We start from the raw sequence: 70,089 nt of genomic DNA on the forward strand, positions 1-70,089 counted from the left end.
TTTGGATTGTTTTTCTCCCTTAATAATAAAAACCTTCATTTAAAAACTGCATTTTGTGTTTACTTGTGTTATCTTTGACTAATATTTAAATTTGTTTGATGATCTGAAACATTTAAATGTGACAAACATGCACAAAAAATAAGAAATCAGGAAGGGGGCACTTTTTCACACCACTGTATAAAGCTGTTAAAATTAGCTCATCCTTATTTAACAGCAGTAAAACGCAACATACACATTAAGGTAGTAATATTAAAACTCCATAACATAGTACACCACTGACAGGGAGCATTGTACATTTTGGTGATACTTATACTTATCTAATTTTACTGAGGCAAAGTTTTGAGTGCAGTATTTTAACAAGTGCTATTAGTGCTTTGACTTAAGTAAAGGATCTAAATACTTTTTTCAATTTAAAAATGTACATACAATATATAGCCTATCTGAAGTTATGTGCACTTCTATGTTCTTTTAATTTTAAAGAATTAAGATACTCAGGCAAAAATCGTTGTTACATCTGAATTCAATGTTAAGAGTTACCACAAAGTGGCCCGACACACATTTCAGACAATTTTAATTTCCTTGTAATTACCTTCATGTTAGCCATATAGACGATCCGAAACGGAGTGACGGTTTATAATTTGTGTATCTTATTGATTTATTGATCAGTTGATTCAGCATTCACTGAATTGCCTTTCAGTTTGTAATTCACCGTTTTTGTTTTTGTTTTTGTTGGGGGTTTTTTTTCCGTGCAAAGTTGAAGAAAATAGCACCTGACAATTCAAAAGGTAAAAAATAAAACCTTTAATGCAGCAGTTTCGTCCCGAAGCATCAGTTTTCTGCAGTTTTTAGCGACGCACGCAGGTCAGAGTTCACCAGTTCGCCTTTCAAAATGGCGACTGAACCAGCACGGGAGTGGAGCGAAGAGCAGCTCAAAAGTGACGATTTGCCCAAAAAAGACATCATAAAGTTCATCCAGGACAATGCGGCGCACTCGGTATGTTTGATCGCCGCGGTCTTCCTGTGATCTCGCTTTGAATACGTGTCGGCCAAAGTGCAAATGCTTTTACTTTGAGCTGCAAGCGTGCTTCCGGGTTAGCTGAGGGGGGGCAGCCACGGTGAGCATGTTGTGTTTTAGCATCGTGCAAAGCAAAAAAAAAAAAAGCGCAACGTACGTATGTCAAAGAAGATCGCCGGCCTTTCTTTCTCCCGTCTGACTGCACTCTCTCTTTCAGTTCCTCAACGAGCACAAGCTGCTGGGAAACATAAAAAATGTTGCCAAAACGGCGAAGAAAGAGCAGCTGATCATCGCCTACAATCAGCTCTTTGAGAGCCAAGTAAGTGAAAAGAGCGACACACGTGCTGCAGCTATAAATGACTCCGCACGGGCAGCTGATGGGACCAAACTTGTATGTTGCAGAGGTTTAAAGGCACGGAACCAGTCGAGGAAGTGACCGAGCAGGTAAAAGCTGTGAAGATCGAAGAGAAGCCCAAAGATGTCAAGACGGAGGTGGTTGACGAGGTATTGTTAAATATACGCAGACACGCTGCTCGATTTTTTTTTTTTTTTTTTTTTTGGGGCTGATTGCGGATGCTATTATAGATATATGCACATATTTTTTTCCCCCCCTCCTAATTGCAGAGAAGTCGTTCCTGCAGAAGAATGAATCTCTTATTATGCATATTCATATTGTGACGTCCCACCAGCAGATACAGACCAAAATACAATGCATTTCAAAGTGTACACATTCATTTAGCAAAAATAAGATTTCGATGATGTAAAACGTGCTATATTTATTGTTCTGTAACGTTTTTTTTTTTTTTTTTTGCAAACAAAATGGTAGGATTCATGCTATTTAAGTAGGCTTGAGTAGGGATGATATCGGACACTTTAAAACACCTCCACACTGCGAATATATTGTCGCACCCTCAATGCCAAAGACTTGATGACACAGCGCTGTGTTGCACACCCTCAAACCAGGGACATTGAAAGGCATTGCTACAGCATCATTTTATGGACCTTAATTGCTCTGGGTCCATATTCCATTTTAAGGCCTTTATTCTATGATACTGACGATGTCCCTATATTATTGTGCATTTTGAATGTTAACGTTTTTATGACACATTTATGAACCACTTCTTCGCCGTTTATCTCAGGGCCCTCCAAAGTTCACCAAGTCCGTGCTGAAGAAAGGTGACAAGACAAACTTCCCAAAGAAGGGTGAAACTGTAAGCTGCTGGTATACCGGCACCCTGGAGGATGGGACTGTCTTCGACACAAATATTCCCACACGTAAGAAAATCTTAGTGTCACAATTATGCAGATGGTCGTGTTTCTAAGGACCTGTTTGTAAAGCACCTTAAATAAACCTTTCCATTCATAGTTTTACCTATGTCACAACTTGTCCTTCATGGTTATGTACATATAGATGAAATCAGTATCTTGTGATTAAGATTCTGTCCCCGGGTTTAAACTATCTCTGTTCTCCTGTGTTTTCAGTGGCCAGAAAGAAAAAGCAAACGAAACCAATGAGCTTCAAAATTGGCATGGGAAGAGTCATCAGAGGGGTATGTTTTTCTATCTTTTTTTTTTCCTGCTCTGTGCATCCAAAGCTTTTGTCTCGTCCACAATAATGAAATACTTCTGTCCCTATCATCATCATCATCACAGTGGGATGAAGGTCTTCTGACAATGAGCAAAGGTGAAACGGCTCGATTAGAAATTGAACCAGAATGGGCCTACGGAAAGAAAGGCCTCCCTGATTCCAAGTATCCTTTTCTTCGGTGCTTTGTGCTTAACATGCATGTCTTATAAATATTATATAAAGTGTTATTGAAGCTGTTCAGCAGGAATGTTTTTCTAATGATCCTGCAGACACGGGGCATCAGAGCTCAGGTTAAACTGCGGGGTAAGTCTCACTTCAGAGTATCAGTCCACTTTTCCTGTGCTGCAGCTGTAACTTGATTTGATGCAAGTTATGTTTTTTCCATGTTGTTTGACCTTAACTCCGGCTCCACCAGGATTCCACCCAATGCGAAGCTGATTTTTGAGGTCGAGCTGGTTGCTGTGGATTAACTGACAAATGTTGGCCAGCATGCACTACGTTTTCAAGAATAGACACATTTAAGGGCCTTATTGTAAAACCTGAAGTTAACATGGCTCTCGGATTGTTCCATCGTCCAGTTCCAGGGACGTCTCTGCTTTATCATCACGTTATATATAAACAGGCTGGATTAGCAAACAACGACCAGTCACTTTAGTAATTTGAGTTTTGGACAAAATGTAATGGGTTTGTCAATAATGTACAATAGAAAGGCCGTGAGACATGTTCTTTTTTTTTGTTGTTCTTCTGCATGTAAAATGTAAATGATGAATAAATCCATTTTCACTCGCTCGGTTCATATCGAGGAATGACATCATAACTTTCTGGTTTTCATTTTAGAAGTAGCCGGTCACTGTAAATTATGTGCGTGTAGGTTTGATAAAGATCGAGACTTCCAGTGCACAAAGAATCACTCGTAGAGTCAAAGTCCAAGTCAAAATTTTTATTCTGTACAGGATAACATTTTACTTGGTGAAAACTGATGGGTGGTGAGGCCGTTTCTCCTCTGTAGCCTTGAAGGACTTAGGAGTTGGCGTTGGGGCCCTTCTTCTTTCCAAAGGTGGGCACAACGTTCACGAAGCGCCTGTTGTACTGGATGCGACGCTTGGCACGGCCAGTCTTCTTCTTCTTCTTCTCCTGCTTGTCAACCTGGACAACATGACATGGAAGAGGCATTTTTTTTTAGGTCATAGTATGCTTTTCATACATTGATTTCAGTGACTAGTTCAAGCAAAACAAAAAAAATGCCAAGCTAAATTTTCATAAATATACAGGCCTTTTACATTATTATTATACATGTATTTTAAAAAGGTCAGTAAAATTAATGTAGATGATTTTGCTTGAAAAGAGTCAAATCTTACCTTGGGAGTCTGTCCCCTCACTTTGCCGGCACGGGCCAGGGAGCCGTGAACCTTTCCTGTTGGAGGGAAAAAGGAAAAACACGTTATTCAGGAGACTACGGGTGGTTTTTTTTTTTTATAAGCCAGCTAAACATCTGGACAAAATAAATTTGTCATGTGCTCAGTGTTGACTTAAAAACTTTTATCCCAGCTTAAAATTCAGCTCGTCACACCAGTCAAATACAAACAGTATTCAATTTGTTACTGGGCATATTAATAAAAAAAAATTAAAAACACTTTTAGACAACTTGACATTGCTTACTTGCTCGGAACAAAAACAACATGCAAAACATGTGTAGAACCGTGTCTTGTGTTTAAGTACTGACCTCCCAGCAGCCTGCCAGCTACTTCCAGGGTGCAGTGCTCGGAGATGCCACATGATGCCAGGGACAAATCATCCTCCAGTGGGCATCCGGCAAGCAGCAGGACCTGATCCTCGACCAGGAGACCCTCCAGAGCCTGGACATGAGCCTGGACGATGCCAAAGAATAAGACATATTAAATCATCCCTTCCACATAAACGCCATTACAGTCCTATGTATTTTCTGTCTTGTCATTTTACCTTGATCTGGCCAATAGTCTCCTCTCCGGTCACCTCAACGGTGTGAGTGTTCTGGGCACGCACAAAGAGCTGCATCTTGTTGCTGGAAGAAATCACAAAAGGTCGGTTACTATATTTATTTTTTTCACGACAGCAGAAAAAAAAAAAGTTTCACCTCCTCCACGGAGTTGTGACGAATCAAAATGTCGGCCGTAAACATTTATTGCGGAAATCTGCTTGGGTTTTTATTTGCGATAACAGCCACTGATAACAAACACCGCTACTTTATGTCTGAATCCGGACTTCTTTTACCTCCCTACTGTGTCAAAAACAAAGCATGCCCTTTCAAAAACTTGATGGGACATCGTATTGGGACAGAAAGCTGACCGGACGAGTCCCTCTCGCCGTGTAGCGAACGCTGCGCTAGCTAAACTACCGCATGGGCACGCGTTTCACGAATACGTATACAAATACATGAAATACGCGTTCATCGTTCGATATAAAGCATTATATGCGATTACGGATGATATAGGTACTCTATCCGAAAGCCAAAACCCGTCAAGAGTTTCCTTAAGGAGGAATTTTCCCTTAAAACGCGTCGGTCTTACCTTGTTCGATGCTAGTCGATCCACGCTCGGCACAAAAAAGGGCTGTTTGAGGGCCAACACTGCGCATGTGCGGTTTTACGTAGCCAGTCCCGAGCGGAGGCCACGCCTACTATGCGTGGGACGTGACGCATTTAAATTGCAGAAAAGTAATTATTCATGGGCGCACATCGTGTTAATTTACAAAGGAAATTGCTTTTTACTGCGTACAATTCAAACCTTTGCAAAGTCAAGAGACATGTGAAGTGGCGGATTACCTGCTGTTGGGTCAGGCGATTTATACAGGAGGTATCATTTCGGCAGGCCTTATGTCATTTTGACAAATTATGCATTTATTTACTGGGGATTAGTTACTTGACCTGACTCAGCAATATAAACCAAGTAATCACTGATCAATACGGGATGTTTTTTTTTTAATATGTTCTTCACATTAACTATTAAGCAGCAGATAAAACTGTTTTATCTTACTTAATCCAAATGTTTTCAGTCATTTGTCTATCACCCTAAATTTGTCTTCTTTCCAGCATCTTCACACTGAAAAGCAGTTCCATAGAAAACAGAGCCGCTCTGTGTTGTCAGACCATTGCTGGACATTACGAAAAGATTTTCCTAAGGCCAAATAAAGGCAAAAAAACAGGCACTGATATTTTAAGAGTTTGTACCTTTTCAGTGGCTCAGCAGCGTCATTCACGACAATACACTTTTTCCTTTGTTTTCTGTCTTATTTGCAAGTGATTCTTTCCGCTTCTAATTGACCACTCTCTTATCTTGTGACCTACACTCAACTCTGTATTACCATACAAAAGCAGGTACATGATGACTTGTATCAGGGGATGACTTGTCAAACTGTTTGTCAACTGCCAAAGCTGCCCTAAGAAAAGCCCTGCTAGTGACCTACACTCAACTCTGTATTACCATATGAAAGCAGACACAAAAGGAGTGGGGGTGACTGTCAATTGTTTGTCAACTGCCAAAGCTGCCCTAAGAAAAGCCCTACTAATGACCTACACTCAACCCTGTATTACCCTGCTAGATAGAAAAAGATGAGGACTGCGGAGGGCTGGAAAGCCATGCCGGAGGAGAACTGCTGGACACCTCTCTTTGAGGGTGCATGTAGTTGCTCCTTCTTGCAAGAATAAAATGTCCGATGTGTTTGATTTTGAACCAAGCCCCTTGAGTAATTTTTCCAACAAGCTCAAAAGGTCATAAACAATCCTTTGAGCCCATTGGAAACCGAAATGATGATGAAATCAAGAGTGATACGTTTTGGATATCAGTCTCTTTATTATGAAATCAAGTCAAAATAAAAAAACAAGAAACTCTTCATTGCTCTTTGTGGAAACAAGCATGAAATATTAAAAATCTGTATGTTTTGGGAAGGAGAAACACGACTCAGAGATACATCGATGAATGCCTCCTTTTCCAGTTTAAATCTTTAACACAAGGAAAGATCAAACTAAGTCATCTGATCTTAAAAAAAAAAAAGAAAAGTCTTGTCACACAGGCAAAGTAGAATCTGCCTTCACAAATAACATGCATTTAGAGCCCAAAAAAGAAGCAAGTGCTGGAGATGGCGAGTGTAGCAATTTGTGTATTTTTTTTTTTTTTTTTTTTATATAACGTGACTGATCAATATGACTGTCATGGGGGGGCCACATATATTCGAACCAAAGGCTACAACATATAATTTAACTGATTAGCACACCGTAAACCAGAAAGAAGAGAGGGGGGAAATCAGCTTGTGTATTCTGAGGTTAAATTGAAATCTCCATGACACCCTGTTAAGAGGTCTTGTCCCAAAATGTAAGAAGGTGAGAAAGGATGCCAAGCCTCCATCTTCAGATCAGGATGTTGTCCATCATGTAGGAGGAGGAGGGTAGTACTGGTTATACTGGGCATACTGGTTGTACTGCCCCCAGGAATTTTGACCCCAGCCGCCATATTGTTGCTATAAAGGAGGGAAAAAGAAAACGTTAGGTTGATCACTGAATTTTTTTTTACTTTTACATGGTTATGTCAGCACATTCAGAATATAGTGGATAAACACATACATTTAGTGCGCAAGGAAACATTTTTCAGCCCTGTTAACGGGTTAGACATGAAACGTACCTGGTACCAGTTGTAGTTGTAGTTGTTTGCCTGCATGTCCGTCATTGTGTTTGCTGCACCAGCAGAGCCGTCGTCCACACGCTGTTTCTTGGCGTCAGGTTCCTGAGAGCTGGAGAAGTAAGTTCTAATTAGTAAAATGCCACTTATGGTTGTCGAAAATAATTCAAATGTACAAGTGAGTTTAGAGTCATGTGTCACTGCATTTGTAAACTTTTAGATCATGTAAAGCTCGAGCCAAATGTGTTTGCCGTTAACTATGATACGATGAGCTGCTATAAATCATGTCCTTGATTAGAAAGTTGTGAAAATGTTGATGTGCGACCCCAAGCCCTGTTCCGTTATCCACCTGTCATACCCGTTCTCGGCTTTCCTCTTCGTCGGTTCGCTTTCTTTCTGTAGTTTCTGTTGCTCCTCATACGCAGCGACAAGCCTGAAAGATGTAGAAGAAGGACCATTACACAATGTAAAACACAAAAATACAAAAAAATTATTTATTTCTCTTTTTTCACAACAAACAAAAGAAAACTCACACATTGATGTCACTGCCAAAGTCTTCCAGAAACTCGACCTTGCGCTGGGAGAAGAGCAGGCGGGCTTCCAGAGGCATCGGGCTCTTCAGGGCTCGGTCGAAACAAGCCAAGATCTCAGCCTCATTCTGGATCACATCTCCGCTGTATTCCAGCTCCAGCAGGTTTAGATACAGTTTGGGACTCGTCTGTAAAAGCCACAGATACTGTACATCTTGACTAATGCAATGCAGTTGTGATGTAAAGTGAAAAAAAACAAAAAAACTGGACGTAATCATCAAATATGTGGACTCCAGTTTTTTTTCATTACGATTCAACTGAAAGGGACTTTATTGGCATACAAGTTTTTAAAAAAATGCTACCAAAGCATCAAAATGAAGTTTTTCCAAATATTTGTACAATACACAATGTTGTGTTAAAATTCATGTTGGTGTCATTAAGATGGATGTATATTAATTATATATTATATCAATGTGTTCGTGTGTGTGAATGCACACGTGTGTCACATAGGACTACACTGTCAATCTAGTTGTGGCATGTTGATACATATTTGGCAGCATGATATGCCCGGTCTGGGAGAATTTTTTATTTATATATTTTGTTACTTATTCCTAATTGTAGGAGAAACACAACCAAATGCTCACATTTTAGCATTTCGTGAGGACTTGGTGACTCCACAGTTCATTGGACAATTGAAAAGTTCAGTGTGTGAAAGCAGCGCAGCACCTGCGACGTGCACAGAGCAGCACCGCGACGTGCATGGACATGGCACAGCACAGAAACGCGCTCGGAGCAGGGGGAAGTTATAACCTTTGAGTCACTATTCCAAGTTCCCCCTGCTCCGAGCGCGTTTCTGCGCTGTGTCATGCTCATGCGCAAAAAGAGCAATCTCCGAACTTTTGGATTTCCCCTTTAAGGTTGACAATTTGTAAATGTATCAGTCAGAAGTGATCAAGCAGTTCTCACCTCGTCTTTTTCTATGGCATCCAGCAGCACCTTCTTGGCTTTGCTCAGACTTCTCTGCACCTTCATCATCTGCCTGGCCAGCTTCACAGCATAGAACGAAGTCTCAGTCGCATTCTTCGATGACTCCATGGCCTCCCTCAACAGTGCCTCAGCTTCATCCAAGTTACCGTGGCGACGCTCCAGACTGACCCTCCGAAGGCGCACCATGGCCAGACCCGAGACTGCTTCCTCCAGGGACTTCAGGATGCTGCGAGCCTCCTCTACGTTGCCTAATTAAAGACAAGTATAGTCCCGTCAGCATGGCCCAACTCAAATTGAATTACATGCAATTTTCTTTGAAGCGTGTATACATTAAGTCACATCCTTAAATGACGTGTTCCTACAGAGAGACTTCCCTCCCCTTTGATACTTAATTTGACTGTTGTGTTCAATTTGCATGAAGCACTCACCTTGCTGCTCCTCAAAGGCTGCCCACAGCAGGTGGATGGTCGGTTTCTTGGGCAGATGCATGGTACACGCCTTCTTGTAGACGTGTCTCACCCCCTCAGTGCTGTAGCCCTCTAGATATTTTGCATACTTCAGAGTGAAAAAGAGAAAGCGAGTTGGAAGAGATGCAGGACAGGACAGAGAAAAAGAACAGGAAAAGGAGAAAGGCAAAAGAGACAACAAATTATAAACCAAAATTTTCAGTGGACAGAAACAGTGAATTTCTTCATTGACAAGATCGTTTTTAGAAATTTTCTGTGTAAACCCATCAGCACCTTCATGGAACCAATTAGATAAGTTTCTGTAAGGTAGTGGGAGACGAAGAAGATGCAACGTAGTAGTTGGCAAATGCTGCAGTCAAATCTTGTGTGGCAAGCTGGCCATCCCCTAATACAACAGATACAGTCACATATCAACGTTACACGCAAAGAGAGTGCAGGACGATTTACTGTGTCGATGTGATATCATCGTTGATGGGGAAGTGCAGGGAGATAGCAGGAGTGAGAGAGAGGATAAAGGTCACATTACCTTGATCCAGAACTCCTCGTAGAGCGCACAAGCGATGAGGCACCGTTCAAAAAGAACAAACACACGCTCCGGTGTCCCATTTTCAATTTCAAAGTCCAGGTACTCCTTCCAGTTGTTCAGCTGTGGCTTCTCTAAGGCCTTTACGTGGAAGTATGGTCTCTTGATCTAAAAAGAAATGAATTAATTAGTGGGAGAAGGAAAAAAAATATAGTTTTAACAATTAACACAACTGTGAAGAAAAGCAGACACGTACCCCCTCCTCAAAGGCCCAGCGCTTGCTGACTTCGTGTTCATTGTGGTTGAGCACTTCCTGACGACCCTCGATCACCTTGTGCCGCATGTTCTCGATCTCTGTCACTCTCTACATAAAAACACACACAAAAAAACAAGGTCAACCCCCTGATTGATGCTTCACCGTATCACATTCTCCACTTGACGTAAAAACTGCTAGTCCTGCAGCCAAGGATTTACATCACCATGAGCTTGCCAGAGACAAGAAGCCTGTAGAAGGAGAAGGTATATATGCACCCTGCATATCAGCCTCTGGGTGCAGGAGCTGGGTTCAAGGGGCCCCGTTGATCCTTTTAGTTTTAGGGCGAGTCCCTGATTGGATGCCAACTTGAATCCCCCCTGGCATTCATTGGCTTGGCTGCTGACATAAAGACACCTCTTCAAACCTCGACAAATTTTGCTTTCCATTTCATCATGGACAACAGGCAAGCTCCTGCTAACCCTGCAAGCAGCAATTTTGTAAATCTGTCTTCCCTGCAGGAATGGCCGTTAGATTTATACCTTGGCTGGATCCGGAAGATCCTCTGTACCGGGTGGCAGCTCCTCCTGAGCAGCAGTCGCCTCTCCATCCTCCCCGACCATTGCCGATAGGCTGGATTTGGAGAGCTCGATCCTCATCTGAACAAACTCCTCTTCTGACAAGAAATGTTTGGGGTTGTTGCTCTGCACATGATCCTTGAACCTGCACAGATAAAACAGAAATTCAATTATTAAAAGCACAGAGAACAACTGTAGATGAGGTATGATTAAGGAGGTGGCAATAAACCTTAACAGTCAAAGCTGATAAATAGTGTTTTTTCGCTGTACCTCTGGAAGTGCTGGGAATACAGCTGCGTTGGGATGCCCAAGATGCGATCATAGATGGCGGTGACGTTGGCCAACTTCTGCTGCTCCGTCTCCCAGTTTATGAAGGACTCCCACAGACGGTCTGAGCGAAAGTCTGTGCCTGCCGCAACCACTGCGTGTTCGTAGGAACTGATGGTAAAAAGAAAAGAAATATGCATCGATGTGTTGTCTTCTCATCCCACCGGTGTTCAAAAATGGTACTTAGTCCATTCTAAATGAACTGTAAAACATTTGGTTCAGTTCAAACACTTAAAACAGAAAAGCCAACACGATAAAAAAAAATGTTTTACTCACGTTCGAATGCGTCCCTCTGTCTCTGGGTCACTGAGATCCGAGTTCTCTTTGATGAAGGCCAGGTAGTGCAGCCACAGGTCCACGCTGAGAGGGATGGCCTGCAAGCCTCTTCTGTACACCTTGGAAAGGACCAAACACAAGTTTGTCAAGGGAATTATTTTTACAAATGTTCACAAAAGAGGCTCTTTCTTTGTCCAACTGCCTTTATGCCTTAAAAACTCTTTGCATGAATTTTCTCATGGACAAAAACTGCAAAAAAACCACATGGTCTCGAGTCAGTGCACAAATACATTTATATTTACCTCTTCTGCAACCTGTACATTCCCGTGCTTCTTCTCAATATCTGCGTACTTCTTCCAGTAGCCATAGCAGTAAGGATAGCGCATCAGGAATATATCAAATGCCTTCCTCACAGCTGTAAGGACATTCTGTAAGAAAGTAAGAGCAAACAGCAACAATCTGATCAGTCACTTGTTAGTTGCGTTTGGATAATATTATTGTAGAAGAAATATGTACTTTACTTTTTTCAGTTCATTTCAGAAATATACAAATGGAGCATAACTACATGGATTCTCTTACCTCTTGCTCCACATACTGCAGCAGGTAGACCCAGCTGTTGAAGTCTTCTGGGTTGTCCTCACATCCTTTGAAGAGTTTTTCAAACTCTGAGGGCAGCTCTGGCTCTGTAGGAACATCCGATTCTTGTGTTATTTCTTTGGATGGTTCTTCCAGCTCCATGCCATCCTGTGCCACCTGTGGAGCCTCGGTCCCATCTGGAGAAGTTAACAAGGAATCAGTGAGTGACAAAATTGGATTTGTTTGTGATATTTTGCTTCCACGTAAGGAGACTCATTTTGAATGTGTATCAGATACAGAGCAACAACTATTTCATTCACCTTGACTGCCATCCGGTACAGCAGCTTCTGGCTCTACACTCATCTCCTGGCTCTCTTGCTCCATCTCTGTAGGCTCTGCTACTTGTTCTGCCTCTTCTGGGGGCTGTGCTGGAGGAGGTGGTGGTGGTGGTGGCGGCGGGTGCTCTTCCTGGAAGAGCTGAGCACTGGCAATCTGAAACTGCTCCACAGCCTTCTCTACAGATCCCAGCTCGGTGGACATCATCTGCTGAGTCGGTTGCTGCTCTTGCTCCGGAGCTTCCTGCGACGCATCCGAGTCCTCGGGCAGGATGTTGGAGAGTGGCTCTGGAGCAACCTGGTCCAGGGACCAGTCAGCCGCTTGGCCGAGAACAGGAAGGTTAGGAATAAAGGCATCCCCGTTGCTCTCCATGGCAGGGGACTCTGTGTCCAGCATTCCAGTAATGGTGTCGTCTGAGAGTGTCAAAAAGACAGGTTGGATTCTCATTAGAGGTGCAAAGATAAGTCCATTAACAGAAAATTAATGTATTTCAACAAATGACAAATATTTTCTGGTTTCAGCTCCTCAAACATAAGGCTTTTCTTATTCTCTTTGTAGTACATTGAATATATTTAGATTTTGGACTGTAAGAAAAACCTAGAAGAAATTAAAGCCAAAATGTTCATCGGGTTTTGTTTTTTTTTCTTTTCTTTTTATTGACTTGATGGCTAATTTATTAATTGAAAAAGTAAATCAATGATAACTGTTGGCTGAAGCATTATATATGGCCAACATGACTCTTAAATTAGGCTGAGAGGAAATTATATTTGTGCACAAATTATAGGGCAGACAGCCAAAATTTACCACATAGCCCTAAATTGCTATTTTAAGATAAAACCATCCGTCAGATACAAAACTTTCCAGAACTCATCAGATAACATGTTTCACTGTCGAGGAAACAGAAGTCAAGAAACTTCCAAATTTAACACCGAATAATTATCGTTAAATCATTTTAATTTGCAGGCATTTTTTAAATGTTAACTTTAACCACCTTTACACAACAAAAATGGTCGCCACGGTAGACGCAGCAGCTGTTGTAACAGGATACTTCCTTGTTTGAGCATTAAAACGGGTGCCAGATTAAGTCCGAGTCCTAATTTAGCAACTAAAAATAATGGAGCCGCGTGATCGGTGATTCAAACATAGCTTCTTCGATGAGCTAATAACGTTAATACCGATGATAAAAAAATAAAAATTAAAAATAGCTACGTGTTCCGTAAAAAAAAAATATTATATTTGTTCTTGTTGCATCTGGGAGCTTGTTTGCATAGTCAAAGTTCAATCCGAAGTTGGGCCTCGACTCCCGTCTATTACACGAGAAGTATTAAAGCACGGAAGTGAACACAGATCGATAGCTTCACCGTCAGCTTCACGTTTACGATTAAACGTGAACACATTTTGAGCATTTTTTTCTTTCACTCTCCGACTCGATCCGTTTCGATATGAGCGTTTATCTCGACAGTTATTGATCAGTAAATTGCCCGCGTGCATGCGTTTGCCTCCGTCTCCAGTTAATAGACGGCACCGGCGGCAGCGTCTCCACGTTAGCTAGTCGGCCAACGTCGGCTATTTCACCCCGGAGCGTTAACAATTCATAGCAGATCCGGGAACAAATCTGCGTTTGGGAATCTTACCAGTATCTTCCATGTAATTTCGCTCAATCTTGTGAATTTTAAGTGCCGCTTTCAAAGTCACTTTATCTATTCCAGGACGTCGAGACGCGGTTCACCCACCATTCTTATCAACTTGGAGGAAGAACAGAGTGTGCACATGCGCACTAAGATCACTACCCTCCCGCGTGTCTGGTTGCCCAATTTTTCTACATCCTGGTAATTTTTTTTTTTTTTTTTTTTTTTTTTTTTTTTTTATCTCCCGCGCAACGCCACGAGATTATAAAATGCGAATAAATGATTAAAAAAAAAAATTAAAAAAAAAAAATTATGGCCCATAATGCAGCTGTTAAAGTCCAGTAAATTGGACGCTGTTGTGAGGGATAGGAAATGTAGGGTTTGAACCGTCTAAAGTGTAAAATATAAGGGGAAATGTGTTTTGAAGCAGTTAATAATCAACTGCAACAACGTAGTCATAATTATATGAATAATACGTATTTTAGAAACCCTTGCTGAAGTGCCTCGAAATATTGGGCTCTGCTTTATTTGCAATATTTCAAAAGCTGGTGATTTACTTTTATACACGAGGGTATGGTAAATACATAGGCTACTTGGCAACATCTTTTCGGTGTATGTAAAGTCCAAAACATTTAAAAACGTAGTAATACCTACATTTAAAATTAGATGCAGAACAAAAGAGACAAAAGTAATGTAGCTCTCAAGTTTAAAGTACAGTAACAACTGTTTCTAATGTGTACCGTTGCGTACACCCTCAGGCTGACTGATATCTCGTGATTTTACAAGTTCCTTGTGTAATACTTTACTCCAGTGCGACGCAGTCCTGATTTCCTTCTTCAGTAATTATAGTGTGGGCTATATTATACCAATTGTGTCTTTAGTCAGTCTTAATAAGCAGGTGTCAAGTTTGGTTTAGACAATGAAACACTGTAGTCCCCCTCCCCTCCTCACTCACAACCTCCACGTCACAGACTTAATCATACGGGAACTATTTGAATGAATGATAAAAAGATACAACATAAAACCCCCCCCCGCCCTGAGATCACTAAACCCGACTGCTCCCTAGATATGATTCATATGCACAGTCCTACGCGCTATTGCTGCGGTGCACACAATACTATATGTGATTGCATCTATAATAAATGCTCAAATGGCGTCAACAGTGGCTAATGGACCGGTCTGCAGTTCAGCTTTTCTTTCCGCGCATGCGAAATGGCGTACGGGGCTTTTGGGTGGCGTCGGAGTTTTCAGTGTTTGAATAAAGAATGTGTTTGTTTTCAAAGTCCACAGGGGATCGTAATGGAGCCTCCCTGGACTTTAGATAGTTGCAGTGTTTAATTATGATACAAAAATAAAATAATTGATAAACGTTTGAAAAGCTTTTACAGCTATTTTTTTTATTATTATTATTTGTATTTGAATCATTAATTTATGAAACTATTTCCTGTTTTAAATCATTAGTTACGGCGAACTAATTATATAATTAAACAGCTATGATTCATGGTGGGTTATTTGTGTGAGTCATGTGCAGGAGTTAAGTCAGCAGCTTTCTCCCTGCCCTTTTCTTCTCAGTCTTTTATTTTGGACGTCTTCAGATGTCGGAGCTCACGAGGAGCCTCTGAACGCGGCAGTAGTGTGTGTGAGCGGTGTAGAGGAAGTGGCGGCTGATCCGGGTCCGCACCTTTTCCGGTAACACAGCAGCACCGCCACCGCTGTGACTGAAAGGCTGGAGAGACAGAGAGAGAGAGATATAGCGAGAGAAGTAGAGAGAGCGAGGGGGGAGGAAGAGAGACGGAGAGCGGCAAGAGCGGGGAGAAACGGTCCGGGGACTGGGGGCTGATCGCCGCACACGTTGGTATGTAATCCTGCTCTCTATTCCTGACTGCTTTTGTTTTGCTTCTCGATCAGCAGAGATGATGTTTTTTCGGATCCAAAGTTGTCCTCTGTACTAACCACCCCTCCCTTCGCCGGGCCGCTCTTGTGTCACAGGGGGAAGAGAAGAAAGTCGGATGAATCAATGACCTTTTGAGCGCTCCTCCTCTGGATGTCCCGGTGCAGAAACGGACCGGAAAGGTGTCATTTGGCCGTGTTTTAACAAGAAAATCGCCCCGCGTTGAAATCCATCGAGTGGAATTAGCCGAGGCCAAGAGTGTGGCCAGCCGGCAGCCAAGGAGGAAGTGGGAACCCCGGGCAGGGACTGGGCCTGATTCATATACTAGTAGTCCTGCTTTTGGGCTCAGCTAGAGCAACAGGGTTGTTTGGACGGAGGGAAAGCACCTGAAATGTGGATTTTGAAGGAAGCCTGCGCTCGAAGACGAGTCTGAAACAAGGGCATGTCATTTTTTTCTTCTCACATCGGAGGGCAGTGGATCATGAAAATATATCCCCACCCAATTCTGTGAGGGCTCCATCCATACTGCTCTCAGTGAAAGTCACCAGCTCAGGTCAGATCACCACAGTCCAGCTAATTGTACCGCACAAACTTGAATATTGACACTTCTGTCAGCCCACCGCTGCCGTCACGTGGAGGGCTTTCAGGAGCTACACACTGAAACTCCTCATTGAAACCAACTTCTTTTTTTTTTTTTATTATTCTCTCAATAGAGAAGTCTGACTTTTTCTTCTAATAAAGTATTTATGCACAGCAAACAAGATGGGGAAGGTGCTTTCAAAGATCTTTGGCAACAAGGAGATGAGAATACTGATGCTTGGACTTGATGCTGCTGGTAAAACTACCATCCTGTACAAGCTGAAGCTGGGACAGTCAGTCACCACCATCCCCACGGTCGGGTTCAACGTGGAGACCGTCACCTATAAGAATGTGAAGTTCAACGTGTGGGACGTAGGGGGCCAGGACAAAATCCGGCCCCTCTGGAGACATTACTACACGGGCACCCAGGGCCTCATATTCGTGGTGGACTGTGCCGACAGGGACAGGATCGACGAGGCCAGGCAGGAGCTCCACCGGATCATCAACGACCGGGAGATGAGGGAAGCCATCATCCTGATCTTCGCCAACAAACAAGACCTCCCAGATGCCATGAAGCCCCACGAGATCCAAGAGAAGCTGGGCCTGACCCGGATTCGAGATAGGAATTGGTACGTTCAGCCCTCGTGTGCTACGACAGGGGATGGACTATACGAGGGCCTGACCTGGCTTACCTCAAATTACAAATCCTAATGTCACCTCCCCCCCCCCCATCCACCCACCGCCCCTCCTCCCTCCTTCCTCTCACCAGCCTGGACACTTGGAGGCAGAAAAAGTAGCTGAGAATGAAAACACAAGTTAAAAAAAAAAAAAAAAATGCAATCTGAAGCAATTAATACCCTGACCTCTCTGCTGAGTATGTATCGAAGAGAGTAGCAGTTATATTTTGTTTTATTTTACTTTTTGATGACTTCACTATAACCCTCGGGTTTCATTTAAACAAAAGACAATTGATTTTTTTTGGGGCTGGCTAATTTTGATTTCCTCTTAGTTTGCTTTGGTTCACACACTCTGTATAATCAGTACTGTTTAAATATACAATAAGCTTACATTGGAGCTGCGAACTTCTTTTTTCCTCCTTTATTTTTTATATCATTCTTTCAGGGGAGTTTGGGACTACACGTTTCTAGTTTTTCACCCCGCCTTTATCTCTCATTCACTATTCCCACAAACCCAGCTACATATCCAAAGGACAGGAAAGTCCAGAAACCGACATCAGCATATCATTTTCATGGCTCAAACTGCCTCTGTAACGTGTACGAATGTGTATTATGGATATGTTCGGACCTGCTTTCGTAACTGATTGTACCAGGGATGAATGAGGAGATGTGTTTGTACTTATTTCCTGTGCAGTGATTACATCCATAATGTTGATTTGTGGCGGTTTGTTTGGAAGACACTATGTGGACGCTGGATATTCTCTCACACACACACACACACTGTGATATGGATATATATTTTTTGTTGTTTCAGGGTTTCTTACCACCAGTCTTATTATCTCCTCTTCTGTTTCTCCCAGAGCTTCCATTAATTCCTGTTGAGTATGTGTGGTTTCAGCTGCCTTAGGAGGGACCCGGGTTACAGGTGCCCGCCGAAATCAAGAGTTAGATGGCAGAAGGTGTTTCTCAAGCGCTGAGTTTGCACTTTGGGAGAGAGTGAGAGGGGGGTTAGCAGCTAGCTAGCTGTGCACATTGACTGACTTTTGGACCCCAACAAGTGTTTACGAAATTCCCAACCCCTCCTCCCCCTCTACCAACACCTCCACCTCCACCTCCAATGTAGGTGGTTCGGTGACTGCAACCCTCCTCTTTTCCCTTTTTTTTTTTTTTTTAAATTGACCTATCATCATCAGCCTGTAAGGTCCTGCAGACACAAATCAACTTTCTGTTAATACTTTACAGATACTGCTGTTTGATTTTTTTTTTTTTTAATTTCCTCCCTGTTCTTTTGCTATGCTGTTGAAATAATAAAAAAAAAAGAAAACGTATATCCAGATCAGTATGGAAGTGGTGCCTTTTCACTGAGCAGCTGCCACCATAGCAAAAGTTAAATTTCTGAAAGAAAAACAAAGTGGAGCTCATAAAAGAGGAAATGAGAGCGTTAGGGCGTTGTTGATGGTTGAAAGAAGAACTGCAGCGAGAACGAACTGTGAAGTGAGCCTTGGCCTGTTTCCTTTCTGCTCCTGCGTGTGAGTCATTTGCTGTGAATAAGTGATGAGATCTCTAGTTTCAGAGTAGTGATTGTCAGTCAGGTGCTTTGCCAAAGGTCTTAAAGTATCACTTTGTCTATCAGGGTGCCGACTCCACAGATGACTTTTGACATTTTTTTTTTTTTTTTTTTTTTTTTTACACAAAGGAAGCTATAATAAAAGAGGTATGAAGTGCTCGTCCAAATCGGTAAACCATGGAAGGTTAAAAGTCAAACAGGAGACTTTATGAGTACGACCCTGGTAATGGCTAACTTCACAGTTGTTCTATTATTCAAAAAGTGACTAAAACAGCGCTTAGAATTCAGCCTGAAAACTTTCAAAGAAGTGATGACACATTTTCAGTTTAGGATTTATGCTGTGATCATTCAAATCTGGAGTGAAGTTGAGTGTCTCTTATGTAACCGAGGTCAGGCCTCATGAAAGGTCTTTGCCAGCCTGGCATTTTGCCCTGAGTAAGTGAGTTGCCCTGAGGCGCCAGCCTGAGATCAGGCCACCATTTCAAAGCCTTTCTCTTTTTCACCTGCTTACTGTATATCGCAGCTCAGAGCTTGTGTGTCTCCCTGCCATGAAACAGAAGGGGGAACGTGTGATTGAATTGTGGTTAGTGACATCACCATGTGAAGTCAGGAAACGCTTGAAAGAAGAAGACTGTTGTCATGGTACCGGGTGGTTTTAGGAGTGACTCTCCGGAACAAAAACAGGTTGTGCTGTAACAATAAAGAGACAGGTAAAATCTAAACTCTGGTGCACTTCTTTTTGTCTATTTCTCAATCTCATGAGGAGAATACGTTTCCTATAAATGTTTTATTTTGAAAGGGATTACATTTAGGCCCAAAAATGTTACTATAAAACTTCTCAGGGGAGTCACAGTCCAAGAATTCCTGTGCAGGAATGCTTGCTGCCTATCTCTGAATTTGCTCTATTTACTCTTGTGGTGTTTGTTCTGTGGCTGTTGATGTGAAGTTTGACCTGTTGCTGTGTTGAAAGCACCACAGTGTGTCTGACGTGTCCGGCGTGAAGGACAGAGACACGGCAGTTAAACTGGGAAAGACACAGAAATGCGACAGCCTATCTCTCCTGAAACTGCTGTGACTTTCCAATATATTTTTGGGGGAATTCAAAGCACCAGTTTCAGGAAAATTGTGCGTTTTCAGAGCTCTCTCCTGAACTGAAACTATCCTATTTGATGAGTGGAGGGCAGCATCAAGTGTGATCTTGTTTGCTTATGATTTTTCCATTCATGACATTGTAGAGGCACGAAAATGAAATGCTTTTCATTTCTCAAGGGGACTCAAGGAGGGGAAGTGTGGAAAAGGAGAGCAGTTCTATGTTACATCAGCGCTGAGCCAGTGAATCATGCTGCACATGTCACGGGCCTTTTGTACAGCTGTCACTGCGCTCAGCAGCAGATGCACTGCATACATTGGCTGGTGTCAAACGCTGTCAGACTCACCTGTGGCCCTCAGTTAAAGGACACGATCTAAGACTTTGGATTGTCACTATTACTCAACCAATGTAGAACCTATGACTTCAGGTTGTTGTTTTTTGTCGAGAGAGCCCTGCGTCAGTGAGAAGCAGAGAAGTTGCACTCTCACAGCTTTCCATGCTGCAGTTGTGCTTGGTTTTCTTTTGCATTCAGGTTTTTGCCCAGAGCGCTGCATTGTATGTCGCAGGGTGGGGGTTGATGAAAGTATTGTACAAAGGGGCTGGTTTCAAACAATACTTTAGAACAGAGCTCATTGGCAGTTCCTCTCTGATTTTAATCTCTTTTCAGTTCTTCATTCAACAAACCAGGAAATCATCAAAGACAGGCAATATATATATATTTTAACATAAAGGAGTTCAAGAAATTCCATTCAAGTAAATATGAACAAAAATAACCCATCTAACTTTTTTTTACAGGGAAATATTCAGAAGTTTACTTAATGTCGATTCAGTGTAACTGCTATAAGCACTTGAAGTTAACGACCTGTGTAAGACACCTTCATGTACAACTCTGCAGACACATTGCTTTTCTCACACCTCAGGTGCTCACGCTATGTATCCTCCCACAGTTGTTTCCATAGAGCTGAGAGTTTATGGTATGCTGCACTTTACTTAAAGAGTCGGGGGCCAAGGAAAGCACTCAAAACCTCGACCTTCAGCTTTTTCTCATCTTGTTTGCACAAATTTGTAGTGTTTGATTGCCTGGTATACACACTGTGTGTACGGCATCTAGTGTGAAGTAAATGGATGCCAAGTTATGATAGAAAATGTAATTATTTACACCAAGAATCAATACAGCTGTGTTCACGGTAATTATGTATCAGTTGAATGTAAGAAAAGACTCAAGTATTACACTTTAGTTTCTTTACAAATTAATATTTGTACTATGCACAACATGACTGCGAATAAAGTCTGATGCATCTTAAGAAAGGTTACAAATTTGCAGCGCATCATCAAACAAGCTACTACCCACCACCTGCAAATTATAATCTGCTTTACAGCCTTTTGTTTCACGTTCACAATCCTCCCCTTAGCGCCCTGAGCCTGCCATACCTCTTGGGGTCTTTTAACCAAGGACAGTGTATCCTCCCCTTGCCATGGGCAACACGACCAAATAATATCCTCCAATACACCCCTGTGCCTTGTCTTTGGCGATTGTCCAACTCATCAAGGATAAGAATCACCCTTTTATTGTTGTTGTCTTCTTTGTTTTTTGAATGAGTGATTATCTGCTGTTTTCTTGATATGTATTTCCTGTCCAAAAAAATCCACAAATGACACACACGAAAAAGGACTTTAGGACCGGCTGGACGGGCCAAAGATACAGCTCGGAAAGTCTCGGTTGTCATGGGGCCCGTTTAAACAGCGTCGTTAAAGCAGCATGCAGAGTGACAATCAGCTCCCAGGCAGTTGTAAGCTCTTCAGAATCTGTTGCACATTGCATTTTCATCCGTCTCGGACAATGTGCTAATAATTATAGGGAGCCCGAGGCCTGTGTTTGCATTTGGCAGGGAACCGATGCAGTGGGAGGGATGAGTGCTGCTACAGCGCTGTGCAGCAGATGATTCAGGCTCACAGATGTAATTAATGGAGGCTGCACACTGAAAGCAATGCTTTTTCACATCCTTTAGATGAAACACAGTTTTTACAGAATCTGAAATATGTAAATAGCAGCAAGTGGGGAAACTTATTTTTTTTACTAAAGCTGTGAAAAAACAAATTAAATAAACAGAACTGTGCCCCAAGATTTTCCCTTTGCTCGTAGATGAGGTGATGTATTTAATCTACACTTTTAATGTCAGCGATGGGGTTGTGTTTAATGTCTTTTGATACACCAGTGATGGCTCTTGTGAGCCAAAATGTCTGAAAACCAACCTGGCACAGTAAATGTAATGAATTGACAGGAACTGTGTCTTAGTTTAGTGAGAACAATGATTAGTTCAGCAGATAAAACGATCTGAAATGAGAAGCAGGAAGCTGCACAATTTTCTAATAACAGAAAACCCCTTTCCTCAACAGATGAAGATACAAGCTGATAAATGTGCTGCGCTTTCATTTGTGACAGGAACTGACATATGCTGCAACCTTCCTGTGTATGACACATGGCACACCACAGCAACAGATGGACACATTCAGATTAAAAAGAAAAACGGTTAACAGGATCGTAGAGAGAAAAGTACAATAAACATGGCTGCGTGGGCCTGAAATGAAACAGGAGAGGATTTGTTACTCTGAAGGAAATGATGTGTCTGTTAAACAGCACTGTAACTACCTGGAGCTTCCTATTGTGAAACAGAAATAGTACAGAGCGGATGCTGAAGCTCTGATTGTTTTGAGTATAAGTTATAAGTATAAGAAAATGTACCCAACATATTTCAGTTTATTTCTGACTGCTGCTTCATTTAAAGTGGTGATAAAACAATCAACAAGTGTCACTCTGCCTTCACACATTCTATTAAAGCTGCAGCAATAAAACGTGTTGAACCCAGGTTAAAGGCCTCCATTCACACATTGTGCAATTATTAATCTGTCTGCTGTTGAATGCTGTCAGCCTGAACAGGGAGCCAATTATTTTAAATGTCGCTCTCTCTCACCGGTGCCTGTTGGCAACCCCCCACTTACACAAACACAGAAATAGAGTCACCAACACAACTTTCATCCCTAAATAACACACAACAGTAAATCCCAAAATAACCCACCACACACAGCCTCTTCATCAGCTCGTACTAATGACCCGTTTGAGGAGCCATCTGCTTTAATGTAAAGCATAGCTCACACCGGCAGCTGTCTGTGTGTGGAGTCCCTCTGTGCTCGGGTTGTGGACATGTATGGCAGGTGGAGCTCTGAGACTTTTTGAAAGGGGTAAGTGTGCTGAAAGCTTCACCGTCTCAGCTCAGCAGTCAGTTTTTCAGCTGAGCTGCAGCGTAGTATCACAGCCCGCAGCGGGACAATAATCTCTGTTCCTCTGAAGATGGTATTTGCAACGTATCCACAGCTCATTTAAATTTTGTTGTAGGGTCATGTCAGAAGTGTCTCAAAAATCCACACACACATATGCAGTGAGGTTCACAAAGTAAAAGCAGATCGTACATGCAAGTTCAAAAGTTTGGATATAAATGTTACAACATCCAAAAATGTTTTTAATGAAAATAACAAATACTTTTAAATACATATATTTGTGGATTTTAGTTACCTATATTTGAAACAATAATTTTGTGTGTGTGCATCAGAAATACATTTGTGAATCTTCTTGTGTGCATATGAATTATGAGACAGTTCTGACCCCATATTATGATAATGACGATTCTCCTCCTTAGTATGACACTGATTCTGTTCTTTTTGTACATTATGGTGAGACGTAGTAATTTATTCAAACTAAATAGAACACATAAAGAGTACTGCCTAACCTGCAGACTACAAAGGTTAACCTTGTCACATGTGCAGCAGGTTTATTTGGCCCATTTTTGACTGTGATTTGTTTCTATGAGACCATCAATAGCTTTTGTTATCTTCTGCTTTTCACATGATTTCACATCATCTTTTTCTTGTGATCCAACTGCCCTAAAAAATCTGCACATTTTTCAAATCTGGCTGCATAATGAATGTGACAGTCTGTTAAAGCCATTATGGACAATATACACACAATCAATTGCCACCGTTTATAATGAGATTTGTTTTCGCAACAAACCTGATTGTGTATGCAATTAGTATTCCCTGTGGGGAGCCAAAATCACCACCGGAGCCGGGTGTCTCTGAGCTCCCATAGAGAATGGAAATATGCTGAGCCATCTGCAGTCGCGTGTCTGCGCTATGAAGGAGCTGGCCTACTCATCAAGTGGAGGGAGTGCATCGTCTCTCACAGACACACACCCAGCAGGCATGTGTGCACTCGTGCATCACAGGTAGGACACTGTCTGTTTGTTACAAATAGCCACAGGCGTGCACGAATACATTTAGCACACACTGATTCAGTTTTCATAGCTGGTTGTCACTCTCAGTGTGCACCATTTCTAAATCTTGTCCTTCTTCACCAGTCCTCCTTCTAAGTTTTTACTACAAACAGGAGAGACGGGGTTGCTCAATGACAGAAATACATTTTCTTTGTTTGCTCTCTATGGCAACGTGGACAAAGACTCAGCAGCAGATGGCTGGAGCATATCTAAGTGGTTGAAATTGCCTGTCTTGACTCCCGTCTCTTATACTTACCATTCCTCTATTAAATATCTGTTTACATCTTTTAGATCAGCATCCACTAAATCCTAACTGAGGAGCTCATCTCAGAGGTGTTTTACATCTGTGATACACAGTTTCTGGTTATAAATCATGGACACAAGTCACATTCATCATGAACTCTGTCTGATGGTGTACAGTAAGTTTAAACGGGTCCCTGAGCCAAAATAGCAAACAGTAAATGTACATGGTGTGTGTTTAAGAAGAAGGCCTGTTTATAGTGATGTATTATTGTGCTATTTTATATGTCCAATATTTTGTGGTTATTACAAGAACCTATTTTTATCATTTCTAAATATCTGGGCATGTTTGTGCATACTGGAAGACCTACTGATATGTAGACCATACAAGAGGAGAGTTACTCCAGAACAGTCCATATTTGTGTATATTCTATGTGAACATTCACCTCTAAATCATCAGCGGTGACCCCTTCTGCTCATACTTGAAATACAGCTTTTTGAAAAGCTGCATAATGATAGCAGAAGTAATGCATTCCACATGTTCACAATTAGGCATCCAATCTGATCTGTGATTTGCTCACCAAATATGGTTTGATGCAACAAGGCTGTTGGCTACTACACGCTGTAGTGTGACTATAAATTTCCTTTGAGTTTAACTGGTTAGATCCCTTATTATTATTATTCATGTAAGGGACATAAATGTCAAAGCCAGCTGACATAAACTACTACTGTTTATTTTGTAAACTGTGAATACAAACGCCACTCAGCAGCAGCCAAGACAGCATACAGTGATCAGCTCAAGAGAATCTGTCTAGCTGATGAGGCCATCATAGAACAAAGTGGCTGTCAATCAAAACTGCCATGTCCAATCTTTTTAATTAGCTCAGTTTCTCTGTATCAACTCTGAGAGGATAGATGGCAGAACTGGTGACATCATTGGAAAGACAGTTGCTACAGTTTCCGTGCCTATTTCTGGCAGTAGGATGATGTCGTGTGCAGAAAGACTTTTCATCTCTCTATGACAAGAAACATCTGTTCTGCAAAGAATGTTTTAGCAGCCTGATGAATCCCACCTCCTGTCGTGTTGCTAAAATTGTTCAATTACCTAAGTAAAAAAGCCAAAAGAGAAATGGTCTTTTGGGATCACTATATGATTATTTAATATATACAGTTGATCACCAGACAGGGAGTTGGTTTGTATTAATTCAGAGCATTCTTTAAATTTCTGGTTAGACAAGACAAGTAAAAAATCCCAACAGTCCCAACTGGATCCTCGTCCTGCTGATGGACATTATGACCATAAAGTATGTAAATTAAGGGGGGCAGTGAGGATTCATTTAGCGTGATGGAGGCCAAACATGATTTCTAGTTTAACAGAAACAAGGAGAGGGACAGTCAGATCAGAAAGAGAGAGCAGAAGACAGAGAAATTGGAGAGGCATGGAAGAAGACAGACAGAGAGGGAGGAGGGCGTGACCTTAATCCCTACGGTGGGAAAGACAGAAATTTACTGAAACACACGAACACAAACACAAACACAAACACACACACACACACACACACACACACACACACACACACACACACACACACACACATCTAGTCCATCCAGTTTTTACTCTGCATCTCAGAATGGGGAAACTTGTGTATTTCTGTCCATAACAAGTGAGTCAGCACTCAAGTCGGTTGATCAGTTGCTCTGTGGCTGCAGTGGGATGTCATTCATAAAAAAAGGGTGTGGATGTTTGGTTTGGTTTGGTTTATGCTGAAGCTCAGTCATGAGTCATCACCTCTGAGTGTCATCAACCGTCGCTGCAGTACTTAAGTTTAATACGTGCGTGTGTGCATGATCATTTCCATGTTGAAGGTGTAATCATGTCAGTCAGTTTAACATCTGTAAATCTGCACAGGCAAATGTTTTAATGCCATCTGACATATCTGATAACATGAAGGCTGACATTATCAGGAGCTGCAGAGTCAGGCAGAGTACTATATGGCGCCTCTTTGCCTTAACCTGCATGCAAGCCTCTACATGTTACGCCAGCCAGCCAGAATAAAGGCTACTGTTCAAGATGAAGGCAGCCATGCCGCTGCATAGACCGAACAGACTTTGTTACTGACACCAAGGCTTTGGGTTCTGTCCACACACAAAAAAAAAAAACCTGGAGCAAAGGTTTTGCTTTCTATCTCATAAAATAACAATGAGCAGTGGCCAGGGTGTTGGAGGACAAGAATGGGACCAGAAACTAAACTGAATGCCTTCATTCTTGCCTCATTCATTCCTATTATCGAAGTGAATTGTCATGACTCATCAGAAACACACAGGATAGGACACAATAGGTGTTAAATAGTATCATAGTTGAAGCACAGCAGAACACATATTTAAACACGGGGCATAAATTAGTCCAAATAATTAGACTTGAGTGATTTCATAGTGGAAACTTGTCCTTTGCAAGTGCACTGCCCTCATGTGGTCACAACAGTATGTGTTACTACACTTTGTGTGAGTGTGCGTGTTTGTGTGTGTGACGGAGAGGGATTGAAGCGTTGGCTCCAGCCGGCCTATATCTGTCTCCCGACTCCCACATGAAATGCAGAGAGGAATAAAAATAAGAAGGTGTCGGTCTGGGGCGCAATCGTGACCCACATCTTAGCTTACACCACCACACCCCCCCCCCCGAAGCACCTCATTACGTCAGACTCCATAATGACACATACGATCAGCGCTGTATGATTTCCATGCAAAAAAAAAAAAAAATACAAATCAAATGGGATAATCCATTACTTTAAATACACCAGGACGCCTGTACATGGGGATGCGGGTACTTCCTGTGAATTTCGAAATGCCTCATTTTATTCTATCAGTGGGAGCCAGCGTCTGATCGAGGATGCATCCATTTGTTGTCCCACAGGAGGGTTCGTTCTTGAGCGCGTTTCCATTTTGAGTCCTGAAAATGATTTTTAGTTTTCTAAACGCTGATAAAGTTTTTAAGAATTTAAAAAAACAAAAAAATAACGCTCAAACGTATTCTTTCCTGCAGAGTTAATTGTGTCCACTATTTTGAAATATATATTTTGAGTTTCACTCCCCTTTACATAGTATGGTATGTCCCACTCCCTGCCGTTAGCCGTTGTTGTATCCTATGCTACTGCTGTTACAGATTTGTCGCAATAGAAACTAGCTCCACACCGGCATTAAAGCCGCGAAAAGATGCTCCTTCACGGGATTAAAACGATAAAACAAACACCGAGAAGTCTGGAAAAACTTTGCCCAACTGTGCCCAAAGTTTGATAGGCTTGCAACCCAAACCACTTCCCCAACAGTTTTGAGTGTGTTAGCATTGTTTTATCCCACCACTATTGCCATTGGACGCGTTTTCGTTTTTCTCCTGGATCGGTCCAGTCTGATGAATTCACCGAAAAAAGACGGAGATGATGATGTGCCCGTTAAAGACCCGGTGAAATACGGCGAATTGGTCATTTTGGGGTAAGTCTCTTCAAAACCTTAAAGCCATAGTAAAAAAAAAAAAAAAAAAATGGTTACCGAGGAAAAAAAAAAAACGCTCCGCTGGTTAAATTTAACGTTCAATATGTTGGCGGCTCCATCAGCGCAATAAATAAACCCGACAGACGACGTGGGAGTTCAGGTTTGATCCTCTGCTCTTACAAAATATTACTTTTCCTGATGGGACATTCATTACTGTGACATATTTCTCAATTATTCCGCCGTGCCGTCGTTTTCACCACCGGTCTGGCTGTTGCAAAACTTAAGTTTATGGTCCAAATGAAAGCACATTATTTGAGACTATATTGTGTGTTGTTGTTTTTAAAAAATTTTTTTTATCACGAATGATGCGTTTGAGTGCAAAATCTGCTTGTAGTCACTTGTGCATAAGGCTACTACGGATGGAGCCGCTCTTTCGTCAATGGTTGTAGTGGGGGGTGGGGGGGGGGGGGTAAAGCAGTGCTGGATGGCTCAGGCTGAAAACCCCAATGATGTCATACTGTGTTGGATCTGTGGGGTTGCTAAAAGTAGAACTGAGGAGACTATCATTGTCTGCAAAATGCATGCATCTCGCTCACATGATTTAGTCCGTAGCCTCTCTTCTCTTCTGTAATGACTAATTGATGAAGAAAATGTCTTGGCCAGATGACCATGCATGCCAGGAAGGGAGGAGGAGGAGGAGGAGGAGGCGGAGGAGGAGGAGGAGGAGGAGGAGGAGAAAAGCCCCTCTACATCACCAGTGCATACACAGTCACACAGCATAGGCAGGATGTGCTGATGACAGCCACCAGCTTCCACAGCATTTCCACAGCCCTACAGCTGCACACTGTGCAGGGTCTGCAGGGGACCAGAAATGCCACACAAACACACACACACACACACACACACACACACACACACACATACATATACATACATACATCCAGGCTTTCGCACAGGCCTCCCTCTTGCCCCGCAAGAGCTTCCTGTGTATGCCAAAGATAACTGACCTGATGGCCTATCGCTTCCCCTCCGGCTGAACATGGAGTGAGGAGGCTGTAGGCCGCCTGCATCAGAATACTGATTAGCCGTCCCCCTCGTCATCTGCTTGTTGGAACACAGCAGTCCTTTTACAACCACAGATCAGAGTAAGGAAGGGAGGATTTGATGCCTATTTTGAGGTTTTGGGCCATGCAACTTAAACGCAAGCGGGCTCTGCGGCAGTTTGTGCCTTAACACACTTTGAGGGATGAAAATGTATTTGTGTTAGCTCACTTTCAAACTGTTTGGGTTGAGGTTTTGGTTTGCTCTTGGTCGGCCAGAGCGATGACCTCAACAGCTGAGTTATATGGGTAAATTAATGTTAGAACTGTTTTCTTTTATTGCTGTTAGTCTCCAACATTGTGAATACTCTTGTAGATGATACACTAATAACGTTCATATGATTACATTGGTGAACCCTTAATATCTGGATCAGTGTGGTTTAATATGATTCAGGCCCATGACCAGTTCCCTGTACCCAAACATACAGCGGGTAACCGACAGCACTGTAAGAACAGGCTGTTCTCCCCATTACTTCTTGTCCTTTCCTTGGCCAGCCTGTTTTGTGAAAGTGCGATTTGACTTTTGCATCTGTCAGCCCTGATGATCACATGCCCCGTGTGGTCGATGCATTGCTTCACTGCAGGCCATGTGATCTTTGCAGTGGCTGCCTGCCATCGCTCATTACCTTAGTTAGCCTGGACACCGTGTACGGTGCTGCCCTGTCCAGCAGCACTGCACTCACTCATAACCCCTCTCTCATCACCATGCAAACACCCTCTCGTCCTTTCAATTTATTGACCCTCCCTCCCCCCCACACACACACAGACCTTTTTTTTTTATTTTTTTAAATCTTTTATCCCAGCCATAACCCATCTTAACACGGTCTCTGTCGCATTCCTTCGTCTCTCACCCAGACCCTTCTCTGCCAGCCTCCCAGTGTTTTGCTGAGTGCTGACTTTCACAGAGGCCGGCCTCCTCGGTGACTTGCCCTCAACGAAAATAAACCCAGTGTCGGGGGGCAGAAGGAGTGAATATTTCATATTGCGCTTTATGATGTGTGCACATGCGTGATGGAGACCAGGACTGCCCTCAATCGTACCTTATGGAGCTGCTCTTCCGCTGGCCTTTCCCCTCGCCCTTCCAGTTTGGGTAGCCTCTCCATCTCTGCTTCGTTTCATTTATTTCACTTTCATCTTCAGTTTTTAGTACTCATAATAGCATCTGACTGCTTTCAATCTCTGTTTCAGTCAGCTTTCTCCCTTTTCTCTAACTTTTTAAGCTTATTTTGTTGTCCTATGTCGTCTTATCCTCCGCCCTTTTTGATATTTTCGGCCTGTTGACCTGACGTTTAAAGCTCTGCCCTCACGTGTCTTCTTTTCGAGTCCCCGTCTTTCTCCTGAGTCACAGTTCAGTTTGAACTGACAGGCCAGGCCGTGGAGGGCTGTGAGGGCATGGAGTCATGTTCTTTGATCGGACTCCACATTTAAAAAAAAAAAATATCATGTCAAGTAAATGCAGTCTGTTTGAAAGCTCTTTCCAGGTAACATATTTAATCTTCTCAACAACATCCTGCCCATTGTCTGTTCCTGCCTTGCTCTGACCTGAGGAGTGTTGTTCAGAAAGATTTCCTTCTACCATGACCACGAGATTCAGCTCATTAATAATACATAATGTCAACAAACCTCCATTTAGACACACTGACAAATTTATCCACCACTGCCGGTTTACCACAAACTAAATGAAGTGTTAAAACAGATATAATTTTAAGAAAATATAGGCAAACATTTTGCTATTTTTTACTTTGTTTTTAAGAACTCCGATCATAAATATTGATAATCAGCAGGGTTTCTATTTTATTTCCCTGCCTTCTGTTCTATTTGTGTATTGTGTTAGAGTTGGTTTTTTTTTCCTGAGTTTCCATACTAACTTTAAAGAAATGGCCTGTGGAGTGTAATCTCGTATTTTAAATAGATTTTAAACAGAACAGCGGATTAGTGAACAAATGCAGTTTGCCAGGTTTTTCTATGAAGGCAGTGGTCACAGTTTGTTTCTATACATAAATGTCTTGCTTACTTCCATTTTAGACTTTGTTTGGGTGATAATGCATTTACATCCAGATAAAAAGTCCTATAGTACATGTCCCTACAGCATAGTTTTGTGTGGCAATATTCTATCAATACGGTAAAAAGAAAACTATGTTAAGTAAAAAAAAAAAAAAAAGTCCATCTGAATATGTCTAACCTGATAGATTTTTGCCATTTTAATCCAACGAATTACTTTGAATCTCTTTTGAAAGACTGCTTGATGAATCAATCACAGTTTCAGAGCTACGCTCACTGTGGTTCGTTCAGCCTTCGTTACGAGGCCACTGTGAGACGGGCCAGACCAGATGCCCTCTGATCTGATCAGGTTTGAAGGCCAGTTATTGTCTGTATTGTTCCAGTCTTCTTGCCTGCAGGCTTTCCTCTGAATGCTTTTAACAACGACCATGTCCTGCTGATTAGTGAAAAGCCTAAAACCAGCACACTGCCTCCTGTGTGAACTCAAACTGTGAAAATTATATTTGACTCGGCTTCAAAAAAATTCAGAAAAAAAAGCATATTGAGGACAAACTCAGTATCTTAGTTAGCGCCTAGACCAGAAAGGAGTTCACATCGGGCCAGACTTCTTCTCGGTGAAATATAAAAAGTGAGATCATCTTTTGAAAAAAAGATTGATATTGAATTATAAAACAGTCATGGTCTGAAATACATTATTTATCACTCCTAGAGGAACCTGAAGTTTCAGATCTGCTTCTATTAATGAACACATGCCTTTAAAGTAGCAGTCAGAGTCCTGACTGGAGCTTTTACTCAAGGCTTTATGGGTAATGTAAGCGTGCAGTGGTCTCATGAACATAAATCTGCTCTGCTGAAAATGCTTTATGTTGTAAAAAGAGGTGAGATGAGGAGTGAGGTCCTCCACAGTGAAGTGAGTGAGCCTAAGTGCTAGTTGTCCTTCTCATCGCGGGTCAGCAGTCTTGTGTGAATCAAGAGTGTCCTGAAAGCTGGTCTCTAATTGCAGTTCTCGACATTTTGGCAACATCAGCGGCAGTTTAAGTGATGGCAAATCATAAATACAGTATACAGACGTTAACACCAACAGGCTTCCTGAGTAGAGCTCGATGAACTGGAATGAACACGTGTATATGTTTCAGCACTCATGTTTTCTTCCTGTGCTTGTGTTTGTCTTTCTCCAGGTACAATGGCTCTCTTCCGAGCGGGGACCGGGGCCGCAGAAAGAGCCGCTTCGCTTTGTACCGACGGGCCAAGGCCAACGGTGTCAAACCCAGTGCTGTGCACATCCTCAACACACCACAGGACAGCAAGGTTCATGTAAGTGTGATAGATGTGTAACTTATAGCCCCGTTTCCACTGCCGCTCGACTTGTCTTTACTCCCTTTGGGTCCCAGATACTTTTCTGGATTTAGTTTTCCACTGCAGCTAGTATCCCTCAATGCGCCGTTGCTTTAGTAAACTTTTGTGGCGTCCTCTTCATCATGACACACACATGAACAATGGACAATTGAAGGGTGGATCTGAAAGTCCTACACTGTTCCTGTTGCGTGCGAACGGAGCGAAGCACCGTGACCTACACGGAGCAGAGGGAAGCCGTAACCTTTGTGAAGACGTATCGCTTTGGCCACCGGTTTAGACCGCTGGTTTAGGCGCATTTGCGACCTGAAACTCGAGCAGAGTGGTGGTGGGGAGCAACGATTGACTTGTTGAGGTTTCAGCTCATGTTCATGCTGAAACTCCAGTTGTGCCCGTGCTGTACCAGTGGTCACACAAACATGTGCAGCTCAGGTGCTGATGTTGATCTAACAACGTAACTTGAAACACTTACTCACAAAGGTTGTTGCTTCCTTCTGCTCCGTGTTCATTACTCTTCTTCTACGACTTCTTGATCGCACCTGGCTGTTCTTGATTCTTGGTATTAGGCTGTCACAGCAAAGACGTACATTTAGTTTAAGAAGAGGCTGAAGGCAGCAAACACAAAAGACTACTGAATAATAAGGCGAGTTTTCTGGTGAATTTTGAAAGAAAGTGTGACTGCTTTCGTAGCTTGGCTGGTTAACAAGGGCAGATTTGTGCAGGGTGTCGGCCAGGTAGTGATGCAATGATTGTAACAAATCTGGTCTGTTTTCACATCACCTCATAGTATCAGTCCAGCTCAAGGGAAACACTCATACCAGATATGCCAGAAATAGTACCAGGTGCTAGAGTACAGTAGAGTTAAAGTAGAATACAGTAGAGTAGAGTTAAAGTATAGTTAAAGTAGAATACAGTAGAGTTAAAGTAGAGTAGAGTAGTTAAAGTAGTGTAGAATAAAGTAGAATAGACTAGAGTAGAGATAAAGTAGAGTTAAAGTAGAAAAGAGTAGAGTTAAAGTAGTGTACAGTAGAATAAAGTAGAGTTAAAGTAGCATACAGTAGAGTTAAAGTAGCATACAGGAGAGTAGAGTAGAGTAGAGTAGAGTAGAGTAGAGTAGAGTAGAGTAGAGTAGAGTAGAGCAGGTACAACAGTGGGAAAGCGCTGAAGTTTTCTTCCTGTGGCCGTCTGTTATCTTTCATAAGTGTGCCAGAGGAAGGATGACTTATAATATGAAGATAATGTCAGCTGCTGCTTTTACGTACAATAGATGAAAGTTTTATTTTATAATTACGGATATAGAAACGTTGTCTTATGAGGAACAAGAAGCTTCAGTCAAACATACGGATCGTTAAGAAGATGAAGACTGTTCCAGAAAATGAGTGCATTAACACGGCTTCTTGCTGCTCTTGCTGTTGCAGGCAGTCCACAGCAGGGGGCAGCACAGCATCTCTTTCACGCTGTCCCGTAACCAGACGGTGGTGGTGGAGTACTGCCATGACAACAACACAGACATGTTCCAGGTAACACAGCAAAGAAATCAAGAAAACAAGGTCAACTTTTCCACCAGTCCTCCTTCAGCGATGACAGAAAAAAATAATCCTCGACTCGTGACCAAGTTTCTCCCAAAATATACTGTTATGTAACGCCATCAAAGTCATTTCTACAGTAGGTGAATTATTTTGGCTCACAACTGTAACCAGTAAGTATTAAAAATAAAGGCGTGTGCGTAATACCTCCCAGAAAGTCTATTTTTATGCGTAAGGTTCTGCCCTTATAAGAGCATCACAGATTTGCTTCGCTTCCAGCAAATGACGAACAGTCATTTAAAGCATCGAAAGCATGAGCAGTCGAGTTTAAAAGAAGGCTATTCAAGTTTGTAACATTTCGAATATCAATTTGTCACTTACGTATTTGTTTCAATTAATGGCATCCATTAGCATCATCCTTCCTTTCCCCGTGCTGTCCCGTGCAGATCGGACGCTCCACAGAAAGTCCCATTGACTTTGTGGTGACGGACACCTCCGGAGGGGGAAAGGAGGGGGAGGACCCGTCCATCGCTCCGAGCACCATCTCCCGATTCGCCTGCAGAGTGGTGTGTGAGCGCAACCCACCCTACACCGCACGCATCTATGCTGCAGGCTTTGACTCCTCCAAAAATATCTTCCTGGGGGTGAGTAGACTGATAATCAATCAACTAAGGATTCTAATAGAAAAGTCTATTTTTGGAATCGGTGCTTCAGTAATTGAATATTCGAGTCCCATTTTCTTTTGTACGTTACAAATTATGATGATTTAAGAGAGTTGACGTTCCAGGAAATGACTTGGAGGGAGGGGGGGGGGGAACCATGAAATATTTTGTTGCATTAATGATTATAAACTAGAATTTTTTTTTTTTATGTGCTTCTAACTTTGTCTGAAAAGTCTGAAAAATAAGTTCTCTTTCCGTTGATTAATGAATTCTCTCGTAGACAACGACGGTCAGTAAAAGATGCTTCAGTTGTTTTCCCATCTGTTGACATTCTCAGTTTGGAAATGTATCATCAGCGTTCTGGCCTTCGTCTGTATGACCTCGTTGTAACTGGTAAGCCCGTGCGGGCTGGTCACAGTAACACGCATCACATGATCATCCACTCCCGTCCATTTAAATGCCTTCATGTCTTCGCCGCCGCAGGAGAAAGCAACCAAATGGAAAAATCCTGACGGGCACATGGACGGCCTGACCACCAACGGGGTGCTGGTGATGCACCCGGAGGGATTTCCTGAGGACCCCAAACAGGGTCTGTGGAGGGAGATCTCCGTCTGCGGAGATGTTTACGCCCTGAGGGAGACGCGCTCCGGACCCAGCCGGGGAAAACTGGTGAGTTGCTGCTGCTTTGGTTACCGGGTTTGTTGCCGTTTGACTTTTCGCCTCGACTGTAAGCCCGTGTCCGTCTGCGTGTCCCGTCCAGGCGGAGGGAGAGAGCAGCGCACTGCGGGACGGCTCCCTGGTGGATCTATGTGGCGCCACCCTGTTGTGGCGCACAGGCGAGGGCCTCATGCGGGCGCCAACACTGCGTCACCTGGAGGCCCTTCGCCAGGAGTTGAATGCGTCCCGGCCCCAGTGTCCCGTAGGCCTCAGCACGCTGGCCTTCCCCAGCCTGCCACGCAGCCACAGGTAGGGGCCACAATCACAGTTACAACTCCGTCGGTTTCTCTTTCAGAAATACCGATTATTTAATGTTGTTGCCTTTTACGCAAAATTCCCTCACTGTGCTGTTTGCACTTTGTTACGTACGTGCCCCTAAAACGATACTGACACTCTGCGGGGCGTGTGCTACTTCAGCCTTGAAGAACGACAGCCCTGGGTCTACCTCACCTGCGGCCACGTCCACGGACGCCACGACTGGGGCCAGAGATCGGAGGGCGAAGAGGACCCGGTGGAGGGCGAGAGCTCCACGGCGCGCCGTGAATGTCCCCTGTGCAGGAGCGTGGGTCCCTACGTGCCCCTGTGGCTGGGCTGCGAGCCCGCGGTGTACGTGGACGCCGGAGCTCCCACTCACGGTTTTGTGCCGTGCGGCCACGTGTGCTCAGAGAGGACAGCCAGGTACTGGGCGGAGACTCCTCTGCCCCACGGGACGCACGCCTTCCGACCCGTCTGCCCTTTCTGCTCCACGGCCCTGAGCAACCCCGGCTGGACACGGCTCATCTTCCAGGGCCCCATCGACTAGCCGCGACTCCTCGGCAACCGCCATCACCGTAACAGGAAGCTACCTGAGCTCCGTTCATGTTGCACACGTTGATCGGCGTGGAGAGGTAATCTTTGGAAAAGCTTTAACACAAGCGTCACGTCACCGAACAGTCCCTCCAGGAATTCGCCGAGTGTCGTTGTGATTGTCGCGATCATACGATCTTTGATTCGGCATTTTCTCAAAATCGTAAATGCAATTTGTGAAGCTTTATGCAATTTGTTTTGTGGTAAAATTGCAGTTATTGGCAAATATTGCATCTGAAACTAAAACCTAATGAAGAATTTTCTGAACTTAAAAACGCAGCGAAGAACTGAAAGAAACAAATCTTACAAGTGGTGAAGCTTTACAGAACAGAGTGACTGAAACATAGAATATATAAACTACATCCTCTGTAAAAAAAAAATTAAAAAAAAGCTTTTTAAATAATTGAAGATCGGTTACAAACATATGGTCTCGAGTTCCTGGAGCGACTGATTGAGGCGTGTGTGATCAACACTCGCATTCAAAGTGTGCAACAACACTCTCCAACGTTGTGTTCCTGAATGTAGCTCAGTTCTGAAGACTCCCTCCCTTTGTTTATCCTACAGTGCTTTTGATTGGTATAAGATCGGAAGGATAGGTGGAAAAAAAAACAACAACAACAACATCAGAATAATCAATACCGTCGTGTGGTTGTTCAGTCCTCTGTCACGCAGGAGTCTGATGGTTTTAATTCCAGCCAACCGCGATGATTACCCGTCGTTCAACCAAACGCAGTCCTCAGAGGGAACGACGTGGATCCACAGGAGCTTAAATGATGCCGCTCGACCCATTTCACACGTGTAAATTCACCACATCATGAAATGACACGGCGCCACGGCAACTATGGATTTTAACAACAGGCCTAAACAGTCTTTCTTTATCAGGGTCAGACATCATGCTGGTGTGAAATGATGAGTAACTTTTTTGCACATAAGAAAAGAACGGCCTTGTTCCTCACACTTCTTTCTTGCACTTCTTGGCCTGAAATCTGAACAATTCTTACGTTTTGAAACATGTTGTCATGAAATGGTGCTGCTGAATGTCTTCTTATTTTTCTTTATTGACTGCGGCAGCACTTTGATCACAAAACAAAAACCCCCATCTGGCTGCAACTTCTGACAGAAACCATCTTCACCTTCGTTTTACGTCAGGTCTCCTTTTAGATTTGCGTTCTCACTTCCCTCTTTTCCTTCCTGAACTATCAGATGATTTATATTTATAGCTGTGCTGTCGTGGGCTGTATTAACTTCTTTATCAGGGGCTTGTGCTTCCATGCAGCATTTCAAATTCCTCGTGATCTATGAAGAGATAATTGTTAGCCTTCTTTTTTTTTTTTTTTTTAAATCAGGATGTTTTGAGTATATGCAATTCTCACCTTTTGTCTACACATATATCCTTTTAGTGTGAAATCTATGCACATACCCGTCCATAAACGAGACCCCTCGCGTAGCGCTTGGTTGGAAAGAAACCCTGCCGACTCTTTGAGTAGCCGCGAGGCACCAGAGGGAACGCTACATCCAGTAGATCTTATCCCAATTAGGAAGCGGAATGAGGATAAACAAAAGGCCGGGAATGAACCCGGGTAAACTCCACTTCACAACTCTCAAAAGCAATAAAAGCACTCTCGTAGATAAGCTCGATGTTGTGCTGTGTTTAGCCAAGTGTTAGGTCAGCAGTCCCTTTCAAGCGTGGCTGAAATGGTCTCCGGGTTAAGGGCTCGACCAGAGGCGTGTTCAATTCCATGACTTTCATTTTCTTTGCGAATTGGGTCTCAGACCGGCGATCGAAGGACGCGCGGTGTAACCAGAGCGCGGGAGTTAAAAGAGGAGCCAACCGAATCGGAGACTTGAGTACCTGACGTATATTTCCATACCCGTCCCAGAGCATTAGGAGGTCCGTTACGCTGACGGAAATCGGCATTACAAACTACACGTTGCGTTACTTCGCTTGTTAATTTGAACACACTTCTGGTTACTGAATTATGCTAAACAGGGTCTTTGTTGGTAATGATGGCGTGTCATTAGGTTTGACCTTGTGTAACCTCAAAAGAAAAACCTTGGTTTTGTTTCAAAGAAAACTATTTTGTTAGGAAATAGGGTGGGGTTTTATTTGGGGAGGGGGGGGAGGGATTCTTTTAGATGTTCAGTGTTGGGAAAAAAAAAAAATACAAAAACAACTATTTTTCTAACTTACAATTGGTTTGAGTTACCCGTTGTTACTCAGTGCGAGCAAGTTCTGTATGTTTCCAAAAATAATCGTGTGGTAGATGTAGGAGAGCTTGTGAGTGAGAAAACATTGCCAACACTGTGTTCAACAAAACACACACTTTACACACTGCTACCGTAAAGCATTGCCCAGACAATGAATGTAGCCAAATACTCGGGCTATATTTAGCCTTCCCTGGTGCTCATATTGAATGGTCTATATTGTGATACTATTTTTGTAACTGAATATTACGGCGTAGCTCGGTGAACTCGCTCAACAAAAAAAAAAAAAAAAAAAGTCTGGTCATTTCAATAACAGCCTCAAGTAAGGAAGACTGAAACCGATAATAAACACTCACGTGGAAATCGCGTCTAGCTTGCATGTGCTGAACGTACACACACACACACACGGTATGTACACCACACACACACTTACTGGAAAACTTTGCACGGTGGATTGCCAACTTGTCACTCATGCCGAGAGCATTTGTCGCAAACCAAGTTGTCTTCCAAGTCCTCAGTCGTTAAAACTGCGGCATTTCTGTTCCCTTTTTTTGTTAATTTTGTTTTGAAAGAGAGAGGGGGGGAAAAAAAAAAAAAGCGAAAGAAAGCCTGAAAAAAAAAAAAAAAAAAAATCCTCATACTTGATAGACGTTTGCGAACGAGACCTTTTTGAATCCCACTTTGTACTACTATGCTAATATTTTCTGCCTAAACCAATTCACTGCAGAAATGAAGTTCACATCGTTTACATTTTGTATTTCGGCCCAACATGGAGCGTTCAAAGCGAACGAAAGTCAACATACTGTTTTAAAATGTGATCTTTTTCCTGTTGAAGTCCAAATACAAGATCCGTAGAGCGGTGGATGAGGGACGTAGTGTTGGTAGTTACTGTAGCTCAGGATTAGTGATTTTAGACTCAAGGCTGGTCGAAGAGACGCTCGAGTCGAGACGTCTCACGACTGCAAAACACGCAGACGAGACATTAGATGTTGAAAAGACAGACGGCGAACAGAAGGGCAGATCACAACATACGGGTCTTTATAAAAAAAAAAGGCGATGGAAACATGTCTATCAGCTGCCCTTTACAAACCAAATCCAGTGAATCCTGCTTTTGAAGATATATATATATATATCTCTATAAATATAAAGTACAACGTGTAACACCATTGGCATGTGGATGGAGAACCGTTGCAGCACCCTCATTGGCTTTCTAGTTTTCTGACCTGACATATTTGTTTCAGCTCATTTTTCTTTGCTTTATTCTTCTTCATTTGAACCCGCTTTGGGTTCCACTGTAGGTGTCCATACGTAATTTACTTTCCTTTTGCTTTTTTAGATTTTAGTACGAGTTAAATATTCAGAGTCAGTATTTTAGCGCAGCATCAGGCGGTTTGAAACCATCAGTAACATCATAAGCTCGTTCCTAACTTTTTTTTATTTTTTTTAATTTTTTTTTTATCTACCGATTAACCTTTATTTCAGATGGCAAAACCTCAATCTCCTCAACTTATGAATTCGCCTTATTATAGGTGAGTGAGTAGCTGACGTGTATTATACAGCTTAACACCTCACGGTTAACAATGCATTCCTTCAGATATATCCGTTATGTACAGCTATTTTGTATTATTTTATAACATATTCTTCTGTAATCGTCCGGTGCACAGACAATCGCTATACACATGTCAATAAACCAGTTAAAAGAAGCGTGTCGTTTTGTCTTTTTTCCCTCACCAACTAGATCTGCATTAAGAATGCGGTGTACGCGAGTCGTGTCCTGATTCCAGCAGAGGGCGCTCTCTACCAGCCTCTCTGGCTCTCACGGGGCCTCCACGCCGGTGCTGAGGGTTGCTCCGAGTTGCATCACCTCTTTTTTTTAAAATAACCATCTGCTTTAATAAGCACTTTTGGCAGTCACGTACGGTACATCACCACGCAAATGTGATAAGAAAGCCGCAAATGTGTGCAACATTGGAGAACGACTGGATTTCTAACAGCAGTTTAAAAGAATTTGCGATGTTTGGTGAAAGACCTCTGCGGAGTGTGCTGCCATTCAGAAGTTTGGAGAGAAATTATGTCACTCGAGAACCACGAGGAGGAGGCTTCTTTTTTTTTTTTTTTTCATTTCAAAGAAGCCTATTTCATGGAGATCTCAGTGACACACTCCATTTAAAGTCTTTCAAAGCTGGGGAAGAAGAAACCCACAAGCCCGCTGTCTTAAGAACCTGCGTGCACAATGTAAATTCTGGTAGCGATTAATATTATTTTCATTTCATAAATTGTTGTAGGTCGCACATTCCTAATTGTTAGCATAAGACGTTTGTTTAGATAGCATTTTACAATACTACTTACTAAAATTCCCCTGTAATAATTACGGTCTCTAAACTATTCTGACACCTGCTTTTTTTTTCTTTTTTTTTTCAAATCAATGCACTCAAAAACAAAACGTGCACAACCAAAGCGCTCTATCAGCTGATCTGATGAGGACACAAGTGCTATACAAAAAAAATGTGAAAAAAAAAACTTTCTGGAGAGTTGGAGCTTTGGAAATAGGACAGTCACGTATCGTGATGAGACGACACGTTTGCTGCTTCATCATCTAATCTGGAGATCCGGCCTTTAAAGGACCAGGATTCATGTTTTCATCGGTGTATCATCGGCGTTTTTACACCTGAAAGTCCGGACCAAGGTCTGAATCACGGTTTATGTTCTTGTTATATATATATATATATATATATATATATATATATATTATTGTTATATGTGGTCTCACTTTGCAATTTGGAGGCACACTTATTATTTGCATGACATGCTTACGTCCCCATACTTGACATTGATTGGTTTGTAGCAGCACGGTTCAGTCTGACCCGGACCCGAGACCACTCTTGTTCAGTCCAAACTTTGGCCCCCTGGTCTGGGCCCTTGGTCCGAGGCGCCTTTCATGCCTGCTATTTGGTTTGTAATATTCAAGCATAGGAAATAGCACAAATAGCCTTCTGCACTAAAAGGAGGAGCAACAGGGATGTCCAAAGTGTGCCCAGCAGCTCTTTTTAAAAAAAAAAGTTTTTATAATGGGCCCCTTTACAGTGATATCCAGTCATGTTCTGTATACGAGTCGGGAGATGCAGCATGGATGATGGAGGTAGGGTTCAGCAATAAAGTTGAATTCTCTGCGGAGGGATTTGTAGGTTTTGATCCCAGCTAATTAATGTGAATCCCTCATTGGGAGTAATGGTATCTCTGACTGTGAAGTTTGAAGGGGACTCTTCCTGTGAGCGTGCACGTACATACACGTGTGCGTTTTCATGCGTATATCTGTGCATGAGAACGTAGTGTTTAAGTTAGTGTGTGAGGAGAACGTGTGTGTGTGTGTGTGTGTGTGTGTGTGTTAATCAAAGGCTATGAAATCGTAACTCTCTGCGGACTCTCCTCTCTGCTCTCGAGGTACCAAGGGGCGTTCGTGCCATTGTTCTATCAATCCACCCATTAACTACAAACACTGGGAAACTTTAATTAAGCTGGGGCCACAGACGATTAATTAACTTTAAGACTTTCACCTCTTTTTTTCCTTTCTTCCCGTCTACACATTTCACGAAGTCACTGAGCCACAGAAAGTGTTAATTTAGCCACATCATTTACAAATCCAATTAAAGCCAATATTAAGGCATCGCAATCTGCTGTCCTATGTTCTCCAGTCTTATAAGACTATCCTCTTTTGTGGCTCGACTAGCGGTGAATGCCAGCCAACGTAAGCCGTGCAGAATGTATTAAACAAGGGGTTAAGAGTTGTAATAAGTTTGATTATTTTATGGAGTTTATTATGCTGTGTTATCCTGTTAGGGAGGTGATGTTGTGGCAGTGGATCGGTAATCCAGGCTGCCTCGCGTCTCTCCAAGCGGCCTCCTGCTCTGCCACCGCGGAAGCTGCCGTCGCGCGTCACCGTTCGGGAGGGAACCTGTTCGACACCTGTCACACAGCTCACGTCGGCTGTCGGGGAGACGTTTTCTCACCGGGCTGGTCACGGGAAGCCCGCTGACGATGCCGCGTCACTTTCACGGGATTTTAGTGACCTCGTCAAAAACTTGCACAGGGTGGGTGACGTACACGCTGATTCCCGTATTTTACATTGTTGCTCCATTGCACTCGAGATCCTTTTGAATTAACCATCAAGGTCAGAACACCTGGTTTATTTTTATTTTTTTTTTTACATTAAATTGCTTCAATTTGGTCGAAAGCCAGATGACGAGCTAACTGAGCCGCCCACATAACCGCTTGTAAACAAACAACTTGTTAAAACGGTCAGTAAAGTTTTGCAATTAGCTACCTTTATCACTACATAACCTATATTAGTGTCAACATTTTACTTGCCAGAAGAGAATAAACTTTTTAGTTCAGCACCTGACTTCCATTTTTTTTATATATTTTAAAAATAAATCTGACATTTTGATTTCAATGAATTAGTTCGTTTGGAAAGAAAAAAATAGTTCAAACTATAGACTTGACCTTATTATCACAATGAGATATGCATAAAAGTCAATCATTTAATTCTCATTCAGGCCCAGCCTACATGGTAGCATAAATAAACATGACAAACAACAAAACAACTCCAGTAATTAGCCTGTATAACTGTCTACAAACCTATTGTCATCTGTGTTTGTGTGAACATTATTCCTTCATATCTTCATTAATTTAGCAGATTAAACACTGCAGCTTGTGTCTGAATTTGCAAAGTACCAGCTGTTATTTTAGGTGCATAAATGTATTCACACGGGAAAGTATGAAGATGTGCAGCGCTCACAACAGTCAAAAAAAAAAAAAAAAAAATGTATGCAACCCTCTGCCACGGTCACCGTCATGTGACGTAGCGGAAGAGGCGGGGCCAGCAACCTATTTTCAAACTGCTGAAATTGGCGGCAGAGGAAGCTGTAAACGCAAACCTGCGCATTACAAACGGTGTTGCACACGAGCACATACAAGTTCCCCTTCATTGCTGCTGGATGCTATATGCATGCATGTTGTTAAACAGGAAGCACGAAGACGTTCATTTTTACTGAAATGAAAAACAAAAAAAAACCGGGAGATATTTTCGCGGGAGATGCATTCAAATATGGTGCCCTCATTTCCGGTAAGTGCACAACTGTTGTGTGAATTTATTCACGCACTAAGCACGGAAGTGTAGGATCACGTGGTGTAATAACACGGATTGAGACACAGTTTAAGTTTATGGCTGTTATATACAGTTTATTGGTATAAAATAAGTGGAAAAAAAACAATAGAGGGTGGCAAATTTCAGGAGGGGGGGGGGCTGAAGGTCATAGACTGGTTTATGTCATCAGCCTAAATGTAATAGACTCTTTGGTTTCAACCAATTGACCTTTTTTTCAAATGACAGGACTGCTGTAGGTTTCTTCTTATTCACCATTAGATCGGTAGTTTCAACAGAAGGATTATTTTTGTCTAACTTCAGAGTGATTTTCTACATGCTCTTCAGCTTTATTCAAATATCCTATTCGGATTGGCTGATAAGTTAATGGTTCGCTTAAATGTTAGAATTCATGCTGGCAGGAGTGATGAAGAGTTGATACCTACTGCTGAAAGGATTTTTCTCCTCTTCGCAGGATCATTTGGCACGTTTTTTTTACTTATGTATGTTACCCTCTTTTCAAATCTTTTTGAAAACGGAACGTTATTTTGCATTCGGGCTAAAATTACCTACTTTTTCAGTTGTGATTTCTATTTAATGTTGAAGGCAAGTGACTTTCCCTGCATCTGTTTAGGTGTGGCAAACGAAGCTACAAAATACATTTTTCAATTTCTGTTCCTGTTTGATTTGTAGTTTCCTATTGAAGCTCACTTGCCTTTCGTGTTCCTCATGTTGATGAGGAAAGAGCTCCTGCAGCAGCATCCCTCTGCCGCTGAATGAATATAGGTCAAACATTTCTCTGTTCCCACATCTTCCCAAAGTTCCTCTTTTCCTCCCCGATGCTGCGCTCGCTGCGTGACCAATAACAGCCCCAAGGAGGCATCGCCGTAATTCCCTGTAAATGACAGCTAATGAAGATGGTATTTCCTCTCATTACTTTGCGTCTGTGAGGGGGCTGGGCCGTCAGTGTGGCTCAGTTGATGCAGGCATGCGTGGCTTTTCTTTTGCTTTTCGCTATCTGCTCCTGGTTTGGAAAACTAAGTGTTCCTTTTCCCTTCTTCCTCTCCTCAGCATCTTCAGCGGTCAGGGATGAGTTCTCCCCTCTCCGGCTGTGTCAAGCACACACACAATTAGCATCGCATGGTAGGTGAGAGCCGTTTTGAAAACATTTCTCATTACACCTTATCACTGGGGCACAGAGGGGGGCAACATGAAGCAAATTAGAGGGGTGAATGAGAGATGGAGAGCGAAGGAAGGAGGGAGGGCTGGAAACATCAAAGTGTTCCCTCGCTATTTAAATTGAGTGATCTTGTGTGAATGATCCCCACTACATAAAGATTAACCCCATCCGCTCTAACGCACACACACACACACACACACACACACACACACACACACACACATAGCCAATATCTCACACTCACATACCCTTGAATTTATGTGTCAAGGGTTAATAACTATGAGGATGAGGACACTGAGAGGGGGGGGGGGGGGGGTTCATGCAAGTGCACGTGAGCGTGCACGGATATGTGGAACATGTATACGTTTGTGTGTATGAGCAGAGATGGGGGAAGAGAGGAGGAGAGACAGGGAGAGGTAGAGATCACACAACAAGAGCGAGAAAGGCTCAGTTTCATCTCAGACCGACAGACTGACATATTACAAATCCCACCAGCAGCACCACCGAGCAGACCTGCCAGCACTCCTCAGGAGAACACACACACACACACACACACACACACACACACACACACACTCACGCACACGGAGGCTGAGAACTGATCTGTCGCCCGTTTTCTACCAGTTTCATCATGTCCTTTAGCAAGATGCAAATTATTCTCCTTTTCATTACACTGTGGAGCTGGAGAGTTGGGGTATCTATATATATGTGTGGGTTTATGAGCCTTTCATTTCCTGTTTACATGTGTGTCTTTCAGTGCACGTGTGTGTGTAGATATGTTCCTCTACCTGTTTGTGCCTGTTGTCTTTTAGCATATGAAAGAATTTGTGTGTGTGTGTGTGTGTGTGTGTGTGTGTGTGCGTGTGTGCGTGTGCGCGCGCACACTCTTGTCTTGCCCAAGTTGTCTTTAGCTGTGTGTGTGTGTGTGTCTGTGCCTGCTCTATCCCACCCGGTGGATTAGTGACGTCGGTGGAGCTCACCCTCTCCCTCTGATAAGGGCGTGCGCCGCTGCCTCCCGCTCTCTGCTCCCCGTGCTCAATTTCAGATAGTGCTAATGGAATCTGTCCCGCGTGATTGTAATGCGAGCGAGACTCATTTTCCACGGAGCTTGGAGCTGTCAGCTTGGCAGGACAGTGTGTGTGCATGTGTGTGTCGGGGGTGTTTGGGGAGGAGGAGGGAAGAACCAACGAAGAGAGGGTTGATGGGAGGACGTGGAAGGAGAGGATGATGAGGACGGTGTGTGTGTGTGTGTGTGTGTGTGTGTGTGTGTGTGTGTGTGTGTGTGTGTGTGTCTTGCTGGCTGACATGTGTTATGGTAGGGCCTCCTCCCTCTTGTCAGCAAGCTGTTGTGTAGCTTCCCACACACTGCCCATCATACCTGCACACACACATAGGCACACAGACATTTCCAGGCTAACATCTGGGGACTTAAGTTTTTGCTTAAGTTAAAAAGGGAGTTCACCAAAGTCTCACTTTTTTCTATTTTTGTCAAGCTATGCAGATAGTTTGAGTCCCAGTTTGGAGAAACTGACAATCAAATTTAGGCGGACTATTCTCTTGTTTTTGTTTCAATGAAAACTGTTTACAGCAAGAGATTTAGAGACACTGGTGTAATGGTGGTATCATTTATATGATGCTTTTTAATAAGTAATCTTTCAAAATAAATGCCAATCACCTCCACTGTAGAGGAGTGGAGACAGATATGCAAATATAAAAGAAACCAAAGCTATCTCTATGGCTACATACTGTGACAGGTGAATGAGAAAACATGTTTCAGTAATTTGGTGAACTGGCATTTTAAATGTCAGTTGACGTTAACTTCAATGTACAAAACTTGAGGAAAAAAGATAAAACTGATATAGCTTCAAGGTAAAAAAAAAAAAAAATCAACTCATTTGCTGGAGTTTCAGACACATTTTTTGCTCAATTGACACTGATTTTAAAAAGCCCTTGAAAAACCAAGTAAGTTTAAATTGTGATATGATTGTTTTTGTCAAAAAAACTGACAACAAGTCATTCATTATTTGTATTATTATGGTAGTAAACACTCAAAAACAGACAGGTCGACTTGTCCTGTAGCTGAAAAAGAAAAGGTGTTAGAAATAGCATGAGTGATGGCTGTGGTCTGTTCAAGTGTCCCAGTATCAATAAAGTACTGGAAAAACTTCTAGTTGAGGTCCAGAGTGGATTAACTGTGGATTATTTTTGCTCGTTGTTACACAATATGTCGAATTTTTCATCAAAGTTCTTAAATCGTGCAGTCGGTGTTTTTATTTAATTAAAGGCAGGGGTTTACCTTAACCACTTGTATTACATTATCAGCAGTTTATTGTGTATTAGATGTAAATTGGAAGCAAGGAATTTTTTGGATAAACTTTTGAAGATAGATTTCCCTCGAGACAATTACAATTTTCCATCTGTGGGTGTGAATGTGAGTGTGAATGGTTGTCTCTGAGTCGGCCTGTGATGGACTGGTGACTTGTCCTGGCTGTACCTCATCATTTTGCCCAGTGGCAGCTGGGATAGACTCCAACTCCCCTGTGACCCTCTACAAGATAAAGCAGGCACAGATAATGGATGGATGTCTTGATTGTCCTGATGTCATTTTTTTTTTTGTCTACATCTGTGGGTGAGCCTGTGTGCGAGTTTGTGGCTGTGTAATGAAGCAGCTGTGTGTTAAACAGCAGCCTGCAGGTGGCAGTGTTTGCATGATGAACAATCTGAGAGCGTAGCTACTGAAGACTGACAGGAAGACTTCTCCCTGGACTTCCTTCTTCTTGCTTCTTTGTTCCCTTTCCGAAATTCCCGGCCATTGATGAGATTTTGACTATTTATTGTTAGTGTTTATATCTATAAACTCCATATAATTACTCATTTTTAGAAGTGAATATGCAGCTTTCTTTATACATTCTCCTCTCAGAGGGGGTAACATTAAGGATTTTATATATATATATATATATATATATATATATATATATATATATATATATATAAAAATGTTTTGGTTTTTTTTATGGCATACCAACAATGCCTGAATCTGATTTCCGTTCATGAATCCTATCAGAAACGGTGTTTTTGCAGAGCAATTATCACAGGAATTTAGACCGGGCCAGGAAGTTCATTCAGGTCAGTTCATGCAGGTCACTATGTGATGCTCTTTCTCTCCCTCCCAATCTCTGCTAATTCAGTGATGCTATGTTCAGCAAAGGGGCAGAAGGAAATACCAATTTGGCAGCGTTACAGGGATTACAGTGGTAGTGGGCATCTTTAATCTGGGACAGACTGTGGCATTTGTCTGCACTTAAAACTGTCATCAGTCCCGTCCTCATCTATTGGCCTGTCACCATGTCCCATCCAGTTAAAAAAAGCAACAAAAAAAACATGAAACACTGTTGGAGCTGATTAGACTCTTTAAAATAAATAAATAAATAGCAACCTAAATCTCAGCTAGGGCTTTACACAGCCAGAGCCCCCATTACTGGTACTCCACTCCAGGAGTTTAGTGTCTACAGGCCTTCCTTCTGCAGGGGTGGAGGAGGGTCTCCATCCCTGACATTAAGGGACATGTCTGTAGCACGTAAGGGTGTGACCCAGAGTATTTTGATCCAAGCATATTAGTTCACTAAATGTCCGATTTGTGCAGTTCTCCCTTATGCAAGTAAGAAGAAAACAGCAACAGCAGAGCAAACAACCTCTAATGGACACAAATCCAACGTTATACAAAGACCGTGAGCGGACATATACAGCTCTGCACATACACAAACATTACTGCACACATCCAAAAGAGCATATGCTTAATCACCACTGGAGTTTCCCAGGATAAAAAAAAAAAAAAAAAAAAAAAAAAAAAAAAAAGCCTTGCTGGATTAAATACTTCGAGCTGAACATTAGAGAAGTGCAGAGTTCAGCTCTTAGAGAAAAAAGCAAATCATTATCTTGCAGAGGGAGAGGAAGAATCAGAGGTTGAAGGCGCAGACTGTGATACTGAGGAAGAAAGGCGTCACGTTGCGAGGAAGACAGACTGATAAAAGAACGAAGCCATCGGCGGAGGAAGAGAGAAAGGGCCCCACAAATTGGCAAAGGGAAGTCAGGGTCTCTCTGCTTTGCATTTCATTTACATGGCTGGCCGTATCGACCAATCGGATTGGGAGCAGAGCCCGAGGCTTAGGAAGGCGAATAAAGACTCCAAATGCCTTCACTGCTCTCATCCCTCTCTCTCATAATACCCTGTCTGCCCTTCTTTTCTCTCGCTCCCTCTCTTTTCTCTCCTCACTGTCATAATACCCTTTCTCTCCCCATTCTCTTCTCTCTGGCGTGGTACTATAAGTAGACCCTGTCCGATGTGATAGTGGGATGAGGAGAGGTGAGGAGGAGGAGGAGGAGGAGGAGGAAGAGGGGGGCTGGAGAGATGACTTTTCCTGCCACCCACTAAACGCAAAAAGAAAATGCTGTGCGTGTGTGTGTTTATTTTGCATTTGTGGGTATATTTTCAGGGGCACATGTGCACGTGTTTTTAATTTGTTCAGATATAAACTAGACTCAAGCAGACGTGCTGTCTTCCTCGTGTTTTTTATTATAATTATTATTATTATTGTTTATGGTGTGGTGATCACCTGCCTGACGCACACAGTGTAATACACAGCACATTTTGTATAACTTGACAAATCCATTGACACTGAGCACATGCAAACACACACACACACACACACACACACACACACACACACACACACACACACACACACACGCATAGGAGACATAATACATGCTAATTAATTTATAAATGCTCTATAATTAATGGAAATAATGTGATGTGTAATTACATATTACACATAGTAGATGATAATTAACACTGATAGCGATCATGTGACTTTATTGATGTGTAGTTGATGGTGGAATTTCCTCAGTGCAATGTAATAGTACACACACACACACACACACACACACACACACACACACACACACACACACACACATCACACACACATCACAATGATACACTTCCCCTTGAATTCATTTGAATAATGGCATGTAGACAGACACATTAGAGAAGCCCATGTATGACCCCAGGCATTTCTCACAGGAGACATGCAACCACTTAACACGCACACGCGCACACACACACACACACATGCACGCACGCACGCACACTCACACACGCATGCACACGCACACACACGCAGACCTCGAGGGTATAATTTTGTGCTATATTATGAGTCTAATAGTTTACCTTCCATCCATTGCGCGACGCCTCCATCTGTAGGTCAAATGCAAATTTTGGGAGAAAAGTTGGAGGATGGTTGGAGACAGGAACTTCTTCACCTCTGTCATAGATAATAACTCTATCAACCACATTAGTGCAGCATATTTAGATGTTCTCTTTGTGAAGTCACGAAAAAAGTGTAATGATTACTCTGGAAGAAATACCGCACTGAAAAATACTCCATAACTAGTAAATATTTATTTTAAAGTGGAAGTACAGAAATAGCAGAGAAATATTCTTAACATATCAGAAGTGAATTCCAGCTTACCTATTGTATAACATTCACCCAAATGATGGTCATATTCTGCTGTAAACGGAATAACACCTGTCACAGCAACAAGGGATGTAACTAATGATTTTTTTCATTATTTATTAATCTGCAGGTTAGATTTTAGATTTTTATGTACAAAATGTAGATAAAATTGCCATCACAATTTCTCAAAGGCCAAAATGATGATTTTGAATTTTTTTTTTTTGTGTTACCAAAGTCTACAAATATTCTGTTTACAATCACAGTAAACAACAACACTGTGCCACATCACTAAAATGATAAAAGATTCAAGATTGTATCCCGATGATTCTACTTTTAAGTTGAAGAATAGGGTATACGATGTATTATTCCAACAATAGAAATGGTAGCTTGTCCCCCAAAAAATTTATATCTGCATTTTAAATCGATCTATTATTAATTTTAATGTTTTACTTACATCAACAAATTTTAGATCTTGGTTAACTTGGAGCCTATTAATTGTATTTTAATTTCCTGTCTGAATGTAAATGTAAAACATAAAGTTTTGATAAACAGATCCTGTTTATATAAAAGATAATAAGCAAGCATGATTTTTTTTTTTAATCAATGTATTTATGCGAAGATTTTCTCTGTTTTTAAACCTTAAATCCACTTTTCTTAATTTGTTAATTCCTGAAGTTTGAGTTGCTTTACAATATATTAAACTCTGAATGTGTGTGTTAACTCATTCTCCCGTGTTTCTAAATTATTGCAGGATCAATGTTGATATTCGTGCAGGGAGGAACCCAGAGAGGGGATACTGACCATCAAGCATCTATCAGTAGTTCAGGTAAACGCGATAAACAGCCCGAGACCAGCAGTTCTTTAGCCAGCTCATATTTGAGACTTTAATCACGTAGAAATATAGGGGTTATTTTATTGAAGAACATTGCTCTTAATATTGTACTAAAGTTAATGCTATAGTATTGCTAACAAAAAGGCACAAAAATGCAAGAGGAGACCTTCCCAAAGTACATGAAGCCCGATGATATTGGTCAACTGAAACCAAAATATGTTTGAATCGGATGTGATCCAGTATGCACATGGCAAGGACCAAGCGCAGTGACGGTGGGACTGCCCTGACAGTGCAAAAAGTGTGGAGGAGTTGACATTTATCTATGACTATATGAATGCAAGTTTTTTTTCCCCAAATACTGACTCAAAAGGCAACTCCCAGTCTCTGTAAACGTGAAGGAGAGGAACAATGATCCCAACCACATCGAAATAACCACACAAGAGTTTTTAGCAAAGAAAAAAAGAAAAGTTAAAACTAGGACTTGGCCAAGTCTGTCCTCTGACTTTAATCTGTTTAAAGTGGAAGGTAGAGCAACAAAACACCTTCAGCAAATAGCAGACTCATCTTTGATGAATGGTAGAACAGAAAATCTACGACAGGTTGCAAAGAAACAAGCAGCAGTAAAGAAAACCAACTCTCCTCCAGAGAGTCCCATCCATCAGCAGCACTCTGCATCATGTCCACGCTGCAACACAACAGGTTGTGGGATTGGCCACTACTGGTTAGTTTGATCCATAACGAGGCATCATATTTCAGAACATTTTATGTAAAACATGAATCGACAAAGAAGCTTTCAAATTAATAGAGCAAAAAAATACAAGTGTTCCCTCTGATGTGCAGAAGAGTAGAATTATTAGAGCAGAAAGTTGAAATACTCAAAAGTACAAGTACCTCAAAACCACTGCCTCGTTATCTCCTCAGACCTATTAAGCCGAGGAATCATTCATCACCTACATCATCATCATCATCATTATGTTCTGGGCCCACACACACACACACACACACACACACACACACACACACACTCACACTCACACTCACTCACTCACCCACCCACCCACCCACCCACAGACACACACTACCCCTTGATTGTCGTTAATAATCAATAACAATACCTTATTTGTCGGGGAGGAATGTTTACAATAGGATAGCCTCCCTCGAGGCTTGTCAGCCCCTCCCCCAACACGGCAGTGTGTCCCTGTGCCACCAATTATTGGGTGCAAACTGAATGAGGTCATAACGGGATGGGGTCATTAGCAAAACAAACCCACTGACCCCTATAGGGCAAAAAGGAGGCAAAGACCAGAGGGAAGACCGTGGAAGAAGATCCCCACCCCCTCCACCACCACCACACACACACACATACATACACACCCCACCAAGACTGAATTTACTCACACGCTTCAGCACCAACAAGTGGAACAAGTTCAAGTTTATTGAATGTCCTTAAGCACTCAGAGTTAGTTGACGTGTAGTTCTGCTTTCTTTTCTTTTCTTTTTTTTAGCTCTTCGTTGGGATCTTGGCACCCATTTACATCACCTTACTGTAATATCTGTGATCGGTTCACTTCAAACATGTCATTAAAATCTATTAAATTGACACTGAAGCACTGAATTACATCATGCATACAAAAGCAAGTGACAACTGTTCATTTTACATGCCAGCAACTGATGGCTACTCTCAATGCTCTGGTGAATGTTTGTAATATTGCTTTCCTTTAATACATCACTAGCGACATTTTTCATTCATATCATTCCATTTTATACGGGAAAAATTATTCACTGTTGACATTACATAGAAAACACTTAATTTGTTTAAATGCATAATGCTGAAATTGCCCCAAAACAGAACACAGTGGGCCGTAACAGTAAAACTTTCTTGAGATTCCCCTCACCTTTGATTTTTGTTTTGTACTTTTGCGAAGTTAGGGATCTTAATTTTGAAAGAATGGTTCAAATTGATTGTGCCCTCTAATCCTAAAAATTGTAGTGGAAATTGTAGAAGGAATGCCCTCTTTAAATTATTGTAACGAACGAAGTCAAAGGTTTAACAGGTCTCCATGCGTACAGTAATTTTAATTACGTTTAAAGTCCAGAATCACCAAGCAACATGTGTCCAATAATTGTTGCACTGATTAAGGCCTAAATGGCTGAAACAAGTAGGCACGTGTTTTTTTTTCCTTCTTTTACTGTGAGTGAATAGCCACAAGTTATTAAAGGCTTTTTAAAGTATCACTTTCTTGAGTGCCTCAGATATTGTTCAACTCAAAATGTTGCTAATATTCTTTACAATTACAAAAATTGCATAGAAGTTCAAATAAGACAACCACATAAAGATCTTTAGTGTTATAGAAATGTGAAAATGTGACGCAACAGTGCCATATGAATGCATTCAGGAGTGGATTTGTTAAGTAATTATGTAATAACATTATTGTCTGGTGTTTTCTGACTTTGTAAAGAGCCTGTAATGGACACCTCAGTCTACAACCAAACTAACGACCTCTCATGCTTCACTGAGTCTCTGAGCTCATTCTTCTTCGCAGGACAATTGTTTCGAGAAAGGCCCATTAAGTGATTTTTAAGTGGGTTGTTTTTGTTGTACGTGGCCTTTAAACAGCGCTTATGAACTGCCTTCGCTGTAGTTGTTGTGATCGGGAGCTCTGGTCGTGTTTGTTGACGTCGTCCGTGCTGTTTTCAAACGGCAACGTTGTGTTTTGCGCACTTATCTCGGTCAGGATCGGCTGCCGGTTCCTCCTCGTTGACGTCACTGTGTTTTTATGGTTGTAAAGTAGGACAGCGGATCTGTTGCGGGTCACAACAGGCACGGCAAAACACCAAAGCCAACCAAAGCAGGTCCACTGATCGGTGCCATAAGCCGTTCCTCAAACACACACAAAAATGAATCCGCAGTAATACATTTGGAAATTCCTGCTCCTGCACCATCAGCATCAATCAGCACAGACATCAATATCCCCCACGCCGTGTACTGTATCCGGAGTCATCATATCCCAAACTATGAAAATATTGAAGATGCTAAAAGCGATTAGCGACGAGGCTGTCTGCTGTGTGTGTCCTTTGTTGGCCGAGGGCATATTTGTGTTTGTGTATCTCCATTGTGACGCGTGTAATCCGCATGCTCTCTAATCCCAGAGCAGGTGGCCAGGCGTTTGGTGGCTGTGGGGGTGCAGAGGGGGCACACTCCTCCTTCTCCCCTAAACACACGCACATGCACACGCTAACACACACACACACACACACACGCACAATTGATCCACTAACCTATAAACACATCAGCGCTCGCTCGGCACTCTTTATGTATTATGTATCTCTCAGGGGAGAGAAGGCACATAGAGACACACACCTGCACCTGTCTGTGCACACCTAATGTCCACGAATACCCACATGCACACGCTCTCCTAGATGACTAGTAAACTGAGAAGGACCTCTGTAGAGAAGCACGTGCCAGCATTTCCAGTCGGGCCCTCCCCGGCCACCTCCTCCCTGCATGTGTCCACGACAGACACGCTCGCCTCCAGGAGCTCACTTGCTGCCCATAACAGGTGGGCCGAGTCGGGGCGGGGCGGGTAGCGAGGCATCTGTCAACAAACTGCGCCTCCATCCTCCTCTACTGTAGCACCTCTCCATCTGCCCAGGCAGAGACGGAAAGAATGAAAAAGGTCAGTGAAGCAGTGGGTATTAGGAGACTGTATCATGAGGCCTAGTTTAACAGTCGTATCTCTGATCCCCTTTATTACACTGTTCTACTTTTTTTGCTTTTTTTTTTTTTTTTGCACTGGAGAGGGACTTGGATAGAGATATATGTAGTTGTGTGTGATTTTTTTTTTTTTTTTGGTCCTGTTCTGTTGTCTAACTAGCAATTGGAGGCCCCTTGACCTTTGACCTCTGTATTGTAAGAGCCGTACAGGTGAGGTTTGGCAGTTGAGGTGTCTGCGTGTCTAACAAGTTATCCACTCGGAGAGCTGTGGGCACCGATGTGACCTTATTATAAAGTGTTCTTGCAGATGTTTGTGTTAAATATGTTTATATTAAAACAAGGACAACCCCATTGTTTTGGAATATTGCCACCCCAGAAGACCATAAGATAAAGTTTAAAGCTTCTGAAAAGAAGGTTGAGGTTAACAACAGAGAATGACTGTTGACTGCAGAGATGTGATTCGTGTTTCGATTCGCAAAAGTCCATGTAGTCAGGAGATGAGGTCAGATACTGGTGGGCTTTTTTTGTCCACCCAAACTAACTATTTGAAGCATTAAACACTCATTACCTCGTCTGTGATAGTTCCTTGACCTTGGTTAGCTTAAATTCATGACTTTTGCAATATGGTGATACACTTTTACAGTAGAAAGTAAGTATCAAAATGTCCATAGTAACTACTCAGCCGTTGAATATTTAGCTGATAACATGACCAATATAAGTAAACAGGAGTGCTGTCTTTCTAAGGGAATTTTGGTCACAGTTTTACTTGCATCATTTAAAACTAGCGAGTTGATACAAATAGGATATTAATAAAGGAATGTTGATATATTGCTTGAAATGTGACTCTTGTGACAAAGATGTGTAATGAAGGTGGGATATTTTACAGTTTAACAATACATTTTATTGTACATTAAAACAGGGAACGTTCATGTAATAATTATGAATAACTGTAAATTAAAACGCACAAATAGAACACTTTCTAAATTACCCCAAACATTTTTTCTGAGTTATGTTCTGAAGTGCTGAAATCGAAAAACACACACACCGACACTGAAACTTCCTTTCGGCTTATGTTGGATGACAAATATTCTGGAGCTAAACGATACAGGCAGCTTCAGACAAACCATGAAACATTTTTGTTTGTACTCGCACTCCCTCCTCTTCACTGACGGTGTCCCATACAGTAACTTCCTTGATGGAGCTTCCCTCAAACATCTGTTTGCGTCAAACGCTTTTTAGCGTCAGTTTATGGATGTAAATTTGGCCATTAAATGCATGTAATCTGTTATTAAAACATCTCTCTCTTGCTTTTTATAAGGAGATTTGTGTTATTCCCCCCCCCCCCTGCTAATGGTGTGTTCTCACAAGGGCAGGAGTGCTTTGTTGGCTGGATGTCCACTGTCAACATAATCCAGGGGTGGTATGGGCTGAAGCTAAATGGATGCTTAAAAAAAAAATTAAAGATAGAAACATTAACTAGGCATTAACTTTATATAAAGTAATAATTCTCTAATGGCAATTCATTCTTTTACATATGCTGGATTTTCTTTAAACCTGTAATCAGCTTTCTGCTTTATTTCTGTGCGTGTCTATATATAACACAACATGAGCGTTTTTATACTGCTGTGTTTCATGGAACGACACTGTATCAGTATTATGAATATTTTGGCTCACATGTGTAACTCCGGCCATATGGCAGAGACTCCCAGCGCCACTCAAATCCAGCTCCTCTCAAAAGTCTTTAATTTGGACATTTTTCTTTTTAAGAGGGTTGCATACATTCATAACAGGCTCATGTCTTGAAAATCAGTTAATTCTACATAAATTGATTTATCATTGGATGAGATTATGATTCAAATCTGTTAAGTTTCTATGATTTTACAGGATGCCCTTAAAGGGATTTTCTTTGGCTGCATAGCTTAAAAGAAATCAAGCAGCATTTCATAAAGAGGCCTTTAGAAAAGATAGAAGAACTATGCTGCCACCGACAAAGTAAGGAGCAAAATTGCTACAGTATATTGTGTTTGTGAGAATGATTCACTCTGTTGAGGGGACAGATTCGGGTTTGTGACGATACTCTGTCAAATTAAAAAACCTGCATGCAGTGTACCATGGTCGCTATAGCATCAACAGAAGGTAAAAGCAGCTATTATTAGTGGAACAGCACTCAGGAGGTCCAGTTAGTATTTTCGGCAGCAATTTCCGTCCTAAATTGGAAAAAAGCCAAATGAACTGTAATAAACATATTAACACCCCCGTGATGCTGGAGGCGGCCACCTGATAACAGTAGCAGAGGAACTGGAAGAGCAACAGGAAACGGTGTATTACTCTATACTCAACACACTCAAGACTAACAACAGTTTGTTTATATTGGCTACAAAATTTTGCACCCTGTTTGTTGACGTTAAAGCACAAAACATGGCATCTTCATAAAATGCTTAGAGAAATGTATAATACTGGCAAATAAAATGACAATAATTACATTCTAGGATGACATAAATCACCAAATCTAATGAAATACTGTCCATTGAACTTCAGTGATGGAAGTAATCTATCTTGTAAATACAGTTTTCAAAGAGTATTTCCATTTTATGATACTTTATGCATCTATTTCACTACATTTCAGTCAGAATTACAGTTGTTTTTTTACTCTGGGTTATATATTTGACAGCCTGACTAACTAATTATTTTTCAGATTAAGATTTTACGTTAAAATACATTCTCTGGCTCATGATCACTTACAAAAAAAAACCAGCATGTAGCTGTGGCCCTTTGGTACATCATGTCTTTGAGAGCAATAGCTCTCCTCTCCTGATAGTGTTTTATTTGCATAACTATTAGCAGCTAAAAGAGGTCAAATTATCCAATTAATTATTTCCTTCCACAAAAATCACAAATGTTAACCCCTCACTTTTGTTTTGTGATGCTTAAGAGGGGGCCAGAGCCTTAAATTGGGAACTACTAGACTTACCTACCAAACCAGCCACTGATGCAACAGAAACTTAATGTAAAACTGTCACATGCATTTTTCTGCAAAATAAGTACTTGTGATGTTTTAATTACATTTTACTTACAATTTTTCTTTCATGTATTTACTGGTAATATTTTTCTTATTATTCTGCTTTTGTATTTATTGAGGTCCGGAGTCAGAGCACCACTGCCGAGCTTGAACAAAAACAGCAGCATTTATAAATAAATTGTGTCAAGAAACCGTCTCAGCAACTGTTTACTCCTGATTAAGGAAGGTGCAAATTCACCATGAGTACATTCTACTTTAAAGTCAACTCCTAGTTTAATCTTTGAAGTAATTAAAAGCACTTTTCTCCCCGCTTTAAGTCCCATTAAAACATTTCGGCAACACGTACTGTGTGTATCCGATATAATTTTGTTTAATCTCATCAAATTGTTTAATCCACGAGATGAAATCACTCTAAACATTACATGGCTTAACGCGCATAGAAGGGGTCATGAAGTGTTAACACTCAACGGGTACTTTTAACCATTTACCATATTCCTCAACCGCCAGTCTGACAAGAGTACAGAAACACTATTGTTTCATTCATTTAAATGAGACTGCTGTTGTTGCAGATGAATTATGTATGTGTTGCTGTGCTGATATGTGAGACATTGCCTCCCTGGGAATGTAGGACACATACTTATGCATAACAATAGTCTTCAGTTATATTCTCACCAATTGGCCGTTTATCTCAAATGTTGTTTTTCTTTATAAAAGAAAATCTATTCAGCTTGTCTTGCGCTTACAGTATCTGTGTTGCAACTGCTGGTCTATATGGTGGTTACTGTATTCACATGGAGAGGATACTTTTACCAACTCCTAATTCTTAAAAAAACAAAACACAGTCATACACCTGTCAGTGACAATGTGCAGCTGATAATAGCATCATCTATTTAAAATGACCCCGAAGCCTTTCTGTTTTAATGAACTGTCCATCATTTTGCACATAGGATGCAATCAGATGCAAAAAAAAAAAGTCAAAGCTTTCAGACATTCCTAAAACCGTTTTTATGCTTTTCTTCAATTTGACAGATGTATTGGTGAAGTCATAGTAAATTATAATAGGATCTTTAAAAAAAAAAAATCCTCAAACCCACAGCATACATTAATGACCAAATTATCACTTAATAATATGGACTGTTGAACTCTTATGCCTACATCAGATAACTTCAATAAAATAAATGTTTATATGTGGGAATAGGCTGAAATGACCTTAATCTCTACATCTCTTTGAAGCCTGCCGCCTTGTAGGCCTCCAACATTAGTCTAGTAAAATTATGTTAAAGCCTGTGAGGCTGTCAGAAAAAAACAAAAAACAAAAAAACAGCCACTTATGAATGTTATTTTGAACATGGGAGACTAAAAGGTAGCCTACAATTTGGAGCCCTGTACACCCACTGAACTGTGATGTCTAATGCAGCCAGCTTGTTAGGGCCTGCAGGTAAAATAAATGTTGCTAATAAAGTAGTTTGGATCTATATTCTGACATATCCCCATATCCTCCTCCTGTCACATTTGTTTCACCGATAAAACCGGGGTTACGTGTTGTGTCTTCTCCATAGAAGTAGTCGGCTCTCCTCTCCGCCGCCGGGGAAACCCGTAAATCCCTGGCCGTGATGAAGTGGTGCCGCTCGGGGGGAAAGCCCTGCCTCGGGGCGCCGGGCGACAAAATGTGCGGTCTCCTCTGGCCCAAGAAGAGCCTCTTCTTCTTCTTCTTCTTTCTTTTTTTTTTTCTTTTTTTTTTATTGTTTAATATCCTCAAACGCGATGAAAGGATTAATGAAACGCGTCTGCCTGGCCCATATGTCCTCTTTAGTGCCGCTTGTGCTTAATTAAAACCGAATGGATACGCGGGGGCCCCCGGTCCCCCTGCTGCAGGAACGACTGACTTACTGCTCTTTGCTGACATTTATGATAAAACCTGTTGAAGCTTTGAGTATGAGGATCGTGGCATATTTGAGGACTTCTTTAACAGTGAGATGTGACAAAAAATATAATTGCAGTTCATTTAGGAGCAGGATTTATTTGCATTTGACTTTCCCGCCTTGTCAGGAATAAAATGAGAGCTCTAATCTTTATGAAAAACTGCAGAACCGCAGTATGGTGGAAGTGAAGAGTTTTTCCTCCATAAATTATCACTAATATCAGATTATATGAGATGGTCCTGTTTCATGTGAATCAGTGGCACGTGAGTTTTCCAGCTGCTTCCTTGTGTTTATTCATTTATGCACTCATCCTAATCTTGTTTTGATTTAGGCATTAGTTTAAGCGCATGCACAGCTTCAAATTTGTCAGTTAACTGAGGAAAAGCAAAATATGTTGTGTTATTGATTTTAAAAAATGAAACCATAAAGACTCCAGTCATATTGGTTTGTCTGTTGTAATATAATTGTGTGTCATTTAATGCTGACTGGGTTCAAGTGGACAACACAATAAACCCCTCAGCGGCAGCAAAAAGTCACACCAGAGTTTTAAGAAGCCACTCTGACATCTCCTGTCACATCCTAATTAGAACACGAGCCTTCTTCTGCTTTAATCCACGCACGAGTCCCTGGACTCTTCCGGTGAGGCTACCTAGATTTATGTCCACTACCACCGTCCCTGCACCGGGGACCTGCATCCGGTCAGTTGATTTTGATATATAGCTCCTTCATTGGATCTATATACACTGAATAGGATTTTCGTATTAGCCATGCTCTGTTGACAAGCTCATAATAAATCAATGAATATCTTATAATTTCTTTCATCTTCAATAATAACCACATTGATGTTTTTTTTATGAAAGAATTTTATTTTACACTCCGTTTCGTAAAATTATCTCGTGTTTTAAAGAATGAATGTTTGGCGGCCACTTCCCACGTGTGTCTTTTGTGTAACCTGCCTTTAAACTCGTGTTCTCCCCCGGACTCTCCAGCAGCAGAGCTCACTTCACATTTGTCCGTGTGAACTGGCCAGCGGTGCGCCCTGAACCAGAGCTGTCAATAAAAATGTTGGATTATCCGCTTTATGAGACGGGATTAACATAGCTCTCTCATAATTCACATTCCTCCCAGCCTGGCCAGTTGTGACAGAAATCGTGCACTTTATAGGCAGTTATAGAAGTAAAAATTTTTTTATTTTTTATTTTTTTATTTTTTTTAAACATAGAATTAAATAACGCAAAGGGTGACATTTGACGTGACACGTTTAATGTAGGTCAAGATTTATGTCAAACCAAAAAAAAATAATTATCTAAATAAACCAAATGAAGTGGGTGTCCCTCCTGAGGCTTCCTGGCACGTTGTGGTGTGTTTTGCTCTGAAAAAGGTGTTAAAGGTGCAAGAAACAGAGAAAATGGACGAGATAGATTTACACATGCAGCCGAGTTGGATCAGATCAAGTGGTCTTTATTGTGATTTTGTGTGTTTGTGGCTTTCTCACCGCACTTTACAGTTCAAACGGACCTTGCTTGCTGTTGGCTTGGTTCACCCTGCGCTCCCTATTTCATTCAACTAACATGTCCTTATAATAATTTATCATTTAACACTCGAGACATGGAAATAAAAACTATCAAACTCACAGCTGGCTTGTTGCGCACGTTTGCGCGACGCAAAATTGCATACAGGTAGCACAAAGGATCACAACTTTGAAATAAAAAAACTAACACATGGGGAAATAATAATAATAATAATAATAATTCAAGAACACATAAGGGACATTTATGCTCACACCCAAACGGACTGATTGTCTCATAACTAGTCTTCAACGTATTTTCTCATAAATTAAATAGTGCATCCAGGTTCATGTCAGAGCTGCTCTCTCTCTCTCTCTCTCTCTCTCTCTCTCTCTCTCTCTCTCTCTCTCTATCTCTCACACGCACACACACACACACACACACACACTCTCTCTCACTCACTCTCTCTTTCTCACACACACACACACACACAAACTACAACACACATGCACAACGCTTTGATCAAAGGGGCCCTTCAGCGTGCCAACACAATTTGGAAAAAAAAAAAAAAAAAAAAAAAAAAGACAAGAGGGGAGTCTTTAAGGAGCTTAGAAGAAAACCTGACCTATCCCTCAAACTTAACCAATTTAGGCTTGGATCTTTCGCTCTCTTGATCCTTTCTTTCCTTTTGGTCAACAAATTTGTTCCGTGCCCTTGATCAAAGTTGGAGAGAAGTCAGTCTGAATGTTCAATAAGTTAACCCAACAAGTGAGACAACCGCCTGGCAGTCCTGCTCTGCTCTAGCCCGAGGTAGAAGTTAGGGCCGTGGAAAAACGCCGCACCTGCTGCTCCCAACCTTGGGCTTCAGTCTGCCTGTGTAGTCTGCAGTTTGTGGAAATTGTCTCTATTTCATTTTTGTCCCCTCACAACACTTGAAATTTCCACGCTGCTTGGTCTTTGTAATCCAAACAGTCCGCGTTGAAATTGAGCTTCCACGAGGAGGCTGTTTGGTCCTTATAGTCCAGGCACTCTGCAGCGCCGCTGAAGCCGAGCCCCGCCGCTCCGTACGCCGACGAGGAGAGGGACGACGCCGGGCTCAGGTGACTGGATACCCCGTTGCTGCTCATGGGGCTCATTGCGGAGCCCGCGGCGGATAGCTGGTGGTGCATAGGCGAAAGGTAGGAACCGCAGTCCATCCCTGTGAAGTAGGACGAGGAGCCCGTGTAGCCCTGGTTGTAGCCCGTTGCCTGGGTGTAGGTCATAGGGTAGGAGCGCTGCATGCAGGAGGATGAGGAGGTAGACAGCGGATCAGAGAGCGGGGAGATGGAGGCCGGGCTCCAGATAGAGACAGGCGCAGCGCTGCTGCTCACCGCCGGGATCGCCGTGCTCGAGGGCGGCGTGAACTGCCCGCTGGCTCCGCTCTCTGAGCTGGCTTCTCTGACCGGCGAGCCTTTCTTTTTCACCGGCCTGCTGACAGCCTTGTTCTGCACTCCGCTCTGGTTCTGCTGGGCCTGCTGGCGGTGTTTGGCTCGTCTGTTTTTGAACCAAACCTGGATGGAAAAGAACAGTTCAATTACTGGAATTTTCTTTTCTTTTTTTTTTTTAAAGACAGCTTTGCCGAGTTTAGGGAAATTTAATGTGTTTCCTTCATTAAAATACTTTGCAAACAATTAAGTTTAGTTGGGATACAGCCTCTATTTCTTGGGGAACAATGCGCAAACTTTACTCTGCAAACAAAGAGGTGGAAGAATTATTAAATTAAGATTTATATTGACTGGGAAATACGATGGGAATAAATGACTAATAAAAAATTACATCGTCTCAAACATGTTAATACCAAACACTCCAGTGGATAGGACACTTTGACCTGAAGTGGACAGTCTCACCTCTCCGGGACAGTAATGAGCAAGTCGATAAAATAATAGACTATCTGGTTAAGGTGTTTGTGTTGTGACTGACTTGCACTCTGGACTCAGGCAGGTTGATCTTTAAGGCCACCTCCTCTCGCATGAAGATGTCAGGGTACCGAGTCTTGCCGAACAGATTCTCCAGCACGTCGAGCTGGGCCCGAGTGAAGGTCGTCCTCTCCCTCCTCTGTTTGCGAGGGGTTCCTGGTAAAAAAAAAAAAAAAAAAAGAAAAAAAAAGAACACTGCTTAGGGACAAAAAAATTAAATAACTCCCATTGACTTTAAATTTAAAACCAAATTTTGCAACTTTAAACTTGATTCCAGACAATTCGCAAAAAAATATGACCATGCATTATAGCTATACTATACTTGAATAGTTTTTGTGAACTATCATTGTTGATGAAAATATTGGTTTTAAAAGTATTCTAAAGGATTAGAATAACTTCAGTCTATTTTCTGATGTAAAATGTCTAATTAGGAAAGGCATCATTTGGTTGTTTTTGCGAACAAATGATTACAGATTAATCTGAATTCGAGTTGTTTGAACTGCTTTCTTCTTTTATTACCGTGATATCCCACTGAAGGATGCAGCAGGTCCACTCCTGAGGTAGATAAACTCAGTCCGTTCACCGTGTACGGCGGTTGCTTCAAATAGGACATCATGCTGGCGACCGGTCGAGGGGAGCACCGATGAAAAGAAGAAAATTCGGGCAAGAAATCGTGCTTTAATCCTCTCGCGTCTCCGTTTGGTATATATCAAGTCGTCCAGATGAACCTGGAGCAAGACATAAACAATCTTTTTAAAGGAGTGTTTTAGATTAGCCGGCGTGTCCACAGGTTTTTACGCGCAGCCTTTACGTACAGCGGTGGGTTTGAAGAAATGGGCGTCCTCGAAGTTGCGGGGCTCTTAAAGCGGAGTGGAGAGCCCCAGCTGTCCCTGCTGGACTGAAGATGCTCTGTCTGGCTGACAGGCGTTTACGCCATCACCCCACACCACCACCACCACCACACACACACACACACACACACACACACACACACACTAACTGCTATTATAGCCCCGCCCCGATTCACCCCCACCCCTCCAAACACACTCCGCTCCTCCTCTTCTAGTACCACCAAAAACAAAACATTGTCGTTAAAATGCGCACACTGGTTGGGCCCCAAACGGGCCCTCAATTAGCATATACCCACAGGTTGGCAAACCTAAATAGACAGCTGATTGGGGGGGGGGGATTTGCTGAAACAAAGCCCAGTGTTGACCGAAAAGTAATGCTGATAACAAAAGACTTTAAGGGAACCAACAAAGAAGCCAACACTGCAAACGGAGCGCTCTTTCAAACACAACCCAGCATCTTCATTTCTAAAATCGGACCCATTGTTTGTTTCCACTAAAACTCTTGTACATTCAAATGTAACGGAATTAAAATACGAAGGGCAACTTTGGCAAATAATTAGAAACACGGAGGCACTCCCCCAAAGTGAAGGCTAATTCTGGCGTATTATCGAGGCTTTTCGGGGTGATTCCCCCTCCTACCCTAATGAATTGCTCCCGGTAATTAGATTTAGAAGGTGAGACTATCGAAAAGTGTTGATTAGAGGAGAGCACTTAATCTTACTCTAAACAAACAAGGATACGGCCTGCTTTATCTTCAGGAAAAACTTTACAGGAAACATCTGCATTTTAGTCATTTAGTTTATTGTGTTCTATTTATACGCCATGTTGGTGAAAGAATCCCTTAAAAAGACAAGGTCGATAAACATCTCATTCAATTACAACTATTAAGACAAATAAGATTCCTAAAGCTTTTACAATGACAAAAACAAACAAAACAACACAGTCCAAATGACGTTTACAGATATATTCTCTTGTTATAAATACGTCTTATTGATATATAAAGTGTGGTATTCATGTCCATCATAGAATATTAAATATTGGTAGTAATATTTTTTTAAAGGAGCCTAAAACCATTAGCCCCATTATTATCATGCATTTTAAATACATCATATTAGTTTTCGTTATGAGGGTTAATTCATTGTTGGCCTCGTCATAAAGAAGAATAAAAAAAATACTGAATATACAGGCTATTTATATGTTCTTATTTGGCTAATTAAGTTCCAACCTACCTGCAGCTGTCTGAGGTCTCTCGTAACGTTTCCAGTGACACCTACCTGTAGAATACGTTCCGAAGACCCCAGTGCGCTGCTCTCCTCAGCCGGACCCCTCGTTTATAGAGCCAATAACGGCCACTCCTATACTCAATCTGTCACCTTTTTTTGTTGTTGTTGCCCACCCCCTGCTACCGGTTGCCCCACATCCGTTCAATAATAAATACCCTGCCCAGCTATTAATTATTATTGGCTCCACGAGATTTTTTTTTTTTTCCTCCCTTCTTCTTTCTGTAAGAAATTAACGAGATAATCCGGACGGCACGCGCTGGCCTGATTACAGGACGCCAGCCACGACTCCGCATTCAGGCCTCCTTAATTTTCTGCGTCACGAAAATAAAACAAAGACTGGCATTGTATTTATCAGACCAGCTGACTGCTAGACAACCAACCCCCTCCTCCTCTCCACCCAATACCCCCAAAAACCACCGCAACCAACCCACAACTCACTTTCCCAAACTGACATTATTATTATTATTATTATTATTATTATTATTATTGTGATTATTGTTATCATACTGCTGTATGTTCGCATTGTATTTTGTATTTATGAAAATATTTTCACAATTTTGTTTTATTATTTTGCAAAATTCTGCAATTATAATTCATCAAGAACAAACGTCTAATTATTGTGAAAATGAGCACAATCAACACTGAACTTTAGCGTCTAAAATATATTTTTTAGACATTGCTTCTTTTGTTTGACTTTGACTTTTTAGTAAAATCTTATGTTTGAGCCAACAGTTTAATTATATAAAGTGAAGCTTGTAGGCTACTATGGTTTTAATAGGCTGTGTGGTTTAATATTAAAAAAAAAATAAAAAAAAAATAAAAAATTCTAAAATTGTGAACCCACATTGTGACTCTAGGTGGGTTTAACCTCCCTTTTTACAAGCTTGAGTGCACCCTAAGTCTGTAAAGAAACGTCCAGCAGTTGGAGCGTATTATCTGCGGCTGTGGATTGCTCCGCTGTCCTGCTATTCATCGGCTCACTGCCTCTTTGCTCCGAGCTTGAAGCCCAGGGGCGACAGACTGAGAAAAGTTTCCTCCTGAACACGCCTCCCCAATTATCTCCCTTTGCGCTATCTGCGTTTTCATTGTTGTTTTCACCGACAATTTAAAAAACAAACTTGCACATGAAAAATATGAACAGCCAAAGTTAAATGAGCCACTTACTTCAGTTGTTAGACGCTTGGTTTTGAAAACGCCTTTTGGTTTAGGGCCTATCAAGCGGCTTTGATTAGTTTCCTCCCGGAGAACCTTGTTGGATGCGGATAATACTAAGAGATGCTCGGTATTTATGGTGAGGGAAAGTGTGTGTGTGTGTGTGTGTGTGTGTGTGTGTGTGTGTGTGTGTGAGAGAGAGAGAAAATCCCCCCCCCCCTCCCCTCGGGCGAAGAATTTTAGCAGCCAATGGTAATGAGAAGAAATATGATGGGCAGAGGTGTGAAAGGATACAGCTGGAGTAAAGTGGCCTGTTGGTGGCAACATCACCTCTGAGGCATCACTGATTTTAAAATAGGGGAATTATTGAAGAGAAAATTCTCAGCAGGAATATTATTTATTTATTTATTTAAAGAGCAGAGTAAGTGTTTAGGTGTTTTATGAAATAATATTATGGTGAAATGTGCTCCATGGTTGATCAAAAGGATCAGAACCTGCAAGGATTCCAGTATAGACCTGTAACGTTATTACAATCACCTCTCTAAAATAGTGTAAATGCTTAAAACTCCAAAAATACCAAGAGCTCCTGTTGAGAAAACAGACTGAGTCAGAGGATGTGAAGCTGCAGCAACACTGATTGATTTAACTGTCAAAATAAAATAAGATGAGCAAGCAAATTTGATTGAAATTGATGTGTTTTGTAGCAGGAGGTGAAAATAACTTCTTGGGGATATGTCACAGTTTGATTCTGTGTAACCCTACAAAGGAGATTTCAAAGGAGGAAAAAAAATATGTTGGCCCAGGAAGCTGTGCCTCCCGCCCCCCCAACCACTGGGCCACCACCACCAAAAAAGAAAAAAAAAAAAGAAGAAAAAAAACCCCATCCGTGTCAAATGTTCTGGGTTTTACCACGAACCACTTGAAAAATGATTTTGCTCTGTTTCCCCCCACTCACCTTACTCAGCGTCAGTTTAAAGGGGAGGAGGGGGGGGGGCAGGTTGCATGTTGGGATTAGATAAACGTCTGTGCCAGATTAGAGATAATTCCATTTTGCTCTTTTCGCTGATCTAAAGTGCTCTGATTTAATCCCAGTTCAGTGTGAATTCATTTTTTTTTTTTTTTTATTTGATTCCATTTTGACTAAATTTGGGCCTCCGCAGCGTTGTGAGCGCTGTGATTGATGCTCCCAAACAAGCAGCAGGTTAGAGAACTAATTAGGAGTCTACGTGCCAGATGAACAGACTGTGAGGCTGCTGGGTTGTTAGACACGGAGTCTGAAATCAATACGACCTATGGATGCAGCAGATTATTCGCAGCATTAATGTATTGTCTCTTGTGATTAAGTGTGATTACATCATATTTTTTCAATTAGTGAGATGTATTTTTCAAATCTATATTCTTAAATGAGCCTTAGAGCCTTAGAGGTTATTAGTGGGCTAAAATACTTTTTAAAAACCTCTTTCATGTGCAGTTTTACTGTAAGTGGAGTTTTCCCATTCTCCCTCAACGATCGCACTAAAACAAACAGCCTATCCAGGCTTAAATATCTGGTCCCCTTGTTGTCCCACAGCCATGTTCTTGGCTCACGCAGAGTCCTTTCATCTTCAGCTCTGATATATAATTCATCGGAAAATATCTAATAGCCCTGGGGAGCGTTTCAGCTAAACGGGGCCGTGGTTGTTAAAAGGTGAAGTCGCTTGTTAATGTCTGTGGCAATATGCCCTCCCCCTGTCTCCCGGCGAATCGACAAAGTCACGGTTTCTCCTGCTGTTAGGGAGACGAATTGAGGGCTAAGAATCGTGGGACTGAGATACTCTCTCTTTAATACTGGCTGGCATGAGGAAAGTAGGATGCGCTGCCTCCTCTCTCCTCCAGCAGCCGTTTGTTTGCTCCCTATACATGCTTACAGACCTTAAATGATAACAAAAATAATACATCCTCTAAATCTCCTCTTCAAAATTCACATTTGGGAAAAAAAATATTTACAAGCTACTAATAGTGTGGTGGAGGAACCGGTTCTCTTTTTGCTTACAGCGTTGTGAAGTGTCAGTTTATTCCTTGGTCCTCATTCCCCCCCCCCCCCCCCCCCCCCCCCCCCCCCCCCAACCACTTCAGTTCACTTCAGCTGTCTATATCAAGGTCAAATCAATGACTTGGCCCTCTCTCAACCCCATCTGTTACACACTGACACACTCTGAACTGTATTGGACATTATGATGTTGGGTTTTTTTGCCATCTGCACCCAACATTGATAGATTTATCGATAGGCATGTTAGAAGAAGCCATACATGTATTGATGATTACAAGAAACCTAAGTAAGCGTCTGTGGATATTGAACCACTGTATCGTCAGCAGAGTCGGCGTGAGCTTTGGATAGCAGGTGTTACAGAGGAAAACAACAGAGACAAAGCTGGCTTGTAGGTTTTTTTTGCAAATTAGGTTTATTAGTTGTTGTGTTTTTTCAGGCACCTTAAAGGCCTTTCACATTTTTTCAAAGCAGATATTTTCCTCCTCTGTAAAAGAAAAAGAAAAACTGTCCACATGATCGTCTTTTTATCGATTAAAAAAATGAGTTGAAATGCTCAAAAAAAGCATGCATTGCCAGCAGGTGGCAATAAAGTCTACATCAACGAAACATCAAATACCAGAGAAGAAGTTTCTGAGCTTATAGAGTTTATTTCCCTTTGGTGGCAGTAACTTAAAGCATTATAGTTCATTATTCCCTATATTTCGATGGAATATATTTGGCAAACCTAACATGAAGAAATCTGCATATATCTGATAATGTTGTTGTAGTTTCAGGTGCTTTCTCATTGACAAAGCAACAATAGGTGTACACAAATAGGTGTGTGACATTACGGTTGGCATGTCCATACGGTTACAAAGAAAGCAGAGTTTTTAAAAATATGCACTTAAAAATCTCACACTCAGTGACCTATACAACACTGTCTGTGTGTGGATGTAAGGCCAAAATGTTTGTTTTCATAATATCCTTGTTAGTGTGGACGAGGTCAAAGTGGCTCAGCAAATTTCTTTTTTAAAAGTAGTTGTGCGAGACGTTTGATGAAGCGACTGCTCACAGCGCTGAAGAGCTGAAGCAAGCTAACTAACAAGTCAGCAAGCCAAGTTCATTTCTGTTTCCTCTCTAATTTCCTATTTACTTCACCCTGTAATTTGGTCTCAAGGCTGTTTATCTAGTAAACTGAAAAGGAGGGGGAAAAAAAACAACTCTGTGCTCTCGATCTTTCTGTCAATTGGCATTGTCGTTAATTCGTCTGCTAACGGGACTTTAAGTTAGCACAGTTTATTCTAGAGACTTATTTCTAGTGTGCAGTGCAGCTGGCGAGGTAACAACCTAATATTAAAAGGGGAAACATGCTTGCCAGTCAGACACCAAAACCCTCAAACATTTGTTTTCATCTTTCCGTGCTGTTTCTTTTACCTCCTCCTCAGAACTGGACATTATTTTCTTCTCTGCGCTGGCCAGTTCTCTAATGGGACAATAAGTTTACAGTTTCTATTCAAAATATGTATTTCTCTGTATGAGTTCCTGTCTCAACTATCTAAAAAACGATGTGTTTGGCAGAGTAGGTTTTGCTGAAACAACAGTTTATCTAATAAACTACAATAGCATTTTTCATTTTGTCCATTCCCTCAAAGTTGAGCACTGTCAGGTGGTTTGCTGTTGGTCAATGATTCAAAATGATGCTAAATGACGGTGTGACACCTAATACAGATTGGCTACTTCTGGCCAACTTAGAAACACCACTAATTTTTTTTTTTATTTGGTGTTGAATGTGTCTGTGATATCGCTACTATATTTCATATTGCAACTGCAATGCATTACTACTATTTAACCTCCTTTGCTCCTACCACTGCACGGCTTATACCATATCGTATTCATGCCCTTCATTGAGATACAACCACCACTTGTGGTTTGCCCATGGGAGGGTTGAATGTCTTGTGCATGCTGGTACCCTCGTTAACCTCCCACGGCCTGTGGCTAGTGTTAGCC

General features: G+C 41.9%; 6 protein-coding genes across 12 annotated transcripts; 3 read left to right on the plus strand and 3 right to left on the minus strand.

Moving 5' to 3' along the window:
- Positions 1-878: 878 nt before the first annotated feature.
- On the plus strand, positions 879-3,420 carry fkbp3 (FKBP prolyl isomerase 3). The gene is made up of 7 exons (XM_069158516.1): positions 879-994; positions 1,233-1,334; positions 1,418-1,519; positions 2,155-2,290; positions 2,498-2,565; positions 2,669-2,766; positions 3,019-3,420. Exons 1-7 carry the CDS (start codon positions 890-892, stop codon positions 3,071-3,073), a joined length of 666 nt encoding a protein of 221 aa, XP_069014617.1. The 5' UTR covers positions 879-889; the 3' UTR covers positions 3,074-3,420.
- Positions 3,421-3,528: 108 nt separating this feature from the next.
- On the minus strand, positions 3,529-5,235 carry faua (FAU ubiquitin like and ribosomal protein S30 fusion a). The gene is made up of 5 exons (XM_069158517.1): positions 5,150-5,235; positions 4,563-4,644; positions 4,327-4,471; positions 3,962-4,017; positions 3,529-3,749 (listed from the first exon to the last, which is right to left on the minus strand). Exons 2-5 carry the CDS (start codon positions 4,635-4,637, stop codon positions 3,624-3,626), a joined length of 402 nt encoding a protein of 133 aa, XP_069014618.1. The 5' UTR covers positions 4,638-4,644; positions 5,150-5,235; the 3' UTR covers positions 3,529-3,623.
- Positions 5,236-6,406: 1,171 nt separating this feature from the next.
- prpf39 (PRP39 pre-mRNA processing factor 39 homolog (yeast)) lies at positions 6,407-13,873 on the minus strand. 4 transcript variants are annotated; one of them, XM_069158522.1, is made up of 15 exons: positions 13,740-13,873; positions 12,090-12,518; positions 11,773-11,966; positions 11,496-11,621; positions 11,194-11,312; positions 10,861-11,028; positions 10,555-10,735; positions 10,016-10,123; positions 9,763-9,927; positions 9,198-9,324; positions 8,749-9,017; positions 7,786-7,970; positions 7,611-7,685; positions 7,256-7,364; positions 6,407-7,094 (listed from the first exon to the last, which is right to left on the minus strand). In XM_069158522.1, exons 1-15 carry the CDS (start codon positions 13,750-13,752, stop codon positions 7,005-7,007), a joined length of 2,358 nt encoding a protein of 785 aa, XP_069014623.1. In that variant the 5' UTR covers positions 13,753-13,873; the 3' UTR covers positions 6,407-7,004. The 4 variants fall into 4 exon arrangements, with proteins under 4 accessions (XP_069014623.1, XP_069014620.1, XP_069014619.1 ...); XM_069158519.1 differs by having other exon boundaries at positions 7,786-7,988; XM_069158518.1 differs by having other exon boundaries at positions 7,602-7,685; positions 7,786-7,988.
- A 1,492-nt stretch (positions 13,874-15,365) lies between these two features.
- Positions 15,366-18,216, plus strand: arf6a (ADP-ribosylation factor 6a). The gene is made up of 2 exons (XM_069158523.1): positions 15,366-15,588; positions 15,723-18,216. The coding sequence occupies exon 2, from the start codon at positions 16,387-16,389 to the stop codon at positions 16,912-16,914; it is 528 nt and encodes a 175-aa protein (XP_069014624.1). The 5' UTR covers positions 15,366-15,588; positions 15,723-16,386; the 3' UTR covers positions 16,915-18,216.
- A 9,023-nt stretch (positions 18,217-27,239) lies between these two features.
- Positions 27,240-37,892, plus strand: LOC138203560 (E3 ubiquitin-protein ligase pellino homolog 2). Its single transcript, XM_069158524.1, has 7 exons — positions 27,240-27,591; positions 31,871-32,006; positions 33,464-33,565; positions 34,018-34,215; positions 34,717-34,902; positions 34,994-35,199; positions 35,368-37,892. Exons 1-7 carry the CDS (start codon positions 27,512-27,514, stop codon positions 35,750-35,752), a joined length of 1,293 nt encoding a protein of 430 aa, XP_069014625.1. The 5' UTR covers positions 27,240-27,511; the 3' UTR covers positions 35,753-37,892.
- Positions 37,893-60,765: 22,873 nt separating this feature from the next.
- Positions 60,766-66,168, minus strand: LOC138203561 (homeobox protein OTX2-like). Of its 4 annotated transcripts, none has more exons than XM_069158525.1 (4): positions 66,087-66,168; positions 63,308-63,516; positions 62,793-62,944; positions 60,766-62,383 (listed from the first exon to the last, which is right to left on the minus strand). In XM_069158525.1, the coding sequence occupies exons 2-4, from the start codon at positions 63,402-63,404 to the stop codon at positions 61,757-61,759; spliced, it is 876 nt and encodes a 291-aa protein (XP_069014626.1). In that variant the 5' UTR covers positions 63,405-63,516; positions 66,087-66,168; the 3' UTR covers positions 60,766-61,756. The 4 variants fall into 4 exon arrangements, with proteins under 4 accessions (XP_069014626.1, XP_069014628.1, XP_069014629.1 ...); XM_069158527.1 differs by lacking the exon at positions 66,087-66,168 and adding an exon at positions 64,914-65,024; XM_069158528.1 differs by lacking the exon at positions 66,087-66,168 and adding an exon at positions 64,869-64,884.
- Positions 66,169-70,089: the final 3,921 nt, after the last annotated feature.

Source organism: Embiotoca jacksoni, unplaced genomic scaffold, assembly GCF_022577435.1.
Source record: "Embiotoca jacksoni isolate LCO1_2020_lvr unplaced genomic scaffold, fEmbJac1.0.p SCAF_23, whole genome shotgun sequence".
NCBI lineage: Eukaryota > Metazoa > Chordata > Actinopteri > Embiotocidae > Embiotoca > Embiotoca jacksoni.

Coding starts and splice junctions, on each gene's coding strand:
- fkbp3 (XM_069158516.1), top strand. CDS start 890: ATGGCGACTGAACCAGCACGGGAGTGGAGCGAAGAGCAGCTCAAAAGT. Junction 1,335..1,417: donor ATCAGCTCTTTGAGAGCCAA/GTAAGTGAAAAG, acceptor TGTATGTTGCAG/AGGTTTAAAGGCACGGAACC. Junction 2,291..2,497: donor CGACACAAATATTCCCACAC/GTAAGAAAATCT, acceptor CTGTGTTTTCAG/TGGCCAGAAAGAAAAAGCAA.
- faua (XM_069158517.1), bottom strand. CDS start 4,637: ATGCAGCTCTTTGTGCGTGCCCAGAACACTCACACCGTTGAGGTGACC. Junction 4,018..4,326: donor AGCTGGCAGGCTGCTGGGAG/GTCAGTACTTAA, acceptor TCCCTCCAACAG/GAAAGGTTCACGGCTCCCTG. Junction 3,750..3,961: donor TGAGGGGACAGACTCCCAAG/GTAAGATTTGAC, acceptor CATGTTGTCCAG/GTTGACAAGCAGGAGAAGAA.
- prpf39 (XM_069158518.1), bottom strand. Junction 11,313..11,495: donor ATGTACAGGTTGCAGAAGAG/GTAAATATAAAT, acceptor GTCCTTTCCAAG/GTGTACAGAAGAGGCTTGCA. Junction 9,928..10,015: donor GCTGGGCCTTTGAGGAGGGG/GTACGTGTCTGC, acceptor ATTTCTTTTTAG/ATCAAGAGACCATACTTCCA.
- arf6a (XM_069158523.1), top strand. CDS start 16,387: ATGGGGAAGGTGCTTTCAAAGATCTTTGGCAACAAGGAGATGAGAATA.
- LOC138203560 (XM_069158524.1), top strand. CDS start 27,512: ATGAATTCACCGAAAAAAGACGGAGATGATGATGTGCCCGTTAAAGAC. Junction 34,903..34,993: donor GACCCAGCCGGGGAAAACTG/GTGAGTTGCTGC, acceptor TGTCCCGTCCAG/GCGGAGGGAGAGAGCAGCGC. Junction 35,200..35,367: donor AGCCTGCCACGCAGCCACAG/GTAGGGGCCACA, acceptor GTGCTACTTCAG/CCTTGAAGAACGACAGCCCT.
- LOC138203561 (XM_069158525.1), bottom strand. CDS start 63,404: ATGATGTCCTATTTGAAGCAACCGCCGTACACGGTGAACGGACTGAGT. Junction 62,945..63,307: donor TCCTTCAGTGGGATATCACG/GTAATAAAAGAA, acceptor TTTTTTTACCAG/GAACCCCTCGCAAACAGAGG. Junction 62,384..62,792: donor TGCCTGAGTCCAGAGTGCAA/GTCAGTCACAAC, acceptor TTTTCCATCCAG/GTTTGGTTCAAAAACAGACG.